The sequence below is a fragment of the Anopheles marshallii genome, chromosome X (genome assembly GCF_943734725.1).
Source record: "Anopheles marshallii chromosome X, idAnoMarsDA_429_01, whole genome shotgun sequence".
Taxonomy (NCBI): Eukaryota; Metazoa; Arthropoda; class Insecta; order Diptera; family Culicidae; genus Anopheles; species Anopheles marshallii.
In genome coordinates, this window is record NC_071325.1 from 3,882,140 (window position 1) to 3,952,563 (window position 70,424).

General features: G+C 46.4%; 6 protein-coding genes across 6 annotated transcripts; 4 read left to right on the forward strand and 2 right to left on the reverse strand.

The window, feature by feature from the left end:
• Positions 1–21,929: 21,929 nt before the first annotated feature.
• Positions 21,930–52,321, forward strand: LOC128718460 (uncharacterized). Its single transcript, XM_053812085.1, has 16 exons — positions 21,930–22,904; positions 22,959–23,484; positions 36,480–36,733; positions 37,536–37,742; positions 46,559–46,734; positions 46,827–47,515; positions 47,596–47,780; positions 47,864–48,067; positions 48,128–48,243; positions 48,366–48,504; positions 48,599–49,089; positions 49,171–49,745; positions 49,791–50,198; positions 50,270–50,742; positions 51,406–51,978; positions 52,058–52,321. Exons 1-16 carry the CDS (start codon positions 21,930–21,932, stop codon positions 52,319–52,321), a joined length of 6,255 nt encoding a protein of 2,084 aa, XP_053668060.1.
• Positions 52,322–54,257: 1,936 nt separating this feature from the next.
• On the forward strand, positions 54,258–57,069 carry LOC128715439 (uncharacterized). Its single transcript, XM_053810374.1, has 3 exons — positions 54,258–54,273; positions 54,439–56,732; positions 56,929–57,069. Exons 1-3 carry the CDS (start codon positions 54,258–54,260, stop codon positions 57,067–57,069), a joined length of 2,451 nt encoding a protein of 816 aa, XP_053666349.1.
• Positions 57,070–58,901: 1,832 nt separating this feature from the next.
• LOC128713582 (40S ribosomal protein S10b) lies at positions 58,902–59,458 on the forward strand. The gene is made up of 2 exons (XM_053808445.1): positions 58,902–59,342; positions 59,426–59,458. The coding sequence occupies exons 1-2, from the start codon at positions 58,902–58,904 to the stop codon at positions 59,456–59,458; spliced, it is 474 nt and encodes a 157-aa protein (XP_053664420.1).
• Positions 59,459–62,041: 2,583 nt separating this feature from the next.
• On the reverse strand, positions 62,042–63,243 carry LOC128715543 (sin3 histone deacetylase corepressor complex component SDS3-like). The gene is made up of 3 exons (XM_053810486.1): positions 63,198–63,243; positions 62,403–63,127; positions 62,042–62,308 (listed from the first exon to the last, which is right to left on the reverse strand). The coding sequence occupies exons 1-3, from the start codon at positions 63,241–63,243 to the stop codon at positions 62,042–62,044; spliced, it is 1,038 nt and encodes a 345-aa protein (XP_053666461.1).
• A 1,422-nt stretch (positions 63,244–64,665) lies between these two features.
• Positions 64,666–66,790, forward strand: LOC128709342 (protein SPT2 homolog). The gene is made up of 2 exons (XM_053804343.1): positions 64,666–64,731; positions 64,916–66,790. Exons 1-2 carry the CDS (start codon positions 64,666–64,668, stop codon positions 66,788–66,790), a joined length of 1,941 nt encoding a protein of 646 aa, XP_053660318.1.
• Positions 66,791–69,075: 2,285 nt separating this feature from the next.
• LOC128712654 (RING finger protein 141-like) lies at positions 69,076–70,135 on the reverse strand. Its single transcript, XM_053807545.1, has 2 exons — positions 69,978–70,135; positions 69,076–69,892 (listed from the first exon to the last, which is right to left on the reverse strand). The coding sequence occupies exons 1-2, from the start codon at positions 70,133–70,135 to the stop codon at positions 69,076–69,078; spliced, it is 975 nt and encodes a 324-aa protein (XP_053663520.1).
• Between the last annotated feature and the right edge of the window lie 289 nt (positions 70,136–70,424).

Below are 70,424 nucleotides of genomic sequence, written 5' to 3' on the forward strand. Positions count from 1 at the left end.
TCGATACACTATTTACATGCGCCATTTTATTCATGTTTGTGTGCATTGTGTGTGTGGGCGGGATGTATTTATTCCCTCACACCTTGCTCGATCTTTCACGGCTTCCGACAGTAATCCTTCCAGCGTGATTTCACTGGAGCGATTTTTTTTTGTTAGCTCTCTTCTTTGGTTATTGTTGCTAGTACTCGTATTCTACCCCTTGCGAGTTTGTTTGTATATTGGCGAAAGGGATATTAAATGCACTGGGGGCGTGTGTCCTGGCATTTCCCAGGAGTGTTTACCGCCCGCTACGTCTGGCCGTGTTGTATGCTTTGCAGCTATATGTAGCGAAGAGCCGATCGGATCGGGCACTCGCACACGGGATTATTGTGCTACGTGATGGAATTACAACCGAAATTTTTACCCCAGCCCCTTTGCATCTACATATTGCATAATTTCAGGCGTCAAACGAGCGTACGGCCAGATGATGCCGCAATCGGATGCAGCAAAAACGACCAAAACGCCGTGTGTTTTTTTGCGCTTCGTGCTCTTTGGCCAGCGTCCAAATGATGCTTTTACACTGAAACTGCACAACGAGCTCGCATGAATGAGTTCGAAACGCGCCGCTATTTTCGGTGATTGGATTGACTCCAAAGTGTGACGGTCGGTGTTTTCTGACAGATGGATGGAGGGAAATGAGCTGTAATAAAGTGTGTGTCGAATCATGCAGACTGAACGACTGTTAAAAAAGGAGCAACTCTTGCAACCGGATGAACATCCCTCTTCATTTTTTTTTTTTTGGAAATGTCCTGACAACACAGTTGACATTCGTTAGAATTAAGTGTTTTCCTTTTTTAGACACATTTACCCACTTGTTACCTATCAATCCTAGTGAACAGCGGTCAATGACTGAAGCGTGGAGCAAGGAAGAGTTGTAGATGGGGAGGGAAGCGAAGGTTGCGTAAAAAATAGAAGATGAAAAAAGGAGATGGAACGCAAGAAGCCAAGGAAAAAAAAGGATCTGTGCAATAAAGCAAGTAACTTCCGCTTTGGAATCGGTTTCGAAATATCTCTCATCGTTTATTCATTGATGATTGGATAAAATGGGACACGTTGCAGTATGGTGTGTGTGTTGTGGGTGCGCGACGCGAGGCTATAGCCGTTGTACCATTCATCTGTCATCGCACCAGTGCCGGAGTGTGCTACAGTTCATTTCCGGCAAGCAACAGCCGGTACGGGCAGAGCGGATACTTCGGTATTTCAGCTATCTGGAGTTAAACCCGAGCACAATCCGACACGAATTTCCCACCAACGATCGGGGTGCTGGGACTTGAAATTGAGATGGCTAGATTCTATGCAAAAGATACACTAAGGTGAGAATGTCGGAATGAGCCGGATTGGTTTTGGTTAACCTTACCGTGAGTGTGGAGTTTGAATAAAACCACTACTTTTGCCTACGTTTGTTCTACAGCTCATACGGCAGTGTGAATAGAATGCTCTCCTCCTAACGTGTACGATGCGAGATCGAATCATAATCGGTTCTAACCGGAGGTTTTTGACTCTGTTATCAGGAGATGTAAAAAGATCGTGTGACAGAGAAGGAGAGAGAGAAATTTCCCTAGAGGGTAGTGCTATCAACATCTCCGAACGCACACAAGACGGGAAGGGACGCGCAGCGCAGCAACACAAATGAGAAACCACTTGTTAGGATTGGACAGAGAGAAGCGGTCGTGGTGCTTGCCGCGTCACACAAATAAACAGACGCTCATTTCGCACCGGCGTCACATCAGGACGTCTCGTCCCGCAGTGGGCCCTCCCATACCAGGACTGGCTCCACAAACATATAATGCCTCGAGGCAAAATGCACGTGCGGTTTACGGACATTCGGCGGACAGAGCACGAACGCACCCGAACGTCAGCTGTTACTTCCAAATGCTCTCGCAAAACAACACCCGCCTTTGGATGCTGTGTGTGTGGTATACAACACAGACGAGAGAACGGGCCCTCCGTTATCTGATAACGTTTCGTAGAGCGCGCGCGCCAAGCGAGAGGAAGCGAGAGAGCCAGCAAAAGCAGGTAGAATAGTTGCTCTTTCGCACACACGGTTCCATTCAGCATTCGTGTCGCTCTCGCATTCGGAGCTTTTTGACTTCCCAAATTGTTGCCATTAAAAGGGACACGGTGGCGGCACTGTGAGATCGACATTGGATAAGAAAAATTATTTATCAATTTAAAAAATGTTTACCAATTAAAACAATACACGTACGAGCGTTCAATGTAGTCCAAAAAACTTGAATTATATGGTTACTTGGAACTGGAATTATATTGTCGAAGAAGTTGCATATTTAAATATTTATTTAACATTTATTTACTCAAAAGTTTGCCTTCTATACTAAATGATTATGTTGTCTGTTAGACGTTAGAAGTCGTTGGACGTAAGAAAATATGTTTGTGTTTTGTTTAAATTGTTTCTTTGTTTTTTTTTAATCGATTGAAAAGAGATTGAATTGAATTGATGATAAAGTTAAAATGAGAACGTATGAGTGAATATTACATAGTCAGTCATGTAAGAAACAAGATAAAAACGCTTGTAAATTAAATTAAGCAAGAAGAACAAATCACAAGCATCCCAAAAAATCGCAATAATATTATTGCTACTTGAAATATTTTGGCATATCCTACTGTACATGATTTATTGGATGTCAACAATATCATGCCATTGGGAGCGACTTCTTCTCCATTTCTTTCGGAATTGTCTGAAACTGTCCTAATCAATCCGCCTACGCACCCATAGTGGCAGATCGAGACCGAGCGTCCGAGAACAGAAAAAGAAAGCGCACGGACAGAAAGACGAGCAGGACAGCATCCGTCAGCTGTAAGCAACAGCTCGTTCGTGTCCTGCCTGCGTTCTGATTAATCCGTTCCGCTTAGACTGCCACCGTCAGAGCGTTTTCGCAAGCCGAGCGCCACAGTTCGGTCACCGACAGCGGAAAGGACCAGTTGGATTTCGAGCGCAAACGTTTGCCCAACCCGGCCAAAACCACCGTGTGTTGGATCGCACAGTTGCCAGTGCCAGGTGCCAGGTCGTGCTTCCGTTTGCTGGTTCGGTTGTAAGAGGTCTCGCAGTTTCGCGGTACTGCATTGCCGTGTCGTCGTGTGTTTCCGTTAGAGTTTAGCCAATTTTTTTTAAAACCTGCTGCTGTTTTAAAGTACGTTTTTCGTGTTTCGGGAAAGGAATGCTTCGTACGCGTGCGAAGAGGATCGTGTAAGATCAGTCTAGTTTAGAGTTTTTTTTATAGCTTTTACATAGATTCCTTAAAGTTTTATTTGATTCTCTTACGTACGTACTCGAACGGCTCGTTAAAAACGTGCATCTTCCAAAAGATCAAGTGAACGTCAATCGCGCGAGTTTGTGGTTCGAATAAGTGTTTCCAATGAGTTGGCGGATAGACGAACTGTAACAAAATATCAAACACATACTTTGATCATCGCCTGCCGGATCCAGTAAAGATTATCGAAAGCTGCAACTGCACGTGAAGTGTGTGCTATGTCGGTGGTTCACTGCTATCAACCTCCCGATCTTCGCAAAACCGTACACTCCGTACGAACGGGACATCCCCAGAGTTCCTGATTTTCATCCTTCAATGGGTGCACGGCCCCAAAAGCCGCACCGGGTTCCGAGTCGTCCTGGATGGATTGGAGTACGAACTGTCGGGGAATTGTTCGTTTCCTTTCCGTTTTGGGACGGTCACGTTCGAAGAGATGTTCAAGCCAAACACACGCACCAACAGTCTTAGAAAAAGAGACAATCTCCAGCTGTGTGCAGAGCTGTCGACATGTGGGACAAGAATGTTTTTTTTTGTTTTTTGCTGTGGGAAGAAACACACGCTACCGATTGAAAGTTGTGTCGCTGTAATATGTAAAACAGTATTGGTGAGGTGATACGTATATACGTGTGGTGAAGATGGTCGATCGTATAGGAAACAGTAGTATCCCAAATCCAATGTTACTTTGACGACTTTTTACAGTTAAAGCAATCGCAAGTCATCCTCATTTTTAAAGTGATAATAATTATGCAGTTTAAACAATACACTAATGCCATGCGAATTGCATACTTTGAGGCAAATTTATCACCGTATGCCAGTATGCCCGGAATCACGCAATCCGCATTGAGAAAATTATCCCATAAAGACTTGATTACCAGATTTTACGCGTCCCGTTCAAACAGGACAGAATAGCCAGAGGTTCCTTTGGCGGTCTGCTTGATAAAACTTGACGAATTCTAGACGAAATATTCACTCTCCCCCCGCCCGGCCCAACCGTTTCGTTTGCCACCTCCCGCAAATGGGTATCTGCAGCGTGACTGTAGCAAGCGGAGCGTGAAGAGTTTTAAGAGCTTATCAAACACTTCAAACAAAAAGCGAACCTCGAGCGGTTGTTGTCGACCGTAGGGACACCCACCAGCCAAACGGTCAACTTGGTCCGGGTCGGGGGGTTTTACACATCCCTGCTAGAGGAGAAAAGTTTCCTCATTAATCGCACCCGAACGCAACACCCGGGACGCGGGGACAGTTTCTTAAACGGTTTTACAATTTAGGGATTGGCTGCCGATTGGGAATAGTACATATGTGTTTGTGTATATGTGTGTGTGTGTTTTTTGGGGTGGGAACGCTTTGCTACGAGTTGAGCATCTCCTGTAATGGGTTAATTTACTTTCTGGTATTGTTGTTATGCTAGGAGCTTCTGCAAACTCTCTCATATGGTTATTTCTATTCTTGGTTTGATTGGGGATGGAAAGGTACCACCTTTTACGAAAACACAGAAATTAAGTGACTGACAACTTCATTGGTTTTGACCTGTCGCCCGGAACGACCACGAGCCGAGGTGTCCAAGGTACAGGTTTGGATATTCGGGATGGGTCATCACCGATGCCATGGAAGCAAAGAAACATCCGTACCAGAACAAGTTCTGGATAAAAGCACTTCATCTTGTGAGAAGTTCCTGAAATATCCCCCCCCACTGTTTATGCAGATGTGTGTGGGTGTGTGTGTGTGTGTTGGAGAAGGATAAGATAAAAAAAGGCAAAACAATTGCCCTTACTTCGAATTGGGAGTTTTATTTTCTTGCTGTTTTTCATCTCTCAGACCAAAACCCAAACCGAAAGGCGCACTGAACGGAGTCCAGTTTCCAACTGTTTCTCATTTTCCCGGTCCGGCTTGATTCCGTGGAAAGCAGGTGCAGAAACACCAACGGAAAGGGGGAGGGTGCGAAGCTTCCGGTTCCGGTTGTGGACGGACCCGGTTTGAGAACTGATTCCTTGGTGTAAAGCGACACTGTCGTGGTGGAACAGATGCCGCAGCACCGAGTTGAAGTTCATTTTGCAAGGGCACACATTCACGAAGCGAAAGTGTTTGGCATTTTCCAGCGATTTTCCACCACTTCTTTGTCGTATTTTTTGTCGCCCGCCTTCAAAAATGTATCAAATGGAAAATGTGAAAAAATCAGACAGAAATGTCAAGCAAATCGGTAGATACATCCTGTTTCTGTTTGGCATGCGAGCAGCCCGATGCAACGACACTGTACGTAAAAATTGTTCCACGCCACTTCGGATCGTTCTACTGCCATGTGCGGAGGCCGATGCCAAGATGGTGTTTTGGAGGTTATAAAATTCATAAATTATTTCGTACCGATCCTTCAGTGTAGTAACAGATTTGGCAGCCCACACGCCATGCCGGAGCAAATTCTCTAGCCTTAGCGCTTGCACACGGCGTAATCTAGTAATCCATTTTCAAGCGGAATGCGTACGTGTAGGCTGTTCCAGTGATGGATGGATGGATGAAATGGTAAAACGAGCTCCGATTAAACAAACAGCAGCGGGCGTCAGTAAAGGCAACCCATGCCATCGCACTGCACTCTTCACCGTCTCCGTGATGCTTCACACTTGCGTTCGTTACGGATGGGTAAAGAATTCCTTTGATGGCGCGTAGTGAAATGCCACAGAAGTGGGAAACAACCGGGAAGGAGAGAGGGAAGGAAGAGAGTAATGGGTGAAGGAAAGGAGGAGGCAAACAGCAAGATGCGGCTGAAAGGAGGAGGCAAACAGCAAGATGCGGCTGAAAGGATTCTTTTAAACCGATGATGCGTCCGCTATCCTTACATGAATGCGATCATGCTTTCGATGGTGTGCGTCAGACATTAAAAGCGTAATGAAAAAAAAAAATAGACGATGAAGAAGGGAACATGGGCAGACATGAACTGTGAAGAGCAAGGTTAGAATATCACGTACCACCCGAAATGAATGAAACCGGCTCGCATCCATGCTGCTTTCCGTCGTGTTTAATCAAATCAAATCTTAGTTGGGGTTTTTCTCGGTACAGACAGAGTGAGCAACAGACAGAGAGAAAGAGAGAGAGCCCCCCTTCTTCGCTACACACTTAATTCTTGGAAACCATCCCCATCAAACTCCCACGGGCACAAGGGGAAGGGGTGGATTAAATGGTGCCAAACAATCCTATCTTTACCCCCACAGCGCCCAACGGTTTGTGCTGCTAGTTGTTCGCTGCCCGTTTCGCATCGCCTTCAGCCAAGCGTGCGAGTGTGAAACGAAATGTAATTAAATCGGCAACAATCTGCGCACCAAAACTTCAACCAGTTGAAGCTGCACCAGACTTACCGAACACCATTTTTTTAGCTTTACAAAAATAGCACAGCGCATGCAACGGAAGAATAAATCGGAAAGATTGTTTTTCTTCGTGTACCGAAATACATAAGGAACACTAAAAAGCGATTTAAAGTGATTATTTTGCCATACGCGTTGCATACCTTCAGGCGGTTTTATATACCCAACTCCAAACAATGCACTCAATCTGTTGCGAACGCCGGAAGTTATGCAATCGGTTCTACAAAAAACATCTGGAAATGCTTTGGAACGTTATTTTTTAAGGCAGCTCAAACCTCAACCAAACGCCCGCAAGTGGACGCCCGCAAAATTTCACAATACCCACCCAAAGAGGCCGAAGAATCGATGGGCGGAATGATGCAATTTCAATACATAATTAATTGCCGTTTCACAGCAGTTTCGGTAAAACCAACAGCTCGATTGGAAGATTTGCAGGGTTTTGATGCAGGGATCTATGGAAGCAAAGAAAGGGCCCCCTTATCCCAAACCCCCAACCCCCTTATTCGCTGGGGGTAAAAGGATTATCGATTGAGAGTTGCTTCCGTTTTGTGAATGATTTCCGTTGGCCTTTTTTTCTCTTCTAAATTGTTTTTTTTTAGCCTCGTTTTGCTGCGTTGTACGTTGCTCGATGACGCTGGGAAGGTAGTGAAAACTCGCCAGTGGCATGGCTAGTATGGTGTACCTATTAACATGCCTATTAACAGTTCTTTGCCTACATTCGGGCGTTGGTGGGTGGATCTAATGTGTGAGGCCGTACCGACAAATCAATTCATCTCCAGCACGCTACCATTACCATTGCATCAGAAAGGTTCTCACTCGCATCAACCAAACCCCCCGGTTACACTTTGCCCTTTTACCGAGCCGCGCCATGATGATTGAGTGGTAATTAAACGGAAATTTATCCGTTGATTCCGAACGGTATCCGGGATGGAAATGAGTTTTGGCACAGCCGCGGAACGGAGACGGCACCCAGCGGTGAAAAAATCAAGGCAAGAACACATGTGTGCGTCAATGAAGACCCGCAGATTGAGCGTTCGCACTACATACCCACTCACGCACAGTAGCGCCATGTTTAATCAGCAACCGTCAGTGCCATTGCGAAAGGGCCCAGCCACATTCTTACGTGAAAGGCACCCCCGAGCGCAAAGGCGTACGCTTCCGGCGGGCAAACAATTAGACAGAACAGACACAACCGGTGCGAGATGGAAACACGACTGTTTGTGCACAAAACGAATGTGAAATTGTCTCGCAGCGTCCATCTTGGGGATGTCGCACATAAGGGTGCTTTAAAATGTTTGCCACTATGCGTAGGAATAATATTGGGAAAATGAGTGCGAAAGGCGACCGTGTGCTGTTCGTGTACCTACGCTCGTTTCCCTCCGGAAACTTTTGCCAACAAGACGCTTTCCTTTGCTGTAGTTTGCTGCTGGGCTGTGGAGATATTAGACAGAAGCAGAAAAACTTGTAACGAAAAACACACATTACGTATTGGGCTCGATCGGGTGATGAAGGATTTTGGGGTAAAACCGGCTGTCACTACCCGATCTTGCGTCTTGAAGAGATTTAAGGTATGCAGATGGAAGATTTGGATGGTGGGGCAGGGGCAGGAGAGAAGGGATAGAAAAAGGACACTAAATTGGATGACAAACATACTCACCCTCTGCCCTTTCCCATCCACAAAACAAAAAAATTCCGGGGTGTTCTGGCGTTGGATGAGCCTTTTTTCGGTCACTATATTCCACTCTATCCTCACGGTAAGCTTAACTCACTCTTCTGGAGGATTTTCTAAGTTTGTTGCTGCTCCAAATGATGGACGCGCCTACCTTTAGGTGAAATGGAGCCCGACCCAAACACCTCCCCACCCCCCGTTTCTACGTCACAGATAATAGACATGCATGGCAAAACCCAAGGATAGGTTGCTTTTATTTCAACCCAAACAGTCAACTAGACCCGAACGTTATTGAATATCCTTTTTTATGCGATTCTCGTGTTTTTTTCTTTCAATTCTGCTCCTTTTCCACTTTTCTACACCGGATCGATTGTGGTGGAAAACTAGGTGGAACAGCAGGCAGGGAGTTCGATTTGATGCCTTCATTTTTCGTTTTTTTTTCCTTGTTTTTTTTTTGTTTTGTTTTGGTTGGCTTGAGTAAAACACCAAAAATCCCTCGAACCGGGCAGAATCAATCGTCCAAGAAAAATGCGTATCAGTGGCTGTTGCCTTGCCGCTAAGTCAGAAGGAATTTTTGGGCTCGCATTGGTGTGTTACTTGCGCCGTGTGCGGCCGGTAATTCGCGTGTTCTGAACCGATGGTCTAGTTTTAGCTGCTGTTGATTTGGTTTAAAGGATTGACAATCCCTGTTTTTTTTCTATCATACACACCCGGCCTAGGGGGATGGTAAAATTCATATGAATACTTTATACCATGACCACTGCGGTGTATAAATAACGCACATGAAAGGGAAAGCGTAACATCGGGCCTTATATGTAAATGGACACAGTACCCGATATTTCAACGCAGGCCCTAACTGTGCTGCCCTCCATGTTGTTCGTCATGTTTTTTTTTTTGGTAAGGAAAAACAACAACAACATCAACAATCAAAGAGGTGCGAGACGGGGTTTAGTCAAGGGTAGAAAAAGTGATCCCAAGGATACTACGATATATCATTCGACCGTCCTGTCGGGCTCTGATATATACAACACACTGGCAGAGAACAATCTCCAAAGGGAAAAAGGGGTTTGAAACGGTGGGACTACAAAATGAGCCATTTGATTAAAGTCAACATTTGCCGGTTTGTTGTTGCAACACCCAACAACAACAACAGCAACAAAAACACATGGACGGACATCGTGAACCACCCCGCTTTATACCCACTCCTGTTGCCGGTTTACTAAAAAAAAAAGCGATAACCCATAAGCGGTGAGCCGTTAAAAAAGGTTTGTATTAGAATGTGCGGCAGCGAACGGGAAACGTCACGCTGGAAGCGGGTGGGAAATGCTCATCACCATTAACAAATTGTGTGAGAAATTTGAATGGCTTTTCCACATGGTCCCCTTGCCCCGTGCACTTCAAAACGTTTGATGCGAAGCTTTTGATTCCGGAATCCCCCGTTTTTTTCCCCTTTAATGCCTCCACTGTTTGTACGGGACGGACAATAATAGGAGGGATATTTTCCGACCTTGTGTAAGGGCGTACCCGGTAGTGTAGCAAAAAAAAAAAGAAGAACCAACCACACAATAGGTTATTGACATACCACGGCAAAAGCGTAATGACGTCCATAATGTTGCGTGGATGTGGTACCGTTTATCAGCGAGGCGTATAAAAGAGGGATGAATGGGAGCATGGCGGGGGGGTGGTTCGGCTTTCTCAAACGGGCGTAATAGGAATGACAGTTCGAAACCACATTGGCAATGGGAGCTTGGTAAGCCTTATTAAATCGCACAAACACACAAGAGAAAATAATTTAATAAATTTAGATGAAAAAAACATGAAACACCATGCGTCTCCATGGACGACAGCTCCTTTCGGTGGAGCATGGAGACGCCTGGTGGCTTTAAAAAAAATACAGGTACGGTATTTTCTTCACCAGTACAGAATGCAGTACGCATACAAGGCAACCCTACGTGTACCTTTAGCGCAATTGATACCATTCCTTGCTATCCTACACGTTCGTTCCTAACAACCTCTAGCTAATCATTGCTTGATGATAGGTTGCAGTGGTGGGTTTTGTGCTATCGATTCTAACTAAAAGGCGAATACTGAGATCGTTCTATTAATTAGCAATATTGGGCGTACCGTATAAAACGATAGTATGCATTGGAGAGTTTTTTTTAGTTTGGTTTCGTAAACTGAAAACGAAGATGTAAAATAGGGCTAATGTTCATACTGACTTGCTTAATTGTTTTTTTTTTCAGTCTCTTTTCACTATGCCTCATACAGCATCATTCGAGCACCGGATGCTGTGCTAGCTTTAGTTTAGTTTCCGAAGATGGAAAAATCTACCCTTCCTGTACAGCAAAGCCAGTAGCGAGCACACGCCCGCTCCCTTTATTGTGTTCCTCTTTGTTTCGACAAATTTTACAAACTTGGCAATTTTGTCGATTCACATCCCCCCATTCCTGTTGCGGCGGCCCGTAGCGCTTCGACTCCCGCCAGGGCAGAAGATGCTCTGTTTGGACAAGTGGGGGCCAGTCAGTGTAGCGATGAATATGAGCGAGTAGTCCAACGTTCATGTTAAAATATTTCCCCTGCCCCCGCCCATTCGCTGGCCGCGTGCGATGCCTGCATTAACTCCTACTTATCAGCAGCACCACTCGAGAAATGCTCGACAAGTGCTACAGACCCCATTATTCGAACCCATCGAACGCAAGGGAGAAACAATGTTGTTTCTAGCTGCGCGGCGTACATGACGCCAGAACGACCAGTTTACATCAAACCTTTTTTTCCTCCTTCCCCTAGCTGCCCTATCCATTCGCTACCTGACTTCCTTCCTACCTCTTACAGGAAGGGAAGGAAGGACCGGCAACCCCGGAAGCGGATAATCCGAACAGGACGAACAAAACTTCAGCCCACCCACACTCCAGGCACTGGCGCAAAGATGCGAGCGATGAGATACGTGTCGTGTCGAGAAAATCATGATAAAGTTAACATGTTATTTTCGTAGCCATTTTTTTGTTGTTTACCCCCTCCCCCCTCTACCCCGCCCCTGTGGACTTCTTCCCCCTCCAGCTGGGATCTATTCTGTGCGGTGGTTCGGCTCTCATTTATGCTGTTCTAAGTTTTTTTAAATCATATTCAGCGAAAAAGTGACGAACCAAAATGGTGGGCCAAGCAGAAAAAAACACACACACACATTTACGGGGCTTTTCCATTGCCCCTCGGTACCGTGTTGTGGAACGGTAGTAGTACAGGCTCTTTTACAATCCATTTCCCTGTTATATGGCTGGTGCTACTCCTGGTCACGGCACCAAATTCGTTTTTTGTGTGTTTTTTTTTCTTTGCTTTTGCACTCGAAAGCATCGGAACAAGAGCGAGACAGACAAGAAAAGCAGGCTGAAATGAGGTTATGTGGTTGTTTTAGCCGTACGGATTGGGGAAATCCTTTCGGGCTAGGACTGAAGATAAGAGAACAAAGGTGACCCGGGAACTGGAGCATGGATGCTTGGGTAGGGTTGGCGGATGGGAAAATATCGATAAAAACCAATCGCCAAATGAAATGATGGTAAACGGTGCATGGAAAAGGGTGCCGTCAGCGCGTGTGATAGACTGCTGCGCGAGAGTGCGAGGGAGATAATCAAAAAGGGAACCAGGGAATAGATTACGACGAAATGGATATAGACAATTGACTTTTTACACAAAAGCGAAGCGGATGGAGCAAAACGATGCTACCCTGGAAAGGTGGAAGCATTTTCATGACTCTCCAATCGCTTCCTCCTCTCCTCCTGCCACCGTGGACCACCCACTGCTAGTACCATCCCGTTCGGCCTGCGCCAACGGTGCTACTTTTGCATTTGCTATTTGTTGAAAAGCTATTAAACCATTCGATGATGGATGGTGGTTGATGCGCTCTGCCGGGAAGATATAGCGAAAGGTGCCACGGTGTGTATGTGCGAGGGTACGTGTATGTGTGTTAAGGGAATTCGGGATTGTTTTCCCATTTACTTTATTTGTCTGCGGATTCGCCGGCAAGCGAGATCCGGGGATTGGCCGTTGTCGGTTTTGAATATTTATGCTATTTTGTGCTGTTGCTCTTCTTCTTGTTTATGCACGGGAAGTTTCGTTCGGGAAGGAAAACCGATCGAGTGAAAAGTGAAACGTTACACGGCTATTGGTGTGCAGCAGATGGTAGGAAACCCGTTCCAACTCTCGTTTGCTTTTTGCCATTTTCCTTTTTGTGTGTTGCTGTTGTTGTGAAAGCTGTCGATTTGAAATCAATTTCACTTTCGTTGCAATAAAATTTAGCGTTCTCTCCATTTAGCTCGTTTTTACGCCGTTTGGAGCGGAGAACGTTGAGTTGACGTGGGGGACGGGAAGTCAGACAGTGTTGTGAAGGGAGAGGGAAGGGTAGTGCGAGGCTAACAAGTTGTTAACCAAATCCATAAAGCGGTAGTTATTTCAGGTGGATTGTATCGCTTTTGGGGATGATTGTTTCCCCTCCGGGACGAACGATTATCTAGAAGTTGCCTAAAGGTATGCAATATACATGGCAAAACTAGCTTATTCGTCCTACAGCGGGTTGTATTAAAATATTCTTATGCAACCAATCAACCAATCTAGCTTTATTTATTTGACTTTTTAATCTATCCCAATTTTCTTTTCTTATTGCCTAAAAGTATGCAATTTGCTTCACAGAACTTTGTTATTTTATGTTCTATTCTATTATATTTCATTTTTTAACAACATAAATTAAGCTCTGGTTTTACGTTTTTATACAGTTTTTTTTTCAATTCAACAAAAATTTCAATTCTCGACAATGTGCCTCAAAGTATGCAATGTGCATTACAAACTAGTTTTATTATTGGGAAATTAAGTGTTTTACTAATCCAAAGTCCCACAGCGTTTTTGAAACGTTACAGTTATTGACATATTAATCTTTCCATGTAAAATATGTGAAATTTAATCCATCTTCACGGAATCGATACTTACACCATCTTATCAAAAATCGTATCGTCGGAAAAAATCGTCTCAACTTTGGCACGCTCGGTTTTGCAATGGTTTACCCTACGGCCCTTTCGGTAAGAGTGTTGCTTTGGCGCGAAGTTTGGAAAGTTAAGCATCCTCCACCTTCCCGCGCCCGCTACTGGTGATAACGTTATTGTTCTAGCTCCCCAAAAAATAGGTCGTGGGGTATGGGGAAATTGTGCTTTCTCTACCTCATCGCACACACAACCCTTACTTCCACTACACATGTTTCACTAGCGGAAAGATTTTTCAATTATAAAATCGCACACCACTGCCCTTCCCACTAACTTTCTATTCCGCCCCCACACACACACACACACTCACCAACCGACCACATGAATCTTTTGCTCGGGAAAATTGGCGGCTAGATGAAGGATTAAAGTTTCCCACCATATACCATTCTTCGGGATTGTGAATCATTTCACCAGCCACCTTCCGGGAAAAAAAACTTTTCCTCCCCCTATTGTCACCCCCCTCTGCTATGGATGAATAAATTGCCATTTATTGGCGGTGCTGCCGTCCGTCACTATCCTCGGTACCACACTTACATGCCCGAGATGGGATCGATCGGGGAAGCGTTCCGCCACGATTTTCCATCTACGGTACGGTAAAGTCATGAACGAGACATTGTACCGTGGGAGTTGGGCACGGTAGTGTAGAAGATTGGACTTACCGTTGTGTAAATGATGTGAGGGGAGGGTGCGTCCGAGTGTGGGAAGGGTGGTGGAGGGTGAGATGTGTGTTTAACGAGTGGATGTCACTTTCCACGTTACCCGTTCTACGTGACGCTCTCGGAATCCGGTCCGATTGTTTTGCTCCTTGCAACTTCCTTTTCAATGGCTCACCACCCAAAACCCAGAACATGGGTGGTAATAATTTCCCTACCCCCCCACGTTACGGTAGGGTAGTAGTTTTAATGCTAACATAATATTTGTGTTTCGTGTATGGAAGTGTGTGTGTTTTTTGCTCGCTCTCTCTCTCTCTCTCTCTCTCTCTCTCTCTCTCTCTCTTGTCTTCTTTTCACATCGTCTTATCCACGCGATTGAAGTTTCAATGCACGAGTTTCTCTTGCTGTTCCCTTCCCACCCACAACCGGACCATCTCCCTTCTAGGTTAATAACATCTTGCAAATCTGTTCTCCTCCTTCCCTCCCCTCCTACCCCCCCTTTCCATCACTCTCTCTCTCTCCTTATCTTGCTGAGACAATACTCGGAAGGTTCCCGATGTCATAATAATATAATCTAACCATCCCCGTGTGCTATGGTAGTAAAACGAAATGAAAACACGGGTAGAATGAATGTAACAAAAAAAGGGGTTTGGCGCTGCCTGCCGGGACAAAGATGATGAAACGATTAAGCAGATTGGGAAACCATTATTTCCGGTCCCGCTAATCGTTTGCCGCCCGTTAGCAGGTGTGCTGTACATAAAGGTTTTCGGAAGCCAAGCGGGAACGTTTGCGAGTCAAGGATCGATACGAACGGCACTGCTTTTACTTTCCTTTATCTTAATGGGGACGATCAGACGTTTTATCCCGTACCTTCCGCTGTGATACGTGCGACGGTACTGGTCGGTACGTGTGTTGATCGATTTAATTAATTTATCGTTCCGTGTAAGTAGCAGAAAATAGCGTGTCTTCCGGTGTGCAGTGTCGAACGGCCGTGTACGTCCGTGCGTGCTAGGCGAATGACCAACAGCCAAACATTATCCAAGAACAGAATATTCATCTGCATATTGGTGCGTGTGCGTGAAACAGACTCTGGGTCGGAATAATCCGGCCGGGTTTATGTGTGTGAGCACCCGTTTCGCCCGTTGCTCCTAACCCCTATCGTACATCCCCACCCTCCCAACTGCATGGAACGTAAGCTGGAGCAACAATAGCATCACATCAAGTGAGGAACGCAACAAGACGTGAACAAAAGAACGAAAAAACCGACATCCCGCCCTTCCACCCCTAAAAAAAAAGTAAAGGAAAAGCACCAAAAATCCACCGGTCGTTACCGAGTGCGCCTAAAAGTATGCAGCTGATGACATTCAACTCACTGCTCATGTTTGACATCGTGTTCATCTTCTTCCTGTTCCTGGTCGGTGTCACCTGTCTGGTGTACTATCTGCCGCCCCGCGAGCTCACTGCCCACGACGTGTCCACGCCGGTGCAGCAACAGCCGCCCACCTGTTCGGCGTTTCCCTCGCCTGCCTCGGGTGGCCCCCTGGTGCGTGGTTGCGCGTCCACCGCTCGGCGTATATCCGGCGAGGGCGGTACACCCATCATACTGGTCGGTGTGCGAAGTGAAGCAGAACAGCAACAGCAGCAGCAACAGCAACAAGAACCACCCCGGGAGGATTGGTCTCCAGCAGCCGGGCACCGGTACGGTCGCGTGCTGACAGCTGACAGCGTACGGGCAGAGCCCGAACCGGTGGCAGCACCCACCGGCCAACTCTACCCGTACCCGGTACGCATGGGGATCAGTGGTGCAGCAGATCGATGCCCACTGGAGCGACCAGATGAGCAGGAGGTACTGCTGTTCGACTGCACCCTGGAGGATTTGATTGCGCTGCGACGGATGGCATCGCTGGGAGGCGAAATGCGAGGGCCTGGGCCGGAACCCTGCCGTAGCTGCTGCTGCCAGTACCAGCCGAGCGTTGACCGATGGTCGTCGCCACCGGGCGTACCGCTACCACCCTCGCCCCCGTCCCGAATCGTCCGACGCGGCGAACTGCACTACCCAGTGGAAGACGGGGCGGACGAGGAGGAGGACGAAGAGGACGACCGTGTCGAGTACGTTCGGATCGAAATCGAACGGGGCAATAGCGGCAAATGTAATGCCACCGGCGGCAGTGAACCGTCAATGCCGGCCTGCTGCTACGTGCGGGCGAAGGATACCGACATCAGGGCGTGCAGTGGACCGATTCACGACGTGTAGAGGAGGTAGGTCCTTGTTTGCCAAGTAGTGCTCGCTGGGTGTCGCGCTGCTGGGTCGCATATTTTATGACGTGTGGGGTTTTTATTTTTGTCTACTTTGGTTAGAAATTTGCATGCCATTTGAATACCATCCAGTAAAAATCTGTCTCGTATGATTATAAAAAAAAAAAACCATTCTACGGTGTGAATATTTATTGAGCTAAACATACGGCAATTGATACGAGAATTCTACTTGAGGTTTGATCGGGAAGTAGTGTTGGGATAATATTACCATCTGGCTGAAGTTGGATCGATCCAATTGTGGGAATTTACGGACTCGATTCTGGATCACCTCAATCAAAACGACAGCATACACCTGGGGTGATTGAGGGGGTCCATCGTATTCATCGAAACTTGTCGCAAGGAGAGCTTGCTGGAAAACGTCCCGTGGTAATCCAGCGTAATCGGATCACTCTGGAGCACTGGAGTCCTGTACAGAAATGCATCGTTCGCGATGTCTGCCGGGGATACCGATGTCCGGGGCAATCGGAGTGCTTCAGAGCAATTTGGTACTCCGAGATGGAATACTGATTTTTCTTGGAATTTTCCTCGGTTTTCGGTGGTTTTTCGTTAGGGAGTGCATTCGCGAAATCATACCGAATCCCTACCAGGTCAAATTGCCTTTATGTAAACCTGTGTTCTGGCATGGCCCAGTACTTGCCAACGTTCCATTCCCAAACTCTAAGCGCTGGTTGTAGTTATCCCATAATGAACGGCACGGTAACGTCATCCATCATTTTATTACCTCGCTGCAAGCATTTATCAAAAACAAAACCACCGTCCGAGAGATAAATAGACGCTCCTTACAGCACAATGTAATGCTTTCAATTGTATAACTTTAGGCGTTTTGTATACAGCGCACTGCGTTCGCTGCATGCGACTATAAAGCGCCTAAAACTATGCAATCGAAATGACGAAAGCACGTCGTAATGAAGTGATTCACAGCCTATTTTTCATTCCCCTGATAACGGGGACCAGAACCGACAGCGGACATCCACCGAAGGAATAAAAATCGAAGGGCACACAAAAGTTGCACCGAGACACAAGCGCGCGGAGCGCACGAATTGTTCGGATTGCATTTAATTAAAATGCCAAATTTTGTCCTCAGCACGCCGGGAAGAGCCACGTATCCGGGCTCGCTGCAAATAAGCATTCGATGAAAACCCCATGTTAGGGTGTGTGCGTGCGAAGGTGTCATCAACACCAGTTTCAGTTTTAGAAGTGCGCCGGTATTTGGCACATTGTCGCCTTTGTTGTTACACGATGGAAGGTGGTTCCGTGTGTTACTTTGGCAACAACGGCAACCGTAACCAGTGCGAACAGCGAAATGCGATCTCGAATTCTCGAATGGTTTCCTCGCGTCCGAGATTAATGATGATTAATTGCGATGGAGATAGCGCAAAAAGGGAGCGTTGATGTAGAATGCAGTGCCATTTCTCCTCTTGCCACGGCAAAGTGGCACGTACCGAGCGCAACACAAACTGTCCGAACGATGTGCACTGCGCTTCCTGCGCCCGAGGGAAAGGCGGCTTGGATTTTCGGGGGAAGATGAGAACATCGCGGTGTGGAACGAACGGAAATGAAGGATCGGTAATGTGTCAGTCGGGCAGCGTACAGCATTTGTCACGTGTCATCCGCAAACGGCGCGCGTCCAAGGATTACAAATGTGTGCGATGGAGGCGCCCGGTGGCGCATTCAACACCGATGGAGGCGCCCGGTGCCCGGTACGCGAAGAGCAGCTGAGCGCGAGCGCGTCATTATGGAAGTAATTAGGTTTCGCGTGGAAGATGCTGTTTTTTTTTTGTATTTTGCTCCCGCTCCGTCCTTGCTATTAGGCGAACGCTTCGAACCGGTAATGAAGAGATTTAGTTTGAGGGGGGTGGTTAGCAAGGGTAGATTTGATATTCCAGCACTCCAGAGTTGTGATCGGTGTGAGGATGGAGTGGAAGTAATGTGCATGTTTTGTTGATATACGCGAACAGGTGCACACATTCTCGATCTCGAGTCTCGAAGACACTGTAATTGTTGCGCAAACTGATGCACTTAAGCACGAAATACGGGTTGGTATTAAAATACATCAACTGTTGCCGGTAGGATGAAAAAAATAACACAGGGATAGAAAATGGAGCAACCATGATGATAATGACTGTTTCGCTCATCCCAGTACGGATTCGGGGTCAGGTTTGTTTCGGGGAGGAAAAGGGGGAAACAAACTAAATACACATTTCGCTACCCGTGTCGCTCGTGCCTGAGATCAGGTGGTAATGAAATCATCTGCCAGCGGAAGCAATGTCACTTTTTGCCTTTAATGGATCACAATGAGCGGAAATGAATGTACGTGGGATGTTGAAAATGTGATGCACAAGTGGCACCGAAAGCATCGGGCAAAGATTGCACATTTCGCTTGTTTGCTTTGGATCTGAGGCGAGGGGTGGGATGGCGAAAGAATGGCAAGAAGGAACTGGCGCCCCCACGCTTTTATGTGTTCATTATCATTATTTATAATTTCACATTACGGTCGCATGATGCAAGGCGAAGGGATTTACGAATGACATGCTGTCAGATTTTAACGTACTAAATGAAGGCAAAACGTTACTTTGTTGCAAGGCACCAGGCGTCGCCCGAATGGAAGTGATTTCTACAGTGATGTCAATTATTTCGTTACTACACCGTGCGGACAGGAAAATGACGCCTGTATTTTTCTTGCGCTTTTCCTTTTGTATCGAACTATTTCCACCTTGTAGGCAAACATACCGAATAGCCCTCCATGTTCTGATGCTGGGCAAAGCGATATTTGGGACAAAGACGGTTGCAATTCAATTAAATTGAAAACCATACCGCCAGTGTTGCGTGGACGTGTATGCACTGGGAGGTGAAAATTTGATCGCTTTGATTCAATTAAACCGCAACAGAATCGTGACCAGTGAATGGTGAGCGGGGACGCGAGTAGTTTGAAGTGCTAGTGACAAATTAATTATTTTCTTGTTGTTGGCAGAGTACAGAGGTTCTTGAGCGGGTTTATACCTCGATTTTGGCTGTAGATAATACCATAAAAATGCTTAAAATAATGGGGGAGATGAACAGCAACATTTAATTGCATTTCGCATTGCATCAAATATTATCAATCAATTATTAATTAAGTGGCGATATACCGCTGCTCCATGTTTGGTGCCAAGACGAAAATAGCCTTTTGGGAACTTTGACATATTTTATAAAAAGAAAATCTATGCTCAGACTAATCCCCATGTGGATTCGCATATTTTCTATGTTCCAATGGATTTTTCTTAGAACAACATTTTACGCCGACTTATAATAACTCATAACCAGCAGTAGTATTCATAGCTTTTCAAGCTTGAATCTTCAAAGCTGTAGAGAATCTTCAAAGAATCATGAATCTCAAACGAATCTTCAACGATTCATGTATCTCTAAAGAATCTTCAAAGTTTCAGAAGGCTCTAAAGAATCTTCAAAGTTTCACAGATGTTCAATGATTCACGAATCTCGAAAAAATCTTTAACGATTCATGAGTCTCTAAAGAAAATTCAAAGATTCATGAATCTCTAAAGAATCTTTAAAGATTCATGAATCTGTCAAGAATCTTCTATGATTCATGAACCTCTCAAATCTTCAAAGATTCATAATTTTCTTAAGAATCATCAAAGAGTCATGAATCTCTCAAGAATCTTCAAAGAATTGTGAATCTCTCAAGGATTTTCAAAGATTCATGAATCTTTAAAAATTCTTCAAAGATTCATTAATCTCTAAAGAATCTTTGAAGAATCACAAATCTCTAAAGAATGTTAAAAAAATTGCGAATAGATTTAATTTCCGATTCACGATTATTTGTAATTCAGAATCATGATCTTTAGGGTCATATTAATTAAGAGTCATTTATTCGGTATATTCAGTTTGATTCATAAAATTGTTTCAGATTCATCCCGCACTGCATCTGACAGCTTGAAAATTATATTTACAAAATTAGCTATAAATTACACTTAAAACACTTATCTTTTCGCCATCAACCACCGTGTAAGGTCCGATCGTAATTTTCAGTCCATTCATCCATTTCTTCATCATTTGTTCACACCTGGAGCAGGCACGGTAGCAGCAAAAAAACAGACCACCATCCCGCTGCAGGAAGTCGTGAACGCAATCGGATAACCCCCAACCCCTACACGCCTGTGCAAATCCTTTTTTGCCAATGGTTTTCTCCACCGTACCATTTTAGCCCACGGTTTTTTTTATGCACGAGCAACCGCACCGGATCGTTCTCATTAATTTTAGATTAACTTTTTGAGCGTTGATTTTGTTTCGGCTTTCGATTGGATTTGTGTGCGCGCTAAAGCTGTGTCGGCAGGATAATGGTTTGCGTGCCTGTGTGTTTGTGTGTAGACATATGCGGTTAACGCTCCTCCCTTTCGTTTCGACACCATCCTCCGGGTGTGTGTTGCGATGTACTGAAAGGAACAACTTCGTACCGAGCCATTTTTCTTTCTGGATGTCTATTGAGCCAGCCGGATGCTTTTGACTGATTTTCTCACCTTGCACCAAACTCTCACCGCACTTTTATGGTGTCAGCAACCGTCCGTCAGGTATCAATTTCCAATCGAAGTATATACGAATAGAAATCGGTTCTTGCTGCTCCCTTTGGGGAAACACCAAAAAGTGCTACGAAAAAGCGGCGATTCTTCTATTACTGCAAAACGAATACAAAAAGCCTCGCCGAAAAAAGGTCCCTCAAGCATTAGCATTACAAGTTGGGTTGATTTTTTATTCTTGGGGACGTATAATGACAGCAAAAAGATCCCGGAGGTCAACCAGACCGAGCGACACAATTAATAGAGGTAATTCAGAAAGCTGAGGTCAATCGGCCGGGAAGCCACAACATGCTGCCTGGGCAAAGAGACCTGGCGGCACACAACAAAAAAAAAACTCTAATCAAATGTCAGGTTGAGCGAAACATTGCGAACGTCAACGTTGGGAGCGGCTGTCGGCTATCCACCCCGAAACGCGGAGTTTCAAATACCATTTCAATGTTTTCTCGATTAGATGGAATTTATCTTCCGGGTTTTTTGCGTTTTTTTTCGAATTTTTACCCTTACACAAAATTGTTTGGAACACGATGGGAAAACAGAACAAAGCACAACAAAATCAACAATTCTTGATTGCTTAAAAAGCAAGAGAACGAAAGACGGGTAAAGGTGAATGAGAAAGCGGCGAGCAAAACCTCGCGTACCTATTTTACCCTTTGCTTGTTGATCCGCCAGGTAATGAACAGTTTTAATTCGATTGCAGCCCCAAGCACCCCGCCCCCCTCCTTCCCCCATCTTCTCATTGGTGTAAGTTCACCCCATGCACTGGTACTCTCCGCTGAAGCCATCTTGCATTCATTCATTCACGTTCAGCCGGTTTGATGTGTGTCTCCCTTGCCTTCGAGCTCGATTAAAGCTGCCAACTTTGATTGACGTGAAATATTAAATCAAGCGTTGCTTTGTGCCATTCCAGTCCGGTGCCGGCATAAATTTGGAAAGTTGGCTGGAAAAGCGGCAAAAGAATGGGAGCGATCACTATCAATATCATTTGACGCTAATGCTGATGGGATTTTGTTTTCTTTTATTTCTCGATTTTCTAGAATGTATGCACAGCCATCGTCTCTGTTGGTGTGGTCATCGTTAGTGTCATCGTCGTCGTTATCGTCGTCACCGTCGAAGGGGGAAGACCAGCTGGGTGGATCAGCACAGCAGCATTTATACCAGCATCAACACTATCAAGCCTCTACGGAGCCATCAGCAGCAACACCAACGGCCGGAGCATCAACATCCGTCACACTGCTCTCGGTCACCTACGCAACCGGTTCGACAACATCAGCAACAACCGTGTCCTTTTCAACTGGTGAACAGTCAATTGAAGCGAGCAAAACATTAGCGTCGGCAGACAGTACGAACAGCATGTCAACAACTGTGACGAACAGCAGCAACAACCACACTGACAGCAACATTATACCGACCGAGAGTGATAGTAGTGATTCCGCAACCGGTCCGGAACGGGTGGAAGCGAGACAAGCGGCACCAATACAGGGCGACATGCCACAGGCTGCGACGGAGCTGGCGGTGGTTGCGGAGACGAACGCCGACACAGCAACCGGTAGCTCGCAGTCAGCAACATCACCAGCAGCAGCAACAACAGCACCACCACCAACGTATGGTGCCTACACTAACAATACTTTACCGCGGGGGCCTTATCTTCAGTATAAGTATAAAAACATTAGTAGTGTTCCGTGCAACCAGGACAATAACGAACATCAACAACCGCAAACGCAGCAGCTTATACTGCACCAGCATCATCATCAACTGGCTCAGCAGCATCATCCGCATGCAGCCGCACACCAGCAAACGCAACCGTATCGGCAACAGCCGCATCATCATCGCACCCACAACAACCACCAGCAACAACCGCATCATCAACATCATCCGCAACAGCATCAGCAACACCGTCAGCCGTTGCGCAGCAGTGACGTGCTGGACATGATTTCACGATTCAAACGCACCCACCCGACCAGTGAAGCGGAACAGCAACAGGGTGAGGGAGAAGGGTTAGACGGGGCAGGGGTACGCCCAGAAGACTATCAACGTGTGATGCACCGTCATCAGCAGCCATGGCAGCAGGACCACCAACGGTCGGTTGATGCGTTGTCGATGCCGAACAAGGACGACCACGGATGGGAACGGGACACGCATGCGTACAACGGGATAAACGAACCGAACCAGCGCCATCCGGTTGCCGACGGTGCATTTCATCAACAGCAATGGCGTCAGCCATCGCACCTCGAAGGGGATGGCAATGGTGGTGGGGTCTATGCAAGCAAGGGAAGAAACAACCACCAGCGCCATCCCAGCAGCATATCGCAGCAACATCTGCCGTACAGGGATAGTGCAACAACCGTTGCGCAACAGCAGCGCCATCACTACCACCATCAACACCACTATCAACACCCATCAACAACGGCACCAGTCGGCCATCAACCGCCGTCGGACGGTGGTGGGGTCGATTACTTTCGCCCTGCAACGCCGGCCATCGGTAGTGCCGTTTCGCTCACGAACGTGATCGGCTTGAAGCGGCCCAGCCAGGCGGAAGGGTGGGCCCTGCTCTGTCAATCGGTACAAGCGCTACAGGACCTTTTTCTTGGAGGTAAGTGAAAGTTTGCACATGCAACCCTTGCTACCCATTGGTATCCCGTATTGTTGTTTTAGCGACTTGTTCTAGAATAATATCGCTTCAAGTCGCAAAGTATTCGTTCATATACAGTGCGTAACATAACAACATAAAATTCTAAAATTTTATATTAAAAGAAAAGAAAAAATAATTTCCTTTTACCAATTTACAAAGGGGCGCCGAATTTTTTATTTAACGATAGTTTTTTTTTCATTTCTTATAAATTTCAATATCAAGGTGTTTGCATGTGTGGTGGTCCTTGGCCAAGGTAATGTTACGGTACAATATTTTCGATTAATAGTTACAGTTATATCTTTAATATTTGATCGCAAAAACCTGATGCAAAGCAGTTATGTTACGTACTGTATGAATTTCTCACACTTGCTGTACAGGGTTCCACAATAGGATTTTTTTCTTAGTATTTTTGAAAAAAAATGTTTCGTTTAAATGAGTTTTCATCAAATTTACTACTCATAAATTTCATTTTATATCTCAACTCTTGAACCCGCCGTTATATAAACCGATGGCCGATCTTCCATTCGCTAAACTGTGGATAGTTTTTCAGAATTTAGTCCGATACGATGCAGAGAGTTTAGGGAATTGCAGTGAAAAATTCAACGAAAGTTTTTATTTATGGTTTCCTGTCAAACTCCCCATTTATCTGATTAGTTTGCACTATTCTTTAGGCTGTGCACCTGGCTCGCAAGGTAGGGTATAGGAAAACCCTGTTTTATAGCAATTAAATTGGAAACTTCCGTTTTTTTTAGCTTTTGTGCTAATTTATTATTGTTTACAACCTCAAATTTATCAACCAGAGATAAAAATATGGTTTTCAATATCAAGCATAACCAACAACCAAGCGTAATACTGATCTGGTCACCATGCAATGCCATTAGTTGTTATCAACCGTCGATAGCACTAACGCTAATTTCCAACAAATATAGTATCCCGATGGAACGGTCGCCCACCGATTGTTGCCCACGCATTGCACAACACACCCCACCTGCCGCCAGCAACCGAAACGGAAGGATATCAATTAATTAGCCAGCAGCTAACTTTTGCCCTCGCCACGGTACCCGTGCGCTGTCAAGCGTTTTAATTGACAACGCAATGAGCTTTAAGCGTGTTTTGCTTTGTCATGCCCTTGCCCCCAATTCCGGTAATTGATGCGTGTACCGGCGTGTGCCCCGTACTTTTGCACACCATTTGCACCGTACCGCGCGGTGCGATAATGAAGATGGATCTCAGGTGTCGCTATACTTGCGAAACTCCGCACCGCCCCACCGACGGTTCGGGACAGCACAGCACACTTCAAAAACTTGTAATTAAATCAAGTGTAGTCTGCAGCCGTATCTTTGGGGCCGTTTTTTTTGTTGCCAGAGCGCGCGGTGAATGCGTTGAAAAAAAACCGACGGAAAAGAAAGCGGCCGATCGTGCAGCGTGTGGCATCTTCTTTGTAAATCATTAAAACATCGATCATTTGCTCTGCTGGGGCGTTCCCCTTTGTGTGGTTGATGTACGACTAGCACCGGGAAAGACATTGCGCCATTAAACTGACACCTGTGTGTGCGCTGTACGTTGGTTGCTTTGGGGAATAGAAGGACCACCGCTCTGCGGGCGCTTAGGTTGGATTTTCGCTCAGGGCACACCTACCTTCGGTCTCCTGGTACGACATCTCCTCTTGCTCACTGTTTCGTCCTCTTTCCCGCTGCCAAACGCCTCTGATTGACGAGGAAATGAGAAATTCCAGCCCTCAAAATCTTGTCCGCCAGCCGGATGTCTGAAAGACCCCTTTTAACTCCAGAAATCCAGATGTCCGCTGTGTGGTGCTGCGGTACGCGGACGGGTGGATGCACCCTTAACTCGGTTCACAAATTTAATTTCTTTTCCCGAATCTCACGGACAAGCAACCCACGCCACATTTCGGGGATCTCCCGGCCGGTCTCTCGAGGCCTTATTCGCTGAGCTTCTTATAAAGTTTTCCACCTTTTCGGTGTGTGTGTATGTGTGTGTGCGGTCCCATCGGGGAGTGGGTTTTGTGGTTTAGGATTAGGAGTTTGGGTTGAAGCAAGTACTGCACAATAAGCGTGAGAGATAGAACCAGCCAAGAAAGAAAATGAAAATAGCTAGAAAGTGGAGGAGCGATAGATAGTTTCCCCTATGTCATGTTCTCCGTTTCAACCGCGATTTTTTATCCCACCCATACACACATACATACACACACTCACACACACAACTACAGAAAGGTAAAGTTGAGAGTGTGGGAAACCGATGATGGGCCCTCCGGGCTGGGCATTTCGCTCTTGCCCCCACCACTCGCACATGTTTCGGACACGATTCAACCTCGCAAAAAACTTCTTCTGCCAACGCTTTTGGTGGGCCGCGTGCCAAAAATTCTCTTTCCCACCAGCGTCCCGCACATTTCCCGACTTTCCAACACTTTGCACTGTACTATTTAGCACGTACTGGGTGTAACGAATCTGAACCGACATGACACCACCCTTCCCCTCCCCCTCCCTCCCCCTCTTCAACATTGATCCCCTTTTCCATACCTTTCTTTCCCTTGTGCCCGCACAGTGCGGAATAAAAAGGAAAATCGCTTCACAAACGGTGGAAGAAAAAAAACCTTCTGGTGGCGCTGCATGATCGAAGCAGATTTTATTTTGTTCATCTCGAATATAAATGTTCTCGCGTGTTGGATGGGTGTATTCCCCACCGGAATTAAAGCGGGACCGCAAGTTTCCATCGCTTTGGGTGTGTGTGTGTGTGTTTGGGTTTTTTTTCTTCCTTGTGTTTTTGGTTTGTTGCTTCTGTTTGATTTGTTTTCTGGTGCCTCCATCCATTACTTCTTAAACCTTGTGTTTTATCTGTTTTCCCTGCACTTCTTTTTATGCATTACGCTCACTTAATTTGGGAACTTTCTTCTTGCCGCTGTTTTATTGTTCGGTTTCCCATTTTAGTTGTTGCATTTGCTGTATTATTTCCATTGCCGGTTGCGCCGGTGTGTGTTAACGTCTTTAGCGTCGTTCGCAGGCGGGTTTTTCTGTTACGGTGTGCCTGCATCGGACAGCGAAAATATTACATAATAGATTAAAGCTGGAAAAATTATCTCGCCGTGTTCATTCGGTTTTTTTCTTTCTTTCTTCCGCTTAAGTCCAGCCTAGAATTGGCTCGAGATGGTGAAATTTCACCTAATGATGATGCTTCTTTTTTTTTTGGTGGGGTAGGGGGTGAAAACGAACAAATTGGGCTGTTTGTTCGCCATTTATTCGGGTGTATATGTGTGTGCCTGCTTGTGGTTGGTCTGGCCCTTTGCTTTTTTCCCATCACTCCCTCCCCCCCCTGTTGCTGTTGCTTTATTTTCTAAAAAAGACGGGAAATTACGGGCTGGAAGTGGGGTGTCCATAAAGCATGACCACTCGAGCGGTTAATGGGCCTTTCCAGTTTGCTGTTTAACCTACCCCTGTCTAACATTTCATGTTTTATTTTATTTATTTTTTTTGTATCACTTTGTGGGGGGCTGTTTTTTTTCCTTCACTGCCGGCTCTCACTCGTGCCAAACCGACACACCGGGTGGGGATGAAAGCGAGATAAACGCAGACCATTTAAATGAAGCAATGTGCGTGGCAGTGAAGCATCCTTTTTCCTTCGTTTCCCTCCTCATGTGTCCAGCCCTTTTTTTTTGGCGCTGGCAATACGATCACAAAGTCGGTATAAGTTTCTTCTATATTTACGGGCACCAAAACCATCTATTTCTGCTTTCGTTTGTCACTACCACCCGTCCCACTCTTCCCTTCCACCACAACACCCTTTGTGTGTTTACCTTTCAGAAAATGGAATCCGTGGATTGGATTCGGTTGGTTGGCGACTTGCGCTAAGCTGCCACCGCTTAAACCGCGTCTTAATAATCCTTACCCCACAAGGGTCACCGTCACCTGTTGCAATAACACAAGCAGGCAGAGTCTGCTTTCCTTGCCCTACATTTTTTTGTTCCTTGGTGGGCGAAGAAATAGAATTCCGGTTGTTTGATCTTGTCGAATTGCCGTATCCGAGTATGGCAAGAGGGAGGCCCAAAATAAAAAGGGGTGCGAAAGCAGGGGGTTATTGGGGGGGGGGGGGGGGGGGGGGCTATGTTATTATTTGTTCTTGTCTTTTACCCGAATTGAAATCGAATTATGCGTAAACTCGGCAGTGCTGGGGTGAAATTTGGCTGTGGCTACTTTCGTAAACCACCGGGCGTCTCCATCGGCGCATTCGAAACGTACCGGGCGTCTCCATCGCTTCGGTCGGGTCGGGTAAACTCGCACCGGGCAGCCCCATTGCGAGAGCCACGGTTTCAATTTCCTGCAGTGCCGCTTTGAAATAGAAACCGCGTCCCCGGCCCGCATGTGCCGCTGGTCACCCTTTCCAATTTGCGATTAATTTTCCCCGTCCCATTTTCGTTCGGCGCACAAGGGAAACTCTGCGGGGAATAGCGTCGGAGCACCGAACACCCGCCGTTGAGGTTAAACGGTTACAAAGGTTGAAACTGGCTCGTTCGAGTGGTTATGTCAAAGATCACGCAATCACCAATCACGGATACACGGTGCGTGCCAACACGCCACGTACACGATAACTATACCTTTGGTCCATACTTCCGCACTGTAACAGGACGGCATACACTAACGCACAGTACAAATAGACTGACGCCTTTGTGAAGAAAACTCGTCCAGCAGGGAACTGTGCAAAAGGGAGACGGCGTGTCACGAAGCACTCTATTGTTCGGTCTGCATGCAGGTGAAGGCGGTGGAAAAAAAAACAGAACGAGGGAAATATAACACTACACGTATGACAATACTTGTTCGCCTTGTACATAAGAAGTGTTCCCATCATGTGAAGGACGAAAAAAGGCGAACCGTACGGTTTTGCGGTCACTTTTCAAAATATGGTTGCGTCATGATGATCCTACGAATTCTCTCTCTCTCTCTCATCGTCTCGTTTCAATTTTAATGTTGCAGTAAATCTTCAAATCAAACAAATCTCCTCTATTAAACACACTCACACACACACACTGCACGGCCGTTTTCATGACGTGTGCTGCCGTGGGACACCTTCGGTGGACCGTTCGGGTCTGTGACCGGTTTTTGGGCCGGACGAATGTGTGTTTGTTTGCTTAGGGTCGCCGGGCCAGAAATTTGTTCTTCATTTGCCTCGCCTGCTAAACGTGCTTGGATTTCAACGAGGGGCAAGGGGGGGGGCTTACAATTACAAATTCCACCCGCAAAGCATACAACGCGGGCACGCGAAAGCGCACCGTTAGATCACCGTGCACGGTTAATCGAAAAATAAACCACTACACCGCCCGCCTTAATCTCCGCCTTGTTCTCCGGATGTACCATCGCGAGAAGGACACTGGATCTGAAGGTTCATTAATCATATTCGCCACTGTTTATTGAAGGGGGAAGGAGAGCCCTAGGGCTGCCCCCCCTCCCCTCCCGGCCACCCGTATGCCGTCCCCAAAAGTGGTGCGTGTTTCGACTTTAAGATGGTGATGTACAGCCGAAAAATGTAATTATATCGCAACGGAGCCCAGCGTTTATATTTTCAATTTATTTATTTTTCACTTTCCGATGGTTTATTTCTGTCTTCCCGTTGTGGTGCAAGTTACTAAATCGTGTTAAAAAAAGGGACATTTAAGAAGAAACGATGAAGCAGTTGCGGTGAAAATGCGACACGAACAACCCCACCTGTCACGCTGCCCGTGCGCCTGTGTGTGCTGTTTTGCGATGGTTTTGTTTGTCTGTTCGCTTCGCCGTGTTTTACCGCTTCTTCTTCCGATGTTTTGTCGTTTTGCTGACCGGCGGGAAAGATTATGCCGGGCAAGGGAAGCATAAAGCAGCTACAAATCCGCCCTTTGGTTCGGGCAGAGTTCGGTTCTGGTCGATGATAAAGCGGGCTGCTAGCAAGCATAACTCACAATACTCAACCTCAACAAGCTTCGGGTTTTGCCTCTCGCACGCGTACTTCCCTCGTGTTCCTTCCAATTCGTGTTTGAGAATCCTCATCCGCACGGAAAGCTAAATTCCCAGAAGCTGAATATTTTATCCGCAGATTTTCCGCTACTACCACCTCCCCCCCACCCAGTTGTGCAGTCGTGGTTTCCCTTTCCGCACACGTCTCGGTTTGCTGCTGCGGCAGATTGAATCCGAAGACGGTTGGCGAAGAAGTCTCGCTTTCATCTTGGCAGCTCCATCGCTCCAACCGACGGCTAATCGATTGCAATCGCTTACCACAAACGAACGGAAGCAATACCGCAGCTACAGGGCGCTCTGCGATAAAGAGGGCCGTGAACCGGGCGCTACCAATTCATAATGTAACTCTCAAACCGTTGATAAACAATCGCTAGTGTGTAGGCGGCTCTTATTTCATTCATTTTCCGCCATTTTCCGCACAATTTTTAATGAGCATCGTGAGCAATGAGCTACCATCTTAGCTTGCCGAAGTGTCCTTTATTATTGTCAACTAGTCGCAGGGCTAGTGGCTGTGCCGGGAGGAAAAAGTAATCAAAAAGCTACATTTGTAACGGAGGTTGCATAACTTCAAGCGTCTAAAAAGAAGGCCCTCGTTTTGCTTGTTAGTGCCAGCGAATGTGCTATGTTCATTAACGCTGTGACGCATTCGGCAGGTAGTTTTCCATCAGAATTTACCAAGAAAAAACTAAGATTTTGATAGCAGTGCTGTTGCTGCTGGTAAGAAAAGCAAAGCGAAAAACAAAACAAGAAACAAATACTACCCCAATTGCGTCCCATGTTTGGCTGCTTGTCCAGGTGTACGTGGTGCAGCAGTGTATTTGAGCGAGGAGCAATTGCACACGGGTCACAATAATGATGAACGATGCGCGATAGGATTCGAGTTTGAACATTTGTTCATAACCGATAGCAGGAAGAGTGTTATTTTGATGGATACGCAACAAAACTGAGGGAGAAATAGAGTGAAACATGAGCCAGCGCGCTTCCTCTCCCTCTTCAATCTTCCATCCCGCAAGACTGGGGAAGAAAATTATGCTTCCTTCTCCCATGGCAACCAAGGGGGTAGGGGTTTGAGAATGAACGATCCGGCAATGTTTCAGTGACAAGTCGCGCCCTATCGAACCCGGGAAAACAATCATTCTTCGACGTCGCTGCTGCTGGGGGGCCCGTTATCGACGCCGTTGTCAACCTCGTCGTCTTCGGCACTAAATTGCACCCGAGAGTGACGCAAATGGTACGCTTTGATAGAGTGTCTTGCTTTCTTACCATGTAAAAATGATCACAAAGAATACACAAGAGGAAAGAGAGAAAGAGAGGGAGAATGCGAGAAAACATAGAAAACAAGGGGCACAAGCAACTTGTGGCCGGATCCTCCAAACCCATCCATTATGATGCAACTCCTCTGCAGCGTTGTCCTTGGGGCACATCCTTATTAGTGAAAGGAAAATAATTTGTTAGGGATACAGGCAACCCCAAGTAACATTTTTGTAAACTATTCAAAAGAGCATGACAAAATTAGCTCATATTTCCCATGATCACGAGAAGCAAACTAACTTTTAATGTAAATCATTATGGGAATGCTTAAAATTATTGGAAAAAAATGTGGTATTTTTTTCAAATGTTTAATAAATTACAGGGGGGTAACATAAACAGTCGAAACAGTAGAACACAACAAATCTTTCAGAATGTTTCAACTCTCTGCTCGATATCAGAAATATTGTTTGCCAGATGCCATCAGAGCTTCAACTTAACCAATTATAGACCTCAATTTGATTGAGGTTTTAAGATCTCCCAAGCAGACTCCTTCCAATTTATTTAAGTCTCTTGAAACCTTCTTTTACTATTCTTTTATCCATCAACCTAAACTGTCAGGGTACCTTAGGACTGCTTCTTCTCTTCCGAGAGTAATAATAATTCATGTTTATTACCCATGAAAGTTAATGTGTAGTCTTAAGATACCTTGGAAGTTTAGATCTCAATATTGGTAGAGACATGATCAGCAGTACTTAAGCAGTAAAGCATCGATTCATAGCAACAAGTAACAAGTTGGAAATAACAACAAGATTTAATACTCAGTTTAGTCAAGTATACCCTTAAGAATCTTGAATAGAATATGTTTCTTGGGTACTTTACAAGCATCACATTTGCCTTAAAGTATGCAATCCGCCCAACAAACTGTGTAACATTTATCTATTGAAGAGGTTTTTGTGCATTCTGTATCCTTTCAGCACTTTTTTTTTCTTGCTGTCGTTATTATTCTGTCATTATTTTCGAACAAACAGCAAATGTACGGTGCACAACTAATGAAGGAATGGCGCATTCGGGTTTTATTTCCTTTCCAGCCACCAATGAAATGTTATGCAAACGCGCCAACAACAACAATAAAAAAAATGCAAACGCCATTAACCGGCAACACGGAGATGTATAGCGGGGTATATTAAATCAACGGCTTGAATTGTTTGCACAGCGCAACGAGCGCCGCAGCGACGCAACGCCGAAGCAAACGTGCAAATCAAACAATTCGGTTTTGTTATTTGACGAGCACAACAAGCCCCGAGCCGAAGCCCGCGAACGGTATTGGCGCATAAATGCGTTGGCCTCATTTCACCCCCTCCTCCCCTTCTTCCTCTACCACCCTTCCCGTCACCTTGACTCCCGTACCATCCACTTCTTATACATTTCTTTTCCCCTTGCCAGCGCCCTTCAGCTCCGTTACCAATCCTTCCAAGCGGATGGAAAAATGTCAACCCCCGTTTCCAAGCGCGCGGACGAGATAGTGCATCACTATCTCTTTGGTGGGCCCACACCCCTCCCTCCCTCCTCCTCCTTCAACCCCCGTCCAACTCCATAAGATGGTGGAACAACACTGTGAAAGCGGAGGACGCGGGGGTGGTGGAGGAGGAGGGGTGGGAGAAATAAAATGGGGAAAAGTCTTTTTCCCAAGCTGCATCCTTTTGCGGTTCAATTCACGCTTGTCAGCATTCGCCTGCTGGCGCAGCACTGGAGTGACGCGGTTTTTCCTTCATCCCTTCTCTCTCCACCCCTTTCGCTCGCCATTTGTACTTCCTTGCTATGCATCATTGTTTTGGGCGAAACCATTTTTTTTCTAGCTCCCCGTTGCGGGGATGGAGACGATCGGAAGCAAAAGGGTATTGCACAACGCGCAAAAAGGCACACGGACGTGCATCGGGCTCGCGCAAGGACGCGAACGTGCACTCCAAGGACGACGTTCGCCGTCGACGGCGATGCGGTGTGTCCCTCAATCATTTTCTGCAAAGGCTGCAAAGGCGTGCACACAACAATAGTTTCAGGCAGCTTTTTTATGCTGATTGTGATTCCAAACCCTGCACACACATCGAGGAAAGGCAGTAGAGTGGGAGAGAGGGGGATGGAAGGAAGAAAATGAAGTATACTACTCGCTGTCACTGGCAGCAGTTACCAATTTGACGCGTAACGCTTGACGGCAGGGTTACATTTAGGAGGGTTACGGTTTCAAAACAGAAAAAGATACGTGAAAAATATGATTCCACCATCGTTACAAAACAAATAGGGGATGGTGGGAGGGCGGTTTGTGTACCCCTCCCGCTCTGCTGCAAGTTGTTCTCCGACCACACGTACGGGAGTCCCCCCCCTCAACATTGAAGCGCTAAATTACACATGTTGTGTGAAGGGTGCAGGGTTTTCCATTCCCAACCCCCTTTTCTCCTAACTGGATGATGTGTGTGTGTAGGTGATTTGATTATTTATTTCCCATTCTGTGCGTGTAAGAGTGGTTTTTTTCTGACTCCATGTTTTAAAAACCCGAGTGCCGGCTAAGCAACAGTTGAAATTTGCCCATCAAGCATTTTCCATCCATCCCCGCGCCGAAAAGTACATTGCGACACGTCTTTCCTTCCCTTCGGCCTCACATTTTTCGATTGTTCGAAGTAATTTCAATCTTTCATTCGTTTACGTACGAAAAAGCACGTGAGAAATGAATTTTGCGTCGGGGGTGGAAGTGCCAAAGGTACTCTGGTACAGGATATGCCCTAGGTACTATTAAAACACTCACCGCGTCGACACATACCCACACACACGTACGCACACAGAGGGATACAGTTCCTCTAGACGGCGCTACCAAAGCAACAAATATTCATTATGTTAATCAAGAGGTAGCAGCCGCAACATTATCATCACAAGCAGCATTGCGTGCAGAATGGAGACTCGGGGCAAACATTTACCAGGAAAATCAAGCACTGTGCGTGGGAGGGGGGTGGAAAAATGCGTCGCAAGGGTAGGGGAACGTAAAGGGGCGCGGGGTGGGGGAGAACGAATTTAACGAACTTTACCGTGTCTATTGTTAAACCATGAAAGCAGCAGGAAACAGAATTATAATCCCAACCCCTCACCCATCCATACAAACCCACCCTTCCTTCCCACCCTTACCACTTATCCGAATATTGGCCTTCCGCTACCACGCAAAATGCCCACCTGTGCGATGTGAGTTTTCGTTTTTTTTTTCTGTACTCCACAACAATGGAGGGGTGAGTGTGTAAGAAGGAGGGCAAGAAGTAAAGATGACACCCAGAACGAAAGAGACAAGGTGGCCAATAATCGGGTTTTTTTTTTCGATCTCGAAACAGCAGAAGAACAAAACCCAGCAAAACCGAAGCAAATAAAGTTTGCGCTCAAGATTTTCCACTTATTTGCCTTTTGATTCAATCCCTCCTTTTTCCTTCCTCCTCACCTCCTTCCCAGCTCTGCCTCCCTTTTCCTCCTTGAATTATCGTACGATTTCATCAGCGGTAGGGGAATGTGGAACAAGTGAAAAAGAAAACGCGTAGAACGACTTTTCATTCTCATTTCTTCCTACCCCCGTCACACATACACATACAAACACACACACACATAAAATATCACGATAAATAATAATATTTGTTACACGTTTCCTCCCAACGCTCGCACTCCGCCTTCCGATTGCTGTCTCTCTCTGTCACTTTTGTTTTCTCGCGTACCATTCGATCGGTCTTTGGTGTTCATTTATCTTCTTTGTAGTCTACCTCCCCAACACCCCTTCCCTCCGCTTCATCACATACACGAAGAGAGCAGGAAGACGGAGATAAAAAGCTCGAGGATTAAATGGAAGAAAATATCCCAAGTGCCTTATTTGCTTACGGGCTTTTCCTTCCCAACGATGTCGATGGCGGCGAAGCTTTCCATTTGGTTTGTGTACCGTGTGTTACAAATCTGCCGCTTTTGGGTGCGTTTTGCACTGTTATCCTTCTGCTTCACGCTGCAAACTTCGTTGAAAATACAAAATTGCCTTGTGCCATTTTCATGGAAAACGTTCAACTTTTCCATTTCTTCTCCACCTTCAACAACGGCTACAATAACGTAACAACAAAATCGTATTGTCTTTCGCATTTCATAACATCAATTTTAGCATTTCGTGCAAGGAAAGATTCGATTTTCGAGCTTTGTTTTCCCTCAAAGACCAATGCAGATGCCAAAGTTTATCACGTTATGTTAGCCCACATTTCTCGGGTTTTCTTCCTGAAAAAAAAACACTGGAACCGGTTCACTGAATGATTCTGCAGCAAACCAATGCCTTGAAGTACTTATTGCTAAAACTGATGACGCACAGCAAAACAAGGAAAGCCCAATTGCATTGCGAGTCTTCAACCTCAAATGTTTGTGCAGTGGAAAAGTTTTTTTTTTTCCTTCCTTCGGCAGGTAGCGGTAAGATGAGATCAAACGATTTCCTTCTACTTAATTCACCTCCTCCTCCCAATTTCTTTATCTTCCCCGCTATTCCATTCTGCTGGAACGTTCCGTAGTGTGTATTTTGGGGGAGATTAAGATGAAAATCTGAGCCGTTTGTCGGCTCGTGGTTTCCCATCCCCCTTCCACCTCTTACCTCCACCATCCAAAACCAAAAAAAAAAAGTATCAAAACAGATTGAGCATTGAAGGTACATTCCACGAACACCACACATCCTCGACGGCGCAAGGTGGAGAGCCTGTGCCGGTTCTAACAAGCTCATTAAGGTTCGTCGCTTGCGTCCGCCGGGGCGAACTCTCGCTAATTAATTCAATTAATTAACGTCAAGCGCAGTGCGAGCGCAGTTTGCCCCGGTGAACCTGTACCCGTGTCCGCTAATCCAACGCCTCTTCGCCCTCCCCTTATCCCCATTCTTCCGAGAAAATGCCAATATGTGAACCTACCGCACCGCGATTCAGGAGAGAAAATCAAGCTAAAGATCGTCAGTACATCCACTAGTACGCACAGTAAAACAACCCAACACACACACATAGACAAAAATCCACTCTGTTTGCAAGTGAAAGACATCTGGGAAATGGTAGCGAAGCAACAAGTATGGAGGAAAATTCAATGCCGTCTTGATTTGTTACGGATTTATTCGCTTTAAATCGAGCTTTTAGCATGTTAATATTGATCTTCTTGTCGAAGTTTTAATGAAATGGGACTCATTTATTTATTTGTTTTCCATTTGTTCGATTTTGGCCATTTATATAGCAGTATCTGCCAAGGTTACAGTTTGCTTCTAAAAAAGCACTTAACATTTAACATTTATTAACTCAAACGTCTGCTAAATAATGATTTATTTTAAAAAAGAAGATATGTTTCAGGATATATTTTCAAGAACGATAAAAGATTTATTTTTTGTTGTTATTTGGTGAATTTAGTTATAGTTATTTTTTATTAGGGACGTCTAAGCCGTAGCCGCTTTATATTAAAAGACCTTGGAAGATATGGAAAAAGCAAGATTTGGTAATACAAAAAAAAACAGATACAGTCGAACTTGTACACAGGAGAATATATCCACCTCGATTGTCTTAATTATGATTAAGCCCAACAAGGACGTAATCTGTAACGTCCTTTACTGGTCACTGCGACCGACGCTGCTGATGGAGCTGTACGTGTACACCAATAACTAACTTTTCCTTTATTTTATTCCCTCCTTAGAAACACCATCAATCAGCAAAGTTCGACCGTTGATAACGCCTGCCAGTCTGCAGATCAGTTCGCGGGGTCGTGTCGTCTTTAGCATCGTCCCAGCGACAGGTGGACAGCATCAGCCGCAACAGCACCAGCACCAAAAGCATGAGTCGTCGGCGGGGCAGGAAGCGCCGGACGCGACCGAGGAACCGTTCCTATCGCCCGAGTACATTAATTCGCTCGGCAAAACCATCCAGTTCAGTGAGTCCGACGTCGAAAAGGTGAGTAACCGGTGGAATGGGGGGCAGGACGGCCGATGGAAACGTAGGATAGGCAACACTGACCTGTTGCAGTGAAAAGCGTGTTTGGCGGTACAAAGGCGAGTTTTGTCCCGCTTTCGATGATGTGATGCATTTTGCAGCACGCTGGCAGCAATCTATTTAACTTGCAAAACAGTGAGATAGAGAACAAGGGCAGTACAAGGCGAAGTGGAGATACGCGGGTGGAAAAAACAACCCACAACACCCTGTTAGGATGATTATTTTCAGCGGTAAAATCTCGCTTCCATCCAGACAATAACAAAAATTGCATTTCAATTCAATTTGCTGCTAGCGCGGGTTCTGTATGTTGTTTGTTTGGCTGTTTTTTTGTTGTTGCATCCTTTGGCTTGTTTTCCATTTTCAAGCGTTCACTTTGACAAGCGTCGAAGTCGCTGGATAGGAAAACTGTCCAATCATGTCCGTCATCATCATCGTCGAGTTTATGCTCTCGGTCAACGCCAGCAATAGTAATGCACATTCCATTAAAATTTGTCTGGCGTTTTTGTTTGCCTTTTTGTTTGATGAATCTCGCCCAAACGCTAATTTGACACGATTTGACATAAGACCTGTCAGAAAAAGTGACACAAACGCATTGTCGTGCTGTCCTGCCAATAAACCAATCATTCCCCTTAATCGAGTCAGCCCGTGCGGGCGTTTGGATTTTTTGTTTCTATCGGAAGCTGTCCTTCAATCATGTCGTCCGCTTTCTTTTATTCTTTCTCTCCCTCACTCGCTCTCACTTTCTGTGGTGCTTCGTTTGCAGATGTGGATCTACTCGCTCGGTGTGACGCTGCAGCGCACTGTATCATCGTTTGCCGTCAACCACCAGCAGCACCGGCAGCAGCAGCAGGAGTACGATGGAGCCCATCATCTGCTGACCGAGGACGCACTCACACCGCTCGATCACGTCGTGCTGGCGATGTGCGAAGCGAACCTATACCAACGCGCCAGCCTGATGTTTCTGCTCGATGTAAGTTTTGCCAGTGCGCTGGAACGTTGCATATTTCTCCCCCCCATTCCCGCATGCATTCCCTGTTTTCTTTGGTTTTTCCGAACCCACACGGATAATGGATGTGTTGAAGTCGAGGTTTTGAAATTGGGTTCAGGGTTTCTCAGCCCCTTTTTTGGTGTCGCTACTACTTTGCCGTTCGCCACGACGATGGTGAGCAAAATCTTTTTCGGTGGAAATCTTGTGGAACGGACAGCAAGACCAATATCTATTGAGCTTCGTAACATCTAATGTTGAGATTGTCATCTTTTATTTAATTCTCCTCAAAATCAGGTCTCATCAGATCAGATTATCAGTCCTCAAGATATTTCTTTTTTAAGATTCTTTAATGTTTCCTCTTAGAAGCTCGTTTTCTACTCACTTTGCTCTTAAACCATCAAACAACAATCATAATTCTTTAACTTTGAAGTATAAACGATATTATAGCCCACGCTTGATTTGCGTGGAAATTCAAGGCATGTGAATCTTCACGGATATTTACGGCAATGGTGTGGCTCGGTGACTATCTTTATTGTGTTGTTCTCCAAGAACTACTAAAACTCTCCTCTTAGGAATATATTCCATAGACCTTATAAAAAACCTCTTTTATTATCTTAAATTACAAAAAAATTGTTCGACTTGAGCAACCCTGCTAAATGGAAACACTCTTGACTAATTTCCTGCAAGGAAGTATTCACTTCCAGCGCAGGGAATGTGATCCAACCTTAGTGTTCGATTACATTTACCATCAGGGAGCGATAAATTAGACCCAACGCGGGTAGACTACGTCTCGCTGTATCGCTTGCACCGACATCGGGAGGATGCAAACTAATATGCAACATTCCGCATACTCAGCGTCGGCTAACAACTTTCTTACAACACACTAAAATATGCCACTTGCACGGAACACTAACCCCAAGGTACACACTTCTGACGTTCTGCCCTGCGCTTATGCGTCAAATTGCACCAAACTTCGGGAAATTTTGGCCGCTGCACCCTGCCAAACATCGCAGTACATTCCATGGTGTTTGTGTAGCTTTGAATGAAGAATGCTGTCGAAATGGCACACATTGTTGTGGGTTGGGGAGGGTGTTGGTTTCACGCAGTTTGTTTGCAATGGGAAACATTTTGGGCGGCGAAACGATGAAGAGTTCCTTCGGCACCGTCGATCGTTCGGGGGCGTTGAAGAGCAATCCAGCAGCAGGCTCGTTTGCTGTTTGATGAATGTCGGGATGTTAGCAGAGAACAAAACACCCATATCCGGCCGAATCGCGCGTCCCGAACTGAAGATGTACCAAGTGTCTGTATTGCCGGGCCGTGTTTTCCGGACGCAAAGTTCAACAATTTCGCCCACACGGTAATGCATAACGGGTGAAGCTAATTAATGCTGTTACAGCAAAACAGCAAATATTGAGCAGTTTTAAAATTAAAATGGCTTCCCGGCGGCACCATTCAAATACGACGCCGCACAGGGGCAGGACGAAAACAGGCTGGTCACAGGGTGGCTAATTTTGTGTTTCGTTAGATTTCATTAAAAACCCGTCATTAGTGGATGGTGGGAAATGAGTATTTTTTTTGCTCTCTTTCTCCTCTTTCGCCATGCAACAGGCTCTCCGTTTGACCCAAAAAAAAAATGGACGTTTCAAAGAAAATCTTCACACACAGCACCACCTTCCTCGAGTGCTGTTGCTGTACTACGTTTAATTGTAAAATTTTTCGTAATCAGCATAATAATAACAGAACAAAAAATTCTCACGGCAAGGCAAAACCTGCCCTACTGATTCGCCGCCATATTTAATACGCCGGCGTTCCGCGTTCAATGCACTTTGCATCAGAAATATTAAACCGTTTCCTTTCTTCGACGGTAAGAGCGAAATACTGTCGTGTATACATTTGCGAAATTAGCCTTGTGTGCCACATTGAAAATATCATTTTTCCCTCCCTCCATCCCCCTTCCCCCTCTTTCTTCTCATATTTTCTTTGTCTTTATCGCTTTCACTCTGTATTTCTCTCCACCATTGAATATTGGTTGGGAAAACCAATTGTGTGATAAGGCCAAAAAGGAAGGACGAAAAACAAAAACGCCACGTTGTAAACAATACGCAAACAAACACACAAATACTCCCCATACACATACAAACCTTCATTTTGTGCCTGGGACGCCGATGAATCAAATGGACGCATTGCAATGTGGTCCGCGGCCGTTAATTAAAAACTTTAATTTAGTTTCGCACTCGTTTGCAGGGTTTTCGGTTTGGCCTGGCACGGTGGAAAATGGCGCTAGCAAATTCGCCATGTCGATCCATCAATGGGTAAAGGCGGGAGGGAGTGCATATTCCATTCGTGGCTGATGGTTTTCCATCAAATGTGTCACCCCATTTTCATTCCGTTGGTTCGAATTCGATTTTTGTTTGTTTTTATTCGTTTTTTTTTTCTTTATTACAAACGAGATGAACGTTACAGGTCGGTAAAATGCGGGAACACAATGAGGAGTGACATTTTCCAGCGCGGATTTAGTTTGCCCAGTGTACTATAAATTAAAATTTCGAATCGAAAACTACAATTCGATTCCGGGTGGAAAATAGCAAAAAAAACCCCTCATGGAAAACTTAATGACGTAACGCCCTGATACAAAAAAGCAGGAAAAACAATAACGTGCCTTAGGGAGATGTCAAATATACACAGAATTGATTAAAGCTCTTTCGATGTTGGATTTTTTCCCACTTCCCTTGCAACACGCTTGTGTTTTTTCTGCCACAATGTTGCCCGCAATTGACTTTTTTTTGTTGTTGTTGTAAAAAAAGAATAGCAAAATGGCACCGATAGCATCATGTGCAAATGCAGTTGCAACTCGTTGCAATTTAACCCTCGGTTCTCTCTGTTCCGGAAACGCACACAAGACCTCCCTAACGTGCAACACTTGTGGTCACCCTAAGCTGGGAAAGTTTTATTTTTTGCTACGCCTTTTTTGTCTCTTTCTCTCTCTGTCTTTTTCACTGTCTCTCTCTCTCTATATGATGCTCTAAAAAATGGACGAAACCAGCACACTTGGAATGTCACACTTAATCCCGTTTGAATGTAACAAAACTTTTACGGAGAAAAATTATGCGTTTTCCACCCCCACGCTTTTTACCTCATGATTCTACTCCTCCCTTCTCGTTGGGGTAAATGGGGTGCTGGGTGCATTTGGCATATTTTCCATCGACGCGCGACGACCGAAATGGCGCGATGCTGGTATGATATACAAGCGCAAAGCCAGGGCACACGGACCGTTCGGTCTGTGCCATTGTAGTCCCGGTTGATAAGATATTCGCTCTCGGGAACATTCACCACCAACCGTTTATCGCTGGGCGGCGCGTTTGCCATTTTGTGCGCAAAAACAAAAGCGGAATCCCGGCTCGCACGAAAACAAAAGAAAATGGATGAAACCGGCCCGAATTGGGCATCATCGCTTACGTTCGATGCGATCCAGTCCCCCACAATCCACATGTGTGTGTGTGTGTGTTGGAAAATTGATTCATAGTTTTCCACAAAAAAAACCCTCCACTTCAATCCCTCTTCTAAAGTGTTCTTATTCCGAAAAGAACAAAAAAAATGCACACATACACACGTCGATTGGTCAGTGGGCAGGAACCAAAAAAAAAATGAAACGAGCGGCATTTTCTTCTGGCGGAAAAACCCACCCGGCCTGCCAGCCACACACTAACACACACACCCACGTATCGGAAAATCATTTTCCACTTCATAAGGTTTCACTTTTCACTTTGCGTCCGGAACTGTTGTTTTTTCCACCATTTTCCTTTCCACTTTTCCCCTTCCACCCCCTTATCGTGTACCGTGTCGAAAGGGGGAGGGAGGGAAGGAGCGAGGGTCTGTGGTTTATCCACTAAGTCCGTGCTCGGTGAAGGTTCCCGTTTCACCCAATCGTACTCTCCTTCCACCCCACACCCCCACACCCCCTCCCTTCCAACCCCTATCACAAGCTCGTAACACGAGCACCACTGAAACTGATTTATTGTTTCCCATGGCTTCCTAAGTTTGCGCCTCATTGGGCCGTACCGACGGAACGCTTTGCTTCGAATGTCAAATAGCGTTGCCCACTCTATGTGTGTGTGTGTATATACAGGATCGCTTTCCCAGCTCGATTTTTCCGGAACTCTTCTGGAAGAGGCTGTCGAAGCCTCGCTGTGTGTGAGTGTGTGCTCATTGTAAATATTAGAAAGAGAAAGACAGTTATAGTGTAAAGACGTGAATAGTTTACCCTCCGGAGGGAATGGAATGGGTGATGGGAGAAGTAAGGGGAGGTTGGAGCAGGATGTGGTTCGAGGTTAGTTTCAAATATAATAAATAACTTCCAATTGAATAGGAAGTGTTCTGTGGACGAAAAATGGTTCCTGCACCAACCGGGCAGGATGGGGGATGGGGTAGGCCGGGAGGGGAAGGTTGGGAGTTGCTTGAACATCGGGACGTGTTTTGCAATCATGGTCCGGCGGCTAGTATCGCCCGTTAATCCTTTGTGGGCAAACTGCAATTTGCGCTCGCATTCCAGTGCCGCCCCCCGCACGGGTAGAGTTTTCCCACCCCAAAATGGTTTGACTTTTCCTTTTGAGTTTTGGAAGAAATTTTCCCTCATTTTTCCTTTTTTATTACCATTCCATAATGTTGAGGGGAAAGCATAAGGGGAGATTGTTTGGTATTTGTTGTTGTTGTTGTTATGTGGTTCGAGGCTCGTTCTCTTTAACCACTTACACCAGCATGTTTCCACTTCAAATGAGATGTGTTACCGGTCATCGATGCGATCCATTTTTCATGCGAACGGTTGCTGGCTGTCACCCTTTTTTTTGCGACAGCTTCCCGGCTAAGGAGCAATCAACATTAAGGAGTGCACAACACCCCCGAAATCCCGAAACTCACATGGACATCCAAACATGGAAAAGCTATATCCGGCCGACAACGACCCCAGTGTTCCTTGCACGGTAATTCCCACAATCGGAAAACTGACTGGAGGTGTGAGTGGCACGACTTATTGCTTCTCTTTTCTTTTTCTTTTGGCGTACCCGCTAACAAACGGTACGACGGGGTCACTAAAACTGGAAGAATAACGACCTTCGGTGCGTGAGATGCAAGAGGGACTGGGAGCAACAGGAGAGCGGACGGGTACCGCAACAGCATTTTGTCCACGTAATCGGGCTGCGACTCACGTCCACGTGGTCTCGCATGGCCACCCAAACCCGCCCCCCACCCCCAAACTAGTCTGCAGATCCGGAGCATCGCATTGGAAACGTTTAATTTTCCTGCGGGCGGGCGAGTCCCTTCGGGGTGCCCTGCGCCTGATCAGCTGACAGCGTGCCGTGACAAATACGCCCGCACTCGGAACGATACAAATGGCTGGTAACGCGCGGGTTTGTTACTGAGTAAATTGATGGCCTGTTGATGATGCGGCCAACAGCAAAACCAACTATAAACACCCCTTTTTTCCCTTTTTTACCGGCAGCAGCTGCTGAGGCTGTGGTGGAATTTCCATTTATCTTACTTTTGTGCCTCTTAGAATTAAAGTAAAATGGACGAAAAGGAGTGGGGGAGGGGGAATGTAAAACAGTGACGAGGAATTAAGGAGAAAGCTAGCAAACAGTCGCCTGCATTTTTCTCCGTAACGATCCGTGAAGAAGCCCATGTTGATTGTTACCCAAAAAAAAAAGTAATACTCTTTGCCTTTTTGTCACATAAACTGAAGAGTGGGGTAAGGAGTAAGACAGGGCAGAAGATGGCGAACGAATGGTTCAACTTGTTGCGAGATCTTCCACCCACTGCATTGCCCGCCACACTCTCTCCCTAGCGGCAAACGGCCAATCAACCCCCGTTGCGAGTCGCACCATTCCCCCGAACAGGGTGAAGCTTTTGTTTCAAAACGTATCTGTCTCGCTCTCGCTCTTACTCCACAGAGATACACTGAAAAATGGGGAAAACACGGTCTGTGTTGGCTGTCACATTTGCACAGTAAAATTTGACAGCTATTACCTTTACAGTCCGAGCCAATAAGGGGTAGGGAAAGGGGAAGGGGGGAACCTTTCTTTGTGCATCACTGTTCTTCCTATCGTCCTTACAAATACAGGCCTGTATTGCCACAACTCTATCCCCAAAAGAAACGGGGAAGTGAGCCAGAAAGGGTGAACGAAAGGGTGGGAAAGGGTTAGCTCATCGTGCTCTTGATTAATGATCGGAAAATGCAAATCACAACCCATCCAAAAAAGGCGTAAACAGAAGAAAAAAAAACAGAAAACTAATACACAAAATACCCACCCACAACATCCACACCAAACCGTGTCTGAGTGTATCTTGCGGGTGAGAGATTTCCTCCAACCTTCCTCCTAAAAGCAACACAACCGTGCTTACCATTCTTTTTGGTTGGCAGCGAAGGGGGGTGTGGGGGGAAAGGGTGGTTCGGTTTTTCCTGCTCCATTTCCCGCAAGCTAATCGTGAAGCGATCATCCTTTAATCTAATCCTCGTTGGGCGCAACAGTTCTGGGCGTTCTTGGGTAATGGGCAGGCAGTGAGCAATGGTTGAGCAGTGGGCGGTGGGTCGCGTAAGTGAAAAGACGAATGAATAAGATATTGCATCCACACACACACAGTATTGGAGGGCGTCATCTGTCCATCTTTCCGTCTCTTTGTCTGACAGAGGGTTGGTATAAAAGGAATACAAAGGCGACTAAAAAAAGACGGGGAAAAACATACTTGTCTTGCGGCACTTCGAGCGAGTCCACTGCTCTCTTTTTTTTTTTTTGATTTTTGGATGTTATTCTGCTTTGGTACGCGCCTTGTTGAACAGTTGGAATGTTGTGCTTTGTTACACTCCTACTTTATTGTTGGGCGAGAAAAAAATGCCCTACCGTACCCTTTCCAGTTATTGGGTTAGTAAGCTATTTTTAGGTACATCTTCAATTTCTACCCTTAATCTACTAGCTCAGTTGAACGGGAACGAAAAAAAAACCATAGGAACTCAATTTAGTATCACGCGCGGTGGTGACAGGTCGTCTCGCTTGTTTGTCTTTTCCCACACCGGGCGAAGGTGTGCAAACGGTACTGGTAGTCTTATTCTATGAATTTACGACCCCAGCTACCATGTACCAACACAAATCTTTCTCATACACGTGTGTAGGGTGGATGTTTGTCGTCAGTACGGTTACCCATCATTCACGGCAGTAACGATCGGAAATAGGTCACCTAATGCACCGTACACATCGCCCTGTGCTTCGCGCAGTGCCTCCACAATCGTATCCTCCGTCAGCCGTTCGAAATCGTTCGCCTCACCGACGGACACGAACCCGCACAGCTCGAGAAACGCAGCATTGAACGAACAGGCCGCCTTGTTGATGCACTGTTTCGACCGTGGAAATACAAACGCACGTATTTCGACACCGTCGTGCAGGTGTTGCCAGGTCCAGAAAAGATTATGCGCCATCTTTCGCTCCAACAGCGTATCTAGTAACGCTTTCAATCCGCTGCACACACGCGCAAGGTCGCGGGATGAATCAGTCAGCACGAAGCAATAACCCTGGGCGGGAAGATGGTCCGGCAAGCGATACAGCAGCGGCACACCACAAACCGGTACCAGCTCCTAAAGTGGAAGAATAGAGAACTTCAGATTAAAATCTATTTCCTCCATGTATTAACGCGCAACAGGGCCGTGTCCATACCGTACGCTGCACGTAAAGATCCGCATCGATGCGTAGCAGATGTAGATGGAGATGGTTGACGGAGGCTTGCGCACCGGGACTGTTGTAGCCGATCCGGTAGCGACGGTCCGGCAGACGTAGCAACAGCTCAAACGCTACGCGTATCCCTTCCGGCGTGAGTAGTTGCGAATGGGCACCCTGCCGGTCCGGTACCACGAGCGAGTGGTACACCGTCACCGGACTGTTGTTGATCAGTACCGTTGCCGGGTACGGACAGCACAGTTCCAGCTGTATCTCAGCCGGATCGACACGCGTAAAGTTGAACCGGGTTGCGTCGAAGGGTGCATCCAGCAGAAAAGCGTATGGTTGTCGACGTTCTGTCAGGCGCTGCCGGTTAAGCTGTCAGTTAGAAAGAAGTGCTGGATTAGTAATATGTGATTGGTTTTGGAAGAACGCGCGCCTAGCGCACAAACCCGCTTACCAGAATGAGAAAACCAAACGTCCCTTCAGCCACACGTTCGCGTTCGATTTTTAGATGGTAGCGAAAGCCGATACCTGCATCATGTCGTTCGGACCAGGTTGTTTCAAGCAGACGCTGTAATTGGGAATCACCACACGAAGCTTCCAGTGAGCTAGACAGCTCGTATGTAGGGCACGTCTCCGTCATTGTTTTTTTTTCTTTTGCCTCAATTAAAACATCTGTTAAAAAAAAAACAAGAAATGAAATGAGGGTCGGTTAATAGGTCACAAAACTAGAAGCCAATATAAGCGTCTCACATTGACGCAGTCATCGCCAATAAGGTTAACTCCTTAGGTGTGACCTGTAGAGTAGACAAAGACCTAAACTTGATGCGGTGGTTCACCTCAACAACGCTATTCTATTCTTAGACTCTTGAAGATTGCATAATATCCAAAAAAGAATTCTGAGAACACTACAACAATCAGAACTACTAATACCCTTAGTAACAGTCCTGGAGAGTAGATGAACCCAGAATACCAAAAAGACTTTCAAGCAGATCTCCCTCGTCTACTCAAAAGCTTCTCAGGCGTACACCTAACGCTAGTAAGATCCTTCACACCAAACCTTCCTTTGATTAAAAAATCACACTCTGATCGTTTCAGATCATATCGGACTACTGCAAGAACCATCACCTTTACAAACCGTTCTCCCATATGCTGATCGACCTGTTCCGTGAGGTTGTCTCATCAGCGGAACCGCTACAGCATCGCCCATCGCCCATCGGGCAACCTCCGGAGCTGAAAATCAAGCGTTCGATCGAGTCGTTCGAAGAGCCGAAGTATGTGAAAGCCACCCCCCCAAACAGCCCTTTTTGTGTTCCATCCCGATTAACTTTATGGAATTGTTTTAAAATCTTCCCTCCGTCCGCAGAAGCGATACCGATTCGGGTCGTTCGTCTGACCATGGTGAGTTGCTGGAGGTGCACCGGAAGAAGGAACCATCGGGTGTCCGGATGCAGCTGAACCCACCTGCCCAGCAGCAACACAGCTATGGTCCGATCGTTTGCGCCGGTGAGGAGTACCGCGAGTACGGCCAAACTACGGCAGCCACGCTGCTAAAGGTGAAACGACCACCAACGGTTAACAATCCGGCCGAGCAGAGGTTCTGCTCGCTGCCGAGACCACCCTACGACAGGCATCAGCAGCAACCCGGCACGCTGGTTCCCGAACCGTATCCCAACTACCATACCATCTCCTATACCAAGAGCGTTCCGCGACCGGGTGACGGCACCGTACAGCAGCCGGACCAGCAGCAACATCACCACCACCAGGGTGTTACCGTGCGTCGGCGACATAACGCGGAGGTGCTGGCGGCCCGAAGACGCGCTGACTACCGGCGGAACACCATCGACGTGACGATGGTGGAGGTAAAGATGGCGGAAGCGGCAGCAGAACATCAACAGCGGGCATTGCAACACCAGCAACCGCCCTACCTTACCGGTCCCGGACGACTCATCCCGTCCAAGTCGATCAACCATCTGGCGAGTCTTGGCGGTGGTGCTGGATGTGACGCATCCGCTCCACTCGACCAGGCCAGCTTTAATGCTACCTCTATGCCCAGTGAGTGGAAGTGGATGTGAAGAGCGGGTGGGAAACGAATGTTGGGCAAACCACTCACTTCCAACGTTCTTCATTTTCAGATCTCGGCATACCGCTGACGACGACGGTTTCGATCGCCACCCAGACCGCCCAGTGCAGCAATCGCAAGCAACCGGAACTCACCCACACAACCGATGGTACCGAACCGGGCGCAACCCACAAGGGACCGGAGTTCATCGTAAATTCCCACTCAGCACCAAAGTCTATTGATCTCACTGACGCAAAGGTAAGGTTTTTTTTTGGCTCGCACCAAACCAGCGATGTGTGTTTCATCTCATAGCGACCCATTTGCATATCTCTTACCAACAGACACAGCATCGCAGAATTGTAACGATTCTACTGCTCAACGGTACCAAAGTGAACGTCACGTGCAATCCCACGACCACACTCGCCCGCCACATCTTCGAGGCAATTCTCCGGCAGGAAGGATTGGGCGAAAACTTCTTCCTCGGACTGTGCGCCCTCATCGGTGGTGATTTCGTCTTTCTGCCGCTGGATCTCAAGATCTACAAGGTACAACACAGATTGCCGCCAGATAATTACACACTACTTACAGCTCGGTATCGTTTGCAGGTGGCACCACAAATATGGATCAACACGTCCAAAAAGTCCACTCCGATGGTGGAGAACGTGGTATTTATGTTGTACGTGCGAATTAAATTCTTCCTGCCCACGCTACGGGGTGTGAGGTAAGTTTAAGAAGAGGATTTCATTCGCATCTTCGGTGTCAAGAGCCATTCAAGTTATGGTTCGACTCTCAACACATTCCCGAGCCACATCACTTATTCACCGAATGCTTTCGTTTATACAGCTGTGTCGAGTCGCGGCATCTACTATATCTGCAGCTGCGGAAGAGCATCCTCGAGCGGCAAATACTATGCGCGGAGGATGATCTGATCGCGCTCGGTGGGTTAGCGTTACAGTCCGAGATTGGCAGCTTCAAAGAGCACGTAAGCATAATTTTCGCCAGCTGTTCAAGAAGTTGATCTAACTCACTCTCTCTCTCCGAATTACCCTTTGGTTGGTTTGTTTGGGCTCGTCCAGATGAAGTACTCGGAATATTTCACTATCTCGCACTACCTGCCGGAGGAGGTGTACCGTAAGAAGCGCGAGCTGGCACGCTATCTGCGCAATGCCCACTTCCACAAGCGGGGGCTACACCAGCGGGAGGCGGAACACAACTTCATCCGGTACGTGCAGGAGCTGAAGGAGTACGGGCTGCACCTGTACAGTGCGTCCTGGGCGACCGGCGAAGGTATGACGCTGGACGTGTACGTCGCCATCTCGCTCGCGGGTGTCGCCATCTTCGAGCGTAACGTGCGCTATCAACCACGGGGCAGCCAGGAACAGCAGGAATGTCGCAACGGCAAGAACAGCTTCATGCGCCACCTGTACGCATTTTTCGACTGGCTCGAGATCGAAAACATCTGCTTCTCGAAGCACGCGTTCTGCGTGGTGGTGCGCAGAAGCGAAACGCTCGGCTCCAAGAGTGACAAGAATCTAGTGAAGTACAAGCTGCGTATGGATGGAAGAAAGTACGTCTTGCTGTCGATGTTTCGGATTTTATTCAACACGTTTAATCGAACCTTTCCTTGCTTTATTCTAACTAATTGCAGGAGCTACTTTGCTTTCAACCTAGCCTCGGAACATCACAAATTTTACATGAAGTTGCGCAACTCGTTCATCTCGATTAAAACTCTTGCCAGCGAGCTGAACATCCCGATCGAGCAGCAACCAAACGGTGGCAGCACTATGTCGTCCACGGATGAGGATGGCCGCAAGAAGCGAACCGTCAGCGAACTGATAGACGGTAACCACCGCCCATCGCCGGATCCGGCCAGTTTCGATGCGAAGAACATCGAAAAGATCGACAAACCATTCAAGACGACCGGGTTGCGGGTGCGCAATCTCAAGAAATCGATGCTCAACGATAACCGGCTCGCACGCCTACGGCAGCGTTTTCTGCTCAAGCGATCGAAGTCAACCGTCGAGCAGGGCAGTGCCGGTACGTCCGCGCTGAACCTCACGGTGGAGATTGCCAACCAGCAGAACCAGAACAAGGAGAACGAAAACCCGTTCCTGGACGGTGAACAGGAGACGGTGGACGGTGGTGGCGTGGCCAGTGTTTCTTCGCCCGGTGTCGCCGAGCTAACCCAGTCGGGCACGCTTCGGTCGCACCAGTCGGGCGGCAGTCCATCGTACGGGTACGATCAGCAGCAGTTACTATCGCCGGAAGATTCACCCAAAACCACGCACAGCATGAACCGCAACAAGGTGAAGATGGGCACGAAGGTGTTTTCGGCCCAGTTTTTGAACAAATCGTTCGATAACCTTGCTGCTGCTGCGGGTGGTACCGCTACCCTGCAGGGGTTAACCGGTGCGGTCTCCTTCCAGAACGTGGCCAACATAAGCCGCAGCAGTAGTGGCTTTCTGCTGCACGAGGACGATGGAGAGACGGGCGATGGAATGCACAGCGCTGCTCATCCACCGGCACCGTCGTCACATCCGCTGATCGAGAGCAGTGTTGATGAGGTGTTGTCGGTCAAGAGCAGTATGGGTTCGGTGTACTTCATGGAAAAGATCGACGAACAATCCGTTGGTGGGAGTGCCGAAACGTTACTCTCCCCGAAAGCGTGTGTCATACGTGAGTGTCCGTGACTTCAACGCAACTTACTCTACGAACATTACATTAAACCTATCTTCGCTTCATTGCAGAATCGAGCATCCGTAGCGAAAGCTGCCAGTTCGAGCTCCCGATGACGGATGAAACCATCTCCGACACGCTGCTGGAGAAGTTTAACAACATCAGTCAGTGTGGTGGGGCGTCTAACGATCGCATCCTCGCGACCGTGCTGATTGTGAAGGATGCCGTGAACGGTGCGGAGCAGGAGTCACTGATGATGGCAACCGCGCAGCGGCAGTTTCTCTCCCGCAGTCAAGAATCCATCGCCTTCCCAGGCAAATGGTCCCTGACGGCGTCCAGCACCACCAATGACGAGTTTGACGAGCGATTCCCGTACGCAACGATGGGTGGTGGTGTGCGGAAAAGAAACCGCGAGCAGACCAATGCAGCCACCCGGTACACGCTCGGCATCAGTATCGTGCAGGGCAACGATAACAACGTGTACGTGAAGGATCTCGCACCCAACGGACCGGGAGCACGCAATGGCGTACGAGTGGGCGATCAGGTAACGTTCGCATTATATCATATGAGTTTTACAAGTCAGTTTGAAGCATGAAGAGTAATTTCTTACACCTTGAGAAGTAAGACATTTAAACTTTAAATAAAAACTTCATTTCCCGAGATATTGAAGGTAATGGAGTAGGATTTTCAACTCTTAAAAACGAATGACTCTAATGAGCGAATGTGTATTTTTTAAGAGTAAAATCCTTGAATATCTGAAGTACAAGCATTTTATTAACGTTTCATCAAGCCCTGAAGTTTCACGAACCTCAAAAAAAACTTGATTTCCATCTTTCTGGTTGTTTAGACTAGCATTCAATTTGTCATATTTTGAGCAATATCTTTGTATACTAAACTAGATAAATTAAAAAAAAAAACACCTCAGTATCCCAGAATGTTTGTAAACGAAGTTAAAGTCTAGCAGTACTTGAAATGTTTCGTATGTAGACAATGTTTAATGCAGAAGAAATTGTATGGCGTAAAAATGTAAATGCTTACAATTATAGAAACAGTCATTTTTAGAGATTCAGAAATCTTCAGACATTCCACTTCTCATGCTGATCGAGTGGCTCTTCAGTAACTCTTCAGTAGACTCTTGAGTGACTTGTAAACGTACCAAGATCGTCCGAGGTTTAAGAAGATGTTTAACGTATCATTTGCGTTACAGATCATTGCAGTTAATGGGAAATCATTGCTCAACCTACCGTACGCCGAGTCGCTGAGCATACTGCAGCAAACGGGACGGACAGTTGAGCTGGTACTGTCACAAATCTTCCAACGTACCCAACCACTACCACCGGAGGAGGAGCAGCAGCAACACCCGCCTCGTCCACCAACCGTGACCAAGTCAAACAGTCTGTACATTAAGAATGGTAGTCGCTCAGCCAATACCACACCCCTGCTGGACACGCACCAGCACACCTTACCACCACCACCGACGTACACGAAGCATTTGGATGATGGTGACCGTGCGGTCAAAGCCTCCTTCCAGCAACACGCACATCAACGTAAACAGCATGCGGAAGGAATTGGGGAAGGTGCCACTCTCCAGCGGATGGGAGGCGACAACAACACCGGTGGCAGTGTGAGCCAACGCTATACGAAAAACGTCGCCGACATTCTCCGGACGCGCAATCGCATCGCACTGGCCGAACGGAGCCAACAATCCCACCAACACCAACAACCACCACCCGCATACGCTGGTCTCAGTCCCTCGAAAAGCATGCCCGACTTACCGAAGGTATGTGCACTATGTCCTCTCTGATCTTCATCCCCAGTGTACTGACCGTAATGTCTTTCGCACTCGCAACAATTCACAGATTCTGCAGGCGTACGGCAAACAACCGGCCACGTTCGGTGTACTGCTACCGGCAGGTGTGATTGGCCCGGTCCGGAACAGCACGCGGTTGGGATCATCGGTGAAGTTGCCGGGACACCACGGTACAGCAGTGTCCCGCAAGTATACCGGCCCGACAAAGTATCCTGTCACACCGGCGAAGGACACGTTCAAAACCACCGTCGGTCCCATCCGGACGCAGCTCTCCCTCTCGAATGCGTCCGAGGACGAGCAGGTGTTCATCTAATCTGAATCCAGCTGTGCGCAAATCCAGATGGATCCGAAAGCAGACCGATCAGATGGATAGATAGATAGAAAAGGGATAGAAGCAAGGCGAGATAGAGTAAGGGAGGGAGAGAGAGAAGGAAGGAGCGAGAGAGAGATATGTATAGTATGTCTTTGCCTTACTATTATATTGAATGTCGTAATTGTTTTGTTGTTGTGTTGTTGTGTCCATCTTCCGTTTTTTCTCTCGTTTCGCTCCTTTTTTGTTCTCTCGATCTCGTCCGTGTGTTGCGTTTTGTGTTGCGTGTGTGTGTGTGTATGTGTATTGTGTTTGCTTGTATGCTTTCGTTTACTAGATAGAGCCACAGAGGATGACGATAGTGACGACGCGTGAAAGGAAACAAACCAATATACCAAAATCCCCTTCCACCAACAGACTGCTTTTCGCTCGGGGTCGCTTGCCACAATGAAGACAGGCGTCCACAGCGTACATATTGGCCGCACAACGGTCAACAAAAGTAGCTTTAGTGACCTTACCTCTTCCAGAAGACAGTGTGAATGTCCCTCACCTCCCTCCCCCATTACTAGCAGCCTAGCGATGAAGGACAAAAAAAACACGCACACACACAGAGGACAAGTCAGATAGTGCAGTAAAATGGAGGAGTATAGCGCAGTTGAAAGCAGCGACTAGCGTTCTGTGTTTTAGTTTCTGTAACGTTCTTTGAGGTTGCGTATTAGTAGTTACTCGTCGTGTCGCATTGTGTAAGCAGCATTAGCACCGCACTAGCTCGTTTCGCGTTTCCATTTGGGCTTTTTACAGACGATAAGGCTTCTCCGTGTGATGTTGCTGTTGTTGTAGACACCGTCAGGGGGAGGAGGGGAGGCAGGGAGGAGTTTGATCGGGGCATTACTGTCCACAGAGCGGATAATAGCACAAAAGTTAGAAAATGGACAGCAAAATATGACCTAATATCAACGAACAACTCGTATTGGTGTTGTCAGTATTAACAATATGAGTGTGCGTGCAGAGGCCTAGAACTTAGACTTATGGCACTCGGCAGATAGGGCAATATAAAAGTAAGAAACCCCGGAGATGGCTAGTGTTCTGTAGAAAGCCTCACTAATGTCTATCATCTATATGAATGATACATATTATATATATATGTATACATATATATATATCTTATATATTCCTGTTGCTAGACGCAACCCCTCTTATTAGTTCTTCCAGCGACCAACCTTTACCCGTTCTCCGTACGTTCGCTCACGCGTAGCTTTAAGACCAGTTGCTTCCTATTGAATTTAATGTAGCACCAGTTAAGTTAAATCTGTGGATCTTCCAGTACTTGAAAAAAACGGAACAAAACAAATCTAGATAGAAAAGAGAAATAATATTCATACGGTTTATCAATGTTACATGTGTATGTGTATGTATGTGTTTCGGTGTTGTGTCTTGCTACGTCTATCCCAACAATGCTTGCTACTGCGTGTTCCATTCACCATTCGAAATCAGCACACTATTTAAAATCCTTGGATACCACTTTTCAGCCTGCTGGACACCTCTTCTGCTAACACACACTCTCAGGTCTCTCGTTCTCTCTACACCTGATGATAGCATGCTTTCATAAGGTAGGTATGGAGCGCACGCGCCCACACTGAGCGTTAATTTAATTAGGCTGCTCAAAGTGTTTTTTTTTTTTGAGTTTCGTGCTAGAACTCCACCACGGACAGTGCGGATGACTCCCGAGAAGGAGTCTGATTTCGTATCACAGTGTCAAAACACGGTGCGCTGATGGAAGTTGAGAGGTCACCGAAGCGGCCAAGTGTTGGTTAAAGTCTCGTGCAAGCTCCAGAACCAGAACAGTGACGAAATTCCCTTGTGGACATGATCCCATCGCTCTCGATCGGTTTTTGGAAGAACACGCATGAACATCAGGGCTTAGCAACAGTTCTGGAAGATGGATTTCTTTAAAAGTAAGCTCCCGATGTACCTGTACTCGTCTCCAATATTCCATTACGCCTCGTCCTACACTACATCCCCGCTGTGTTTTTTTTTGTACATCCTCCAAACACCTTGCAGAAGAGTATGTTATCGTTGTACTAAAGCATTTGAAACACTCTCTTGCAACCCCTCTTCAGGTGTGTTGCCACCGTTGCCAAAATTACCCAAGTTGAAGAAACTACGCCAATGGAACGGTGGCTCACTGTTGAGTCTCAACCAGTTCCCTAACCTGCCCGCACCATTCAATCTGGGTAGTGGAGGCGTTACATCCGCACCCACCAGTACACCATCAACCAGTACCTCCGTGCCGTGCGGGGATTTCGGACGTCAACATCAACCAGCGCCACCGCGCAAACCGCAGCACATGCGCCACTCGTCCGACATCTCCATCATTTCGGCGGCAGTGTGCAGCAGAACACCGGCCGACTACAGCCACCGGGACAATCTCGGCCTGTACGCGCTCAAGTGTGATCGGAGTGCGGCTAAGCGGGGCATTCTGTTGAATCTGCCGCGGAAAATTACCCAGGCGGTCGGTGGTTCGGAACCGTCCGTTGCGCCACCGGCAACGATGGTACACGAGAAGTTTTCACCCTGCAAACGTCATTCGGTCGGCGTTACCGAAGAGCTGCCGGTGATAAAACCGCCGCCGAGACGAAGAAAACGATTGCCGGCGGGTGAGCAACGGAAGGTACCGGATGCGGATCTGAGCCGGTGGCAGAAGAACAGCAGTGAGTTGTTTCGGATCGTGGAGCGGGAATCGGCTAGTGCGGCGCGGGCCCGATCGGCTGGAGGCGTTGGACTGATGCTGACGAAGAAACCGCACCGGGCAGTACCGCCGAAGCGCAATACGCTTTTCGACGCACCAGCGCAATCCAGCAGTGATGGAGCGGTCGTCGAACTGGTGGAACAGGTCAAGGCCCAATCGGTCGACAATCTGCTGGCGATGCGGTATCATCGTCGGCGCCGGGGTGCTTTCGCCGAACCGGAAAGACCGCGGGAAGAAAGTGACAGTGAATCGGACCGGCAGGTACAATCGTTGCGCATCCATCCACATCACCACCGACGTACATCGTCGGCTGTGAATGGGAAAATCACCGCCACTGATCATCCGGTCAATGTGCCGCAGCGTGTTATACACCCACCTTCCGGAGCAACCTCACTACCGACAACGGCAGCAGTCGTCGCCGAGCGCCCCTTCCCACTGGACCATGCGTGTGATTTTTCCATCGATAACAACTCGGACGAGATCGAGGTACGGTTCCGGAAAGGTTACAGTACGGACGAGAGTAGCGAAACGGTAAAGCCGGACAACGCGGAGCGAAGATCTGCCAACCAGGAAAGGCTTCTTCTACCGCCACGTATCGTGCAGTTAAGGCGCACTGACTCGGGACCGTCGAATCGTGCCAAAGTAACCGCATCTCCTGTCCGTGCGATACCAAAACCCGAACCGGTCGCAACCGATGTACAAATGGATCCATCCACCACACGCCAGTTTGTGCCGCTAGCCGAGGTGCTGCGGAAATCGATCGACAGTGCAGAACTGAAGCGTAAGTGGATTAATGACTTTCTCTCGCAAGGGAGTGAAATGAAGACAAGTCCTGAGGATGAACCAAACACAAAAGTTGGGAACGGTAATGGGCTCGAACCGTTCGTACCACAGCTCGACATCGTGCAGCGGATGGACCGTCAGCTGGAAGAGCTTGAGGGAGTGAATTTCCCGCCGGCGAACACCCATCGGCAGGGTTCGAACGGTAGCGTGGATATATTCCGCAGGACGAACTGTGATTTTGACGAGTTTGATGAACTGTTCACGTCGGCGGATCAGACCGGCGGTGGTCGTAAAACGGTTAAGCTAAGCGAGCAGATCACGTACATCGATCGCAGCAGTACCACCAGCAATCTTTGCTTCTCTTCCTCTTCCTTCTCATGTGCGAGTATGGAAGATGGAAAACCATCATTACCAACATCAGCTCCACCATCATTACCACCTCCTCCTCCTCCACCACCACCGCCACCTCCTCTACCACCTCCAGCATATGGAGGAAAGGTATGCATGGATGATGGGAAACTGGCCGGCGAGGTAAAATCGATGGCACTGACCGGGTGCAGGAGTACGGTGCAAATACAGGACTACAGCAGTAAGCACCTTCAACGCGTCCGGTATCTATCGTCGCCGTCACCGTCACGCAGCTCGATTGCAACACTGCACACCCACGGTAACCTTCCGTTACCAACGGATTCGGGCAGCGATACCGACAATGGCAAACACCGGAAAGCAAACAATAATATAGTGCTTCCTTTAAATGTACACAGCAATGTGAATAGTTACGATGTATCGTTACGTACCAATCGGCAGTTAACGGGCCCAGATGCCCAGAAAACTAATGCTGCTGTATCGCTGGTCCATTCGGGACCGGAAAATCCACCAGAGGTAATATATTACACTTACCGGGAAGTTAGAACGATACATGCACTGCTTGTGATTGTTTACTGTTGTGCCGGAACTTATCACCGGTTCACTGTCAACAATCGTTTGTGTGTGTTTATCAGACCCTTCTCTTTGCATTCCCATTAAATTGAGCTTCTTTTTCTAATGAAAGTGAATATTCTTGTTACCTCCGTTGCAGCTTGAACACTGCGCGGTCGTGCAAGGTCGACGAAATCATGATGTGAACCGTCATCCAGAACCAGCAACCAGCAGCACCATCAGCAGTGTGCTACCGGACTACAGTGAATACTATAACGAGGAGGGTGTCATTATTATATAAAATTGAGGGAAGAAAAATAAACTTCAAGCAACAATTTACTCACCTATAAACCAATCGCAAAAAAATAAGCGCGCAGTTATATACAATTCGTATAGGTAAAGAGGCATCTTAACGTACTTACATTTATACACAACACACAAAACAGCGAAGCTAGAGCAAACGAAACGTATTGGATTTGTCGAAACTGATTGGTTTGAGAAAAACGAGAAACATATAACACTGATCAGAATAAATGCATAAGCAAACTGTAGCACTGCTTGATAAGTTTCATTGCTGAGAAAATGTGTTTAGTTGAATTCAATTTTAGCACGAGCTTATGTTCATTGTAAATAAATAAATTATTTTCGAGGCACCATTGCAAAGCGCCCTCTATCGGGCAGTAGGGAGAGCAGAGTTTCGGAGACGAACCACCCTGCTGTACCTAGAATTGTTTTTTTTTTGTAATTAAAAGCCAATCAAATAGAATACTCTAATTGAAAAAAAAAGTTGTTTAATCTCCGCCTTCCAAAACAATATTCAAATAATTACATTCTACAATCTTTATTTATTCTATTTTCAATTTGCACCAAGTTTCCACAACACGTTACCCTGATGACAAAGTGGCACTATTTCTCATGACATCTCACTCTAACACCGTATTGCTGTCTCCCTTTTCTGGGTCTTGGGTTTTGTGATTTAAGATCGCAGTTAATGTTTACTTTCGGGAGCATAGGACGTATCGCAATAGCCAGCGAGAAAAGTGCGAAAATATCGTACAAATCTGTACGGAAAATAAGTAAATTTGTGAAAAACCTCACAAGTAGGTCAACTCCCTCGTGAAATCAATGTTTTTTCAGATTTACATCATTTTCGTATAAAAATCCGGAGCAAAACGCCGCGTTTGCGCCGTCAACACAACACTGAAGACTACCGTAACCGTGTGAACAGTGCTTTTGTGCTTTAAAACAACAAAATCGCTCCTACACACGCACATACACGCCACATCGCTCGGTTCAATTTGGTTTTCTTCTCTCTGTGACGTCATTGACTAACCCTGGTGTCTAGGAGACATTGCACATTGAGCAAGAATTGTCAAATCATATGAAAAATATGTTCGATGAACAAACAATTTCCATAAAATTTAGCAGCTTTAAACCGCCGGCTAAGGAGCTCAGAAGGAGCCGAGAAGTAGCCGAACAGTTCCTATACTATTTGATAGCTCGCTTGCCATCAAGAAGCCCAGATGAAGCCGAAAAGTTTCCATGTGATTTGACAGCTCGCTTGTCAAGATGGAACCATCCTGTGTGCGTTTCCTGTGAAATCAAACGTCAAACCAGGCCGGAAACGATTGATGCGTTTTGGTCTGTCAATCTCTGCGTTTATCTCGTTTGTCGCTGTCAAAGTTTTCAACCAACTCCGGTGCTTTCGTTCTTTCTCTTCCGGGCAGTGTACCGAACCGTATTGACACATTTTGCCAAGGTAAAAATTAATTCGCATAATTTCACGACTTACCGTTCGAAATGTGGCTTTTGTGTGCCCAAGCGTTCGCCGTGTTTGTGCGCGTCTACGTCGGACATTTTTTTTTAACGGACTGTTTTCCATTGTACAGATGAGTGGAGAGTTTGTGTGTAAAGTTTGGATAGCTTAACCGCCGCCAGCACCACAGAGAGAAGCGTCTGAATGCTTAGGGAACCGTGTATGCGGTCTCTTGTGTGTGTGTGTGCGTGGGTGTTTTTCCGAGTGTGAAACTGTTGTTCCGTAGCGAAAAATTGGAAAATGGTCTCCCAATCTGCTTTGTGTTTTCCGGTTACTCATATACCGCTGTGTGTGTGATTTTCTTACTGTCGTTGCAGATGTTCATGCCAAAAGCACATCGTGTCGCCATCTACGAGTACCTCTTCAAGGAGGGTGTGCTGGTAGCACAGAAAGATTTCTATGCTCCGAAGCACCCGGAGCTAGAGAACATCCCGAACCTGCACGTAATCAAGACGATGCAATCGCTCAAGTCGAAGAACTTCGTGAAGGAGCAGTTCGCCTGGCGCCACTACTACTGGTATCTAACCAACGAGGGCATTGAGTATCTGCGGGCCTACCTGCATCTGCCGGCCGAAATCGTTCCGTCGACGTTGAAGCGAGCGGCCCGTTCGGAACCGCAACGTGCCCGAACCCAGGCTGGACCCCGTCCGGAAGGTCCGAAGACTGGCGAGGATAGACAGGCGTACAGGCGCATGCAGCAGGCGGCTCCAGCTGACAAGAAGGGTGACGTCGGTGTCGGTGCCGGCGAGCTAGAATACGTAAGTAGCACAATACCCCTGTTGTTACACCGAAATAAATCCACTCATACGATTCCCTGTTTTTGATTGTTGACTGTTTTCAGCGTGGTGGATTCGGTCGCGGTAATCGTATGTAAATGCTGCCTCTACACACAACATCCCAACAACAATCAATCTTCGACTAGTTCGTCTTTAACTGTATTTGCATCGAAGGATGCGCTGTTTTTATTCCGTGGGAGCATGAACAGATCCCCGTGAGTGCGCAAAACGCAAAATTTCAAGCATATAGTAGCTGGTATAACGCGTTGTGTATGGCTAATGTTTAACACTATTACCACCAACCGTGCTACTCTATCATCTATCATCGTGCGATCGTTACAAAATTTCTCTTTTTCACATACCTTATTGTAGGAATTGTGTTTTTTTTCCTTGTATGTTAAGTAAGACAGAGTAAAACATTCTTCGATTAATAAAGGCAAGACGAACTGGCAGAAATCTAACTCCTTATGGCGTTACTTTGTTCCTGTGGGGTTAAACGTGGCATGTAATGCATAACAATATTTCCTTTCTCGCGCTTACCTTCGTGCAAAAGTGCTCTTCGGCGTGAACATAATCGTTCACGAAAAACGGAAGCTGTCTTCCATCAAAATCATCGCAAAACTTCAATCAAACCAAAAAGAGTGAAACAAACCACCGTCGTGCTGTGTGCCACCCATGGTGTGGTTCGCACCTAATCTTTCTTTTTTTTTCGCATTGCGTAGTTTGCAATGAAAACATTGCAAGTGGTCAATTTCCACAACTAGAATAATGCTCGCTGTTACCGATCATCCGTATCGCATATCGAATGTTCCTTAAATTGGTGAATAGGTTTCGCAAGCCAAATGTTGGTGGGCACAACTTATGTGATATCTTTAACGTCATCGTAAATGTAATTTCTTAATGTTATAGACCAGTTAAACATATTCGGGTTAAACACCGGGCCGGTGGAGTATTGGTAGTGGCGCCGGTCTTCACATGCTAGGACGTGTACAAAAACCGAATCAATAACGTTCAATTCGCTGCAACACTAGCTACTACATGAAATTTCAAAAATGGCTTCGTCCATGTTGTAATCTATGAAGTACGCATCTGGACAAGCTGGTCTTTGTGGAGACATTTTCTGAAGCCTATTCAGCTTACCGTACTTCCTCTTGTGTATGCTACATGAAAATTCATGAAGTTTTCAGTTTATTTGTACCGAGTTGTAATTTATACATTAATCACGCTATCAACTACGGTTTGATCATAGGCTCGCTGTGGTCTAATCTTGGAAGTATGTAAAATCCATCATCTTACTAGTTGTCTCCCGCTACCACATATTCGGCTTAATATATCTGCCCATCCTCATCCTCAGAAGATGCATAATTTACCTCCAGAGAAATGTCGTCCAAAGACGAATCGTCGTCCAAAGACGAATCGTCATCCAAAGACGAATCGTCGTCCCACGATAAATTGTCTACCTCCGACGAAAATTGTACTTCTAAGGAATCACCGTCCGACTGTAAATCATCTTCCGCATCCTGAAAGAAGAAAATAATTCAAATCAGTAAACAATAATTCGCTTTCAAATGGCAACACTCACAGTTTTTGCAATTGAACCAACTTTGTCCGTTGCTATTTGTTGGTTTAGTTCGTCGCTATCGGAAGCGGCGTCGTAACTCGACGACGAATTCTCCTCATTCAGTATGTCGGAAGCATACTGTCGCTTTGGCTTTGAGTCGGCTTGTGGAAGAGTTTCCACAATCACACGCTGGAGACCGTCTGGAGTCATGGCGTCCTGAAGCTGTGCCTGATTGTTAGTGTTACTTTCAACAAATTCATTGAAAAGAAATTGAAATTAAAATACCCGGAACAAAATGAATGGCGACCCATGTAACAAGCAATTACAATGGAGGCCATTGTATTTCTATTGCATCGCACTTTACTTACAACGCAAGAAAATGTTAACTTGCTCCAGCCGACGGTTCGGAGAATTCTGCCTAAGACGAACCACACGCTAGATCGTTCTCAAGCCGGCACGATGAAAAGACCGCCAAAATTGTGGCCCGAACTACGCGAATCCCAATGTTTTGACAGTTCGTAGTTATCAAATTTTCCAAAAAATAAGTTACATTTCAATAAAAAAAGGGAAAAGACTATAATAAAGATAAATGCTACCTGGGCGCCGGCCACAATGTTGGTGGTCTGTTCATCGTGTCGGTTTGACAACGATCTAAGCAAGCATTGGTTTTCGTGCAAGAGACCAGCGTGGCGTGCCCCACCACTTATTATCTATCGCTAGACCCTGTAAAGGGGAGGATTTAAATAAAATTCGCAGCTTCATTTCAAACATCTAGTATCATCAGTATATTTGTACATTACAATTACTCGCTAGCAAACTGGTTACTTCAACGATTAATATCTCCCTCTGTAAGGATAGAATCTCGAACCTTTACTAACTATAAATTTACATCAGGTTCAGCTTGCAAGCTTTCCTTAATTCTAAGATTCTATATAATGATGATAAGTTCGACCTTATACCCCTCATACTCTAATACATAGCTTAATATCCATGTTTAAAAAAACTAGTCGATAAGTGTATCGATTGAACTATTTAAATTACGCTCCGTGAAATTTGTTTTCACACTCCGTGAAAGTTACTCCGCTTACAATACGTAAAACGTATATTGTGTGTCAAAGCATTAATTTGCTCGACGCTTTATAGACACCTTGCCGCGGCGCAAGTGCGACAGAAAGATGCGCACCTTCTGGCCGTCGGTTGTTTTCTTCACGCAGATCGCCTCAATGCCGATCGCGGAAATGTTGGCCGAAAAGCGTGAAATGTCCCGGCCCTCTACGTGTACCGGTTGGCCGCGATGGAACCAGCGCCGCTCGTACCACAGCTTTCCGTCCTCGATTCGCGTGTCCGCCAGCTGTTGCTGGCTCGATTGGCCACCCGATCCCTGCCCCTAAACACGAGTGGGAGGAAAAAAAAGAGAAGATTATATGAATTCACCACACATTATGATATGGCGCGCACGCCCACAACACCGGAACACATACGGTGGAAGTAGTTCCGCTGCCGTAGCCCTCCGCCTGGGAACCATTTTGGTCGGCCGGATTGGTACCGGTGTTGGTGGAACCAGCCCTACCCTGCGAACCCGAACTACCGCTACCGCTCGCACCTTCATTGATGGCGTGCTGGGTCGCACGGTTCCCGGAGCTCGGTGGTTTGCCCCTTGCGATCAGCTTCAAATCGTGCTCAATTTCCTTATCATCCAACAGAAACGTTAGCTGGTTTGTGGTGGGCTTACGACGCTTTTCCGGCACAGGTAGTGGTTCATTCGGCCGGCGGCGCAACTTCCGCGTAACCGTGGGCTTCACATCGATCGAATCCCCGTTCAACTCCATCGTCGCGAACTCGTGCTCAATCATCTTTTTCTGATCCTCTAGATCGGCGATCACATTTTCAATCAGCTCGGCCTTCTTCTCCTCGTACTCCTTCTCGGCAGCCGCCTTCTCCAGGATACAGTCCCGCTCGGCACACTCCAGCAAATAGTCACGTTCCACCTCGTTTAACAGTAAACGATCGTCTAGCTCGCTCTTAAGACGCTCCACTGTTTTCAAATATTCCGGATGTTTGCGCTGTTTGCACAGCTCCAGCTGGCTCAACAGATTGGCGAGCTTATCCTGGTACATCTGTTCCTTTATTTCAAGCCGCTCGTCCACGCTGTGCGGCTGATTAGCCGAGCCGGCCACCATCTCACATTCGCTCGCTTCGTCCGTATCTGATTTGGCAGTAAAATGAGAACATAAAGCTGATTCCGTGGTAGGCAGTAAATACAAAACACCGCTTACCTGTTCTACTGTCCTGATCATTTTCCAGCTCATGTCTTTTGGGCATTTCTAAAATTATTGATACGTTTCTATTCATCGCCATTTTCATGTCTTTCTTGCAACACAGGAAACACAATCCAGGCAGGAAATTCCTACAAGAAAATCGACAAATACTTTTGTGAGGAAGCCATCCGCACTCTATCAGGCTGTTTATGACGGTTCTCCAATTTGCAACGGAAAATATGGATATAATTGCAAAGAATTTCCCACTAACTTTTAGCAGCAACAAGATGCGCTCCTTGCTAATTTTCCTCAGGTTTTCGTACGTATGATGCTACGAAGTTTTCCATTTATTTACCTTCCACTGCTCAGGAAAGTGACAGCTTCGTTTTGATTACAGCCGAATGATGTACAGTAGCACATCGATTATCCGTGCTCACCAGGAATCGACGGGAGCCGAACAAGAAAACACGGATTATCGCACGGAACACGTCTTCTTTTTATATTCGGGGTAATGTTTTTTTTTAAATAATGAATAACTTTTTTTACTGTGTCTGTGTTGCTAAAGAAACTGTAGTTGCGTTTTAGAATTTGCGCAAATTTTTACCCAAAAAATTGGATTTTTTATTTCTTCCGTCAACGGCGATGCAGGCACCCGGATAATCGGCGTTCGATTGAACCACTGTTCAGTCTTATTATTTTAATCATTAATCACCGTAGATTTTGTTTAAACAGGTGAAATTTGTTGATTGAGATTGTTGTCCAACTTTACCACCCATTTTCATCAACTGTAATACAATATCATAGAAACATAAATGATTTATTGATGAAAATACAAATTATACGAAGATGACAATGCATTGTGGGACGTCAGGTGGACACCAAATCATAATTTTAATCGCGACAATAACTTTTTATCTACTGTATAGAACAAATGACACACCTCGAATCATATATTATATTAAATAAAAGATATGAAGAACATTGTTTTTTTGGTTAAAAATAAATTTGTTGAATATACATATTCCTTAAATGTCCAACAGGTTTGTCCCATTGTCCAATGTTTCGCGACAGCCAACCGAGTTGTGCTAGAGGTAAATAAAAGCTCTTTTGTGAGAAATAGCTAACTGTCGTTGATGGAAAAAAAATTATACCAATAATTTGAATATCATTATCGGCTTTAGAAACTAAACGTAACAGAACCGTGTGATTATCCGATTGCATACATGTATTGGACCGTATCCGCGGTGCGGGAGAAATATCTCTTTCCTTAACCTGACTTGCAGGCAGATCCATGCAAAACAGAATGAATGTGTTAACCATCTAAACAGACGGTGTGCTTGGTGTCTGCATTTAGTTACAAATGACCGGCACGTTATTTTGCGTTCTTTGCTTTTAGCGAATGTATCAGCGTGTGAGTTGTGTGCGTTGCTATTTGCTTTTGATCTAAGCAGCAGTAACTACAGGTGGTTGGAAAAAGATCGAAAAGATGGATTACCACAACATATTGAATATTGCCAAGCAAAATGCCGAAAGTGCAAAGACATCGAAAGGGGTAAGTAGACAATAACCGGGAGGTTTGTTTTAAATGCCGTCATGCAATTCAGTTACCCGGAAGTGTTACAAATTCCGTCTGTTCCGATTCTTGTTTTGGGTTACGGGCTGAAAGACTGGAAAGCATTTCCAGAACAATCCAGAAAGCAATAAGTTACAAATGTGCCTTCTTTTCATTCATCCAGGGACGCTCACAGACAACCAGTGCAACCCCCACGACAAAGGTTACCCCAGAGAAGAAAGTCTTGTCGGAGAACATTAAAAAGTTTCTCGCCAAAAAGGATGAAGAGGAACGGCTGGCGGCGGCGGAAAAGCACCTAAAGGCACAGGAGCTGATGGCCAAGCGCGGTGGCAAAGGTAAGAAAAAGATCGAAAAGATGCTGAAGGTGATCAAGTCGGCGAATAAGTCGGTGCTGGACGATGCGAACGATGCGCAGGAATGTGCGCTCGGCACCGAGAGTCTCGAGGATGATTACGGTTACACGTCCGCGGTCGCTTCACAGTATTACGAGAAGATGATGGATAAGTACAAGAACATACCAGCCGAGTCGATGTTTTCCGAGGCGAAAAAGCGTTGCATGTCCAGCGAGGAACTGGCACGGGCAAAGGCGCGCGTGAAGAACGCGATCGTAAAGGAACAGGAAGAGCAACATGCACCACGTAGCAGAAAGTCACGCGTTTCCAAGGCGGATGGTGGTGACGATCGGATCAGCACCGGTGCGGTTGGTGCGATGACGGAAACAAAGCCACCGACGAAACGGGACGATCCGAAGCAAACGAAGACCGGTCCGAACGAGGAACGTCGCGTAGTGCGCAAACCGAACGTACCACCGCCGCCCAACTTCTCCACTTTGCTTAAAATCGCTGAAACGAAGCAGTTCGAACCGATAAAAGTTGAGGTGGGTGCCGCAAAGAAGCGCCAAGATGATCGGCCACTGACGAGCAAAGAAAGGAAGGAGTACGAGGAACGGAAAGCATTCATGGAAATGAAGCGACTGCGGGACAAGATAAAGCAAAACGAAAGTTTGTCCGAGGAGGAGAAGCAGCGACGTTTGGCGCGTTTGGATGTGCTACGTGCGGCCGGCAAGCTGCCGGGGATTCCACCCCTGCCGGCTACTTCCGTGTCTGCAAAGAAACCCCCAACCACCGTTTCATCGGCAGGATCGACAAGTAACTCTCGCACCGTGTTCAAAATCCCCAAGCGTACTGATGCGGACCCACCCAAAAACGTGTCGAACGCTGAAAAACAGGTTGTAGCAAAGACAGCGCCATTACCAACACCAGAGCCAAAAGTGAAACCCTCTGCTGGTGCTACGAAACCCACCGGAAGCGGTATCCAAAAGACTACCTCTACACCAGCGATGGTATCATCGACCACCGCAGTGCGAACCTCCACCAAGCAGCCAACACAAACATCCGGTACGACGAGCATGCCTCAAAAATCGTCTGTACCATCCTCCACACCGCTAAATGGTAAAACGGTCTCGCCTGCAGTTCAAAAATCATCAGTAACTAATGGGAAATTGGGCCCCGCGGCCGGTCGACCTACGGGTGGAACTATTTCAACGAAGCCATCATCCAACGGTAAGCAACTACCGGCTGTGAACCAGCGATCTACTGCACCGACCAAACGTCCACCACCCGAACTGGTAACGCAAACGCGCCAATTCCCACCACCGGATGTGCAGCGATCGATCAAGCGACGAGACTCAGGGATGCCACAGACTGGTGGGCGACCGACGCACAAGAAGCGGCGCATTATCGACAGCGACAGTGAGTACGATAGCGAGATGGACGATTTTATCGACGATGATGATTGTGAGGAGGACTATTCGTCTGCGATAAAGGACATCTTCGGGTATGATAAATCACGGTACAGGGATGACTGCTATGATGATGATGACGATAATATGGAGTCATCGTACGCGCAACAGATGCGTGAAGAGTATATTAGTAAGAAGATAGGGCTGCTTGAGGATTTGGAGGATATGCGCATGGAAGAGGAGGAGAAGCGACGCAAACTAGGGAAAAAGAAAGGTTCTGCACCGAAGAAGAAGTAGACGAGGTGTATCATGCACGAATATGCATATTGCAATTCGTCCGTGATCAGGTAAGGAGAAGATTTCGAAGATCTGTTGAAATGAAAATAGTTTAGCAATTTACACACGCAGACAGGGGGGAAGCGGTTCCCTCCTTCCTTGCTTTTTGTCTTCCCTTCTTAACTCTTGCCAAGACTCTCATGTGCAAACACTCACCGCCAATAGAGCGGAGAAAACATATAGTGAAGTGAGCACAGTATCTTAAATTGTGACCATCAAGGGTTAAGGGTAAGATATTCACGTTCAGCGTCGCGTTCACCCGAATTCGGATGGTGCTCTATGAAATTTGCCTAGAACAATTTTCACGGTGTTGAAAGAGTCCCGCGTGTACCACATTGTGATGAGCCGCGGTGATGTAGCGATTTCACATGACAGGGCCCCGGTAAAAAATCCCACCCGGACCAATCCTCCGTACGCAGGATTGACCATCCAGCTACGGGTTAATTTTGTCTAACAAAATCAGAAATGGCAGACCTAGACTCTTTGAAGTTGTTGTGCCACTAAAGAAGAAGCACGTATCACGTTGGTTTTAATACACATTTTATACGTCACTTAAGGGGAGATTTTCAACCAACTCGTACGAAATATTCGAATATTTTACCGTAACTTGAGGTGGTTTAATGAATACCTGAAAAAAGTCACGAACTAAGAACTGATCCTGATATTAAAACTAACATCAGGGAATTTTACACAATTCAACACAACCCATAGAATTTCGATGGATTTAGACGGCAAAGAACCCAGTAGGTACCACAAAAGCTTTTTAATGTTATAGCCCCAAAGGACGGCCTGCAGGAACAGGATAGGTCCAAACTAATATGGGGTAATGGCGTTGATGCATCTACCACCAGATAGGCTGCGATTTTGGATTGATTGACTAAGGTCCCCGAATGTGAATTTTTTAGAGGATTCCTACAGCTTGGCAAAGAACGAGATAACACGGAAATTATCTTTTTTTCTTCCCGAGCTACTGAAGTGAATATCTCCCCTTAATTAAGCTCATCGTTTCCATTACCATTACTGTGTGTGATCGATTGTAGCCTCAACGAATTAGGCAACTAACGATCAGATTTGCTTAAAATCTCGAACACTTAACCGTTGTGCCTCCCATACGCAGGACTGATCTAATCAGCTATGGGTTTATACAAAGCCAAATATATAAGGCATGGACATCTATTTTCAACATCGATTTAAATTGTAGACAGCTGCTCAAAAATCGCATCCGGGCCGTTTCCCCCCCGTAGCTAGAGCTGTCTATCCGGTTGCGTGGTAAAATTAAGTCTAGGTAGGCATGTCCCAGTAGGTCGTTAAGCCAAGAAGCGCAATATACGAAAAAAAAAATCTGCAAAACATAATCATGTGCACTGATCTCCAAAATTCTCGTACTGCATCATTAATCGGAGGGGTGAAGTGTGCTACCAAGTTTCATTTCTCGTGTTTTGTTTTAATTTGTTTTTATCTTTCTCTTATAATACAATTATTTTTGGAACGTGTGTGTGATTCGAAAATACCCATTTTAGACAATGTGCATTTTTGTTTTGCTTTACGAATATTGTTTTCCAAAACATTAAACGCGTGTTAGTAGTTTCGTTACTGTTTACGTTTGCATAACTTTATTTACGTATTTTTGTCCAAGACATTCAATTTCAGTGACACGATATATTGATTTGGAGTAAAATAAAAGAGAAACATACAAAAGAAACCTGTTGTGTATCAGTTTTGTTTCACTTCGCTTGTGAAGTCTTGTTATATATTGAACCGTTACGCGTAAACATATCAGGAAGAAATAGTTTGTTGTAAAAATTCAGATTCCAATACCTAACGGGCGCGATGTCCCTTTGTCCTTGGATGAAACTTTTGGGATCATTAATAGTTAATAACTTTTATCTGTATTTTTTTTATCTCACGTGCATCACGATCAGGTTTAAAGGTTTAAACGCGAGGTTCAAAGAAACGATAATAAAAGACGCTCTAGCCGCGGGCTAGGTCTCGTGATTGTGTTTTGCCTTGGAAGTAGCGTATGAAGCTCTCTAAACAATGGCATCCAATAAGGGCAACGTAAGTGTACTTATAGTTGCTAAAACACAGTGAGCATAATATGTTTCCGAATATCGAAAAAATGAAATGTAAAAATTACCAAATGTAACGTAGCGAGCATTGTATGCTCAAGGAAATTTCTATAAACCGGGTGTAGAACCTCAAAAGTTAGGTCCACTTCCATTCCGTTGGAGCTCTCGGCAAGCAAATCACAAATCCAACATTCGGCGCAACCAATTCTTATCACTCTCGTCGCTCCCATTCGCTTCGTTCGACAGCTTCAGCAGAGTGGCACAAATCTCTTCGCTCACTTCGTCCGCTTCGGGCATTTCCGATAGGACCCAGGTGTCATCGGTGCTGGCCAGCACCTCGTCACAGATTGGGCACGTTTTCTGGTGGATGTTCCATTGTTCGATGCACGGCATACAGTAGCTGTGCGCACAGGGTAGCGACACTTCCGGTTTACGTTCGAGACAGATGCAGCACTCATTATGCTCACCGTCCGGATCGACGGACGTAATCGAGTCGACCTGTGCCATCAGTATCGATGCAGTCGTACACTCCGGAAACACAAACGCACTCGACACGTTTGCGGAGGATAACGACGAGGAGGATGTGGACAGTGGAGCAGATGAAGTTTCCGGCTGCTTTGTGTGAGTCTCGCTTGGACCGGGCCGCTGTTCGGTTGTGCCGGCATTGTTGGGCGACAGTTCGCTGATACTCGCGTTGGACGGTGAGTCCGGACCAGCAGCACTGCCGCCGCTGGTTTTGGACGGGCTCGCCCCGGGGCTATGTATTCGCTGGCTCTCGACCGTCACCATAGCGTGCAGGTTCGTTTGGAATGTGCGAAATACCTGCAGGAACTGCTGCAGCGTCAGTAACTTGAAGCAGTCGATCTTCTTCGTTTCTGGATCAATCTTGACGCACGCGATGCGTACGGTGCGCTTCCAGAGGATGGAGTTGTCTGAACCTTTCTTCACGGCAAATACCAGTTGCTTCCCGTTCGGATCGAGACATTTGCGTGAGCTGCAGTAAAGAAAACGTACATTCAACGTTAGTCCTGTCTATCAAATCATTAGACAAAGATGAATCATTCACCACCGCTACTTACAGTCGGTTTAAATCGGCGAGACACTTTTGAAAGTCCTCATACGCGAGATTGTTAATTTCGGAGAAGATGTGTACCTGTTTCTTGAACTCAAACTGTAACGAATCGACCGCATCGGCCGGAAGAATTTTCTGCGAAATACTGGATGCCTGGCTACCCATTTCCCGACTAGTAGTTGTATGTTTTTTTTCTTTTGTTATACTAGCTGAAAGTAAGAACACAAGTAAAAAAAAAGGAACTTGCACTTTCGTCTCGACAATGCACAATACAAACTCACTATGTTAAAAATACGATTAGAGGTAAGATTACATTATTTGTAATACGATAACATTACTTGACAGGTGTTTTGGTTGATTGTGAACAGCATACCGAGGTTTAAAAAAGGGCTATGATTCCTACACTGTGGCAACACGGGGAATGGCGTTTCAGGAAAATAGAATATTCCGCTTT

What these genes read in the sequence shown, in the direction of transcription:
- LOC128712654 (XM_053807545.1), bottom strand. Translation starts at nt 70,135, where the DNA reads ATGGGTAGCCAGGCATCCAGTATTTCGCAGAAAATTCTTCCGGCCGAT. An exon ending in CTCGCCGATTTAAACCGACT is followed by an intron (nt 69,893 to 69,977) that starts GTAAGTAGCGGT and finishes TCTTTACTGCAG; the next exon opens with CTCACGCAAATGTCTCGATC.
- LOC128713582 (XM_053808445.1), top strand. Translation starts at nt 58,902, where the DNA reads ATGTTCATGCCAAAAGCACATCGTGTCGCCATCTACGAGTACCTCTTC. An exon ending in GTGCCGGCGAGCTAGAATAC is followed by an intron (nt 59,343 to 59,425) that starts GTAAGTAGCACA and finishes GACTGTTTTCAG; the next exon opens with CGTGGTGGATTCGGTCGCGG.
- LOC128709342 (XM_053804343.1), top strand. Translation starts at nt 64,666, where the DNA reads ATGGATTACCACAACATATTGAATATTGCCAAGCAAAATGCCGAAAGT. An exon ending in GTGCAAAGACATCGAAAGGG is followed by an intron (nt 64,732 to 64,915) that starts GTAAGTAGACAA and finishes TCATTCATCCAG; the next exon opens with GGACGCTCACAGACAACCAG.
- LOC128715439 (XM_053810374.1), top strand. An exon ending in GACCGGAAAATCCACCAGAG is followed by an intron (nt 56,733 to 56,928) that starts GTAATATATTAC and finishes CCTCCGTTGCAG; the next exon opens with CTTGAACACTGCGCGGTCGT.
- LOC128715543 (XM_053810486.1), bottom strand. Translation starts at nt 63,243, where the DNA reads ATGCCCAAAAGACATGAGCTGGAAAATGATCAGGACAGTAGAACAG. An exon ending in TGATCAGGACAGTAGAACAG is followed by an intron (nt 63,128 to 63,197) that starts GTAAGCGGTGTT and finishes CTGCCAAATCAG; the next exon opens with ATACGGACGAAGCGAGCGAA. An exon ending in GCAGCGGAACTACTTCCACC is followed by an intron (nt 62,309 to 62,402) that starts GTATGTGTTCCG and finishes ACTCGTGTTTAG; the next exon opens with GGGCAGGGATCGGGTGGCCA.
- LOC128718460 (XM_053812085.1), top strand. Translation starts at nt 21,930, where the DNA reads ATGTATGCACAGCCATCGTCTCTGTTGGTGTGGTCATCGTTAGTGTCA. An exon ending in GCCTGATGTTTCTGCTCGAT is followed by an intron (nt 37,743 to 46,558) that starts GTAAGTTTTGCC and finishes TGATCGTTTCAG; the next exon opens with ATCATATCGGACTACTGCAA. An exon ending in CCCGAAAGCGTGTGTCATAC is followed by an intron (nt 50,199 to 50,269) that starts GTGAGTGTCCGT and finishes GCTTCATTGCAG; the next exon opens with AATCGAGCATCCGTAGCGAA.